Below are 72,089 nucleotides of genomic sequence, written 5' to 3' on the forward strand. Positions count from 1 at the left end.
CCTTATTATTTAAATTCACCCCACTGGAGGAGGTGTATCCAGGGTCACGTGCGTCACATGGGTTCGCCTTGCGGTACTCGCTGCGTCCAGACACACGTGACCATGACACATATTAAATAATTGCACAGATCTCCCAGACATTATGGTTGCACATATCCCTAGTCTTTATAACTATATTGCACCATTCCCTGACAGACCGCAGCATGGCCATTAGTTACAAGCTGCTAATGATCTTTGGAGCAGGTAAGTTTTCCCTGAGTGGTATATATTGGGCCATCTGAAAACTGAGTCTAGTCTAGGACAATTTGTCTGCACTACTAATTGAAAGCTTTTACAATACCAACCTAGGGCAGTCCCTATAGGAGGAAAAACACAATAATTACACAGTGCTTTCACATACTGTCTATTCCTGACACTGGAGTGGCTTATAAACTTACAAAGTATATAGCTTGAAGTCTGGGATCTGCCAATATATGGCTAGTTTTCTGACTGTTTCGGATAACATGATACATGATTTTACTGTTCTCTTCATCTAGTCTCGTTTGAATATGGGTCAATATTAAAGTTTGCTTATGAGTCACCTTTGTTGAGGTCAATGAAACCCATAGATGTGAGAGGCTTGGAGAGTGAGTGTGTATACGTCACCACACCCTATATACTGAAACGTGTGGTGTATGTTTTATCTATTAGTCACCTTCTGACTAACCTTCAGGGGGTGAATTATGGGTATAGTTTTACATTTCAAATTAATAAAGCTTGTTTTATCCTTTTGTCAGAAAACATGAGGAATGACAAGAGACAACCCATTTAAGAAGATCCAATTTTGGTTATAACTATTCCAACATTATGAACATAAAAAAGGCTTCTCCCCTATGTGACATCTCTGATGTTTATTAACAGTTGATTTCCAAGTAAAATATTTCCCACATTAAGAAAATGAAAAAGGATTTACCTCTGTGTGAGCGCTTTGATGTCTAACAAGACGCTCTTTCCGGTTAAAACCTTTCCCACATTCTGAACAGAAAAAAGGCTTCTCCCCTGTGTGACTGCTCTGATGTCTAACAAGATGATATTTCTGGTTAAAAAATTTCCCACATTCTAAGCAAGAAAAAGGCTTCTCCCCTGTGTGAGATCTCTGGTGGCTGTCAAGATGCCCTTTCCGGTTAAAACATCTCCCACATTCTGAACAGGAAAAAGGCTTCTCCCCTGTGTGAGACTTCTGGTGGTTATAAAGATGCTCTTTCCGGTGAAAACATCTCCCACATTCTGCACAGGAAAAAGGCTTCTCCCCTGTGTGACTGCTCTGATGTCTAACAAGATGCGATTTCCAGGTAAAATATTTCCCACATTCTGAACAGGAAAAAGGCTTCTCCCCTGTGTGAGTTCTCTGGTGGCTTTCAAAAGTTGTTTTCCATCCAAAACATTTCCCACATTCTGAACATGAAAAAAGCTTATCCCCTCTGTGAGTTCTCTGGTGGCTTTCAAAAGTTGTTTTCCATACAAAACATTTCCCGCATTCTGAACATGAAAAAGGCTTCTCCCCTCTGTGAGTTCTCTGGTGGTTATCAAGACTTTGTTTCCGGTTAAAACATTTCCCACATTCTGAACATGCAAAAGGCTTCACCCCAGTGTGGGTTCTCTGGTGATTAACCAATTCTGATTTCCATGTAAAACATTTCACACATTCTGAACAGGAAAATGGCTTCTCCCCTGTATGAGTTCTCTGGTGTCTATCAAGAATCGATTTCCGGTTAAAACATTTTCCACATTCTGAACATGAAAAAGGCTTCTCCCCTGTATGAGTTCTCTGGTGTCTATCAAGAACCGATTTCTGGTTAAAACATTTCCCACATTCTGAACAGGAAAAAGGCATCTCCCCTGTGTGAGTTCTCTGGTGAGTAACAAAATGTGATTTCCATTTAAAATATTTCCCACATTCTGCACATGAATATGATTTCTTTGCTTTAGGAGCAGTTTGTTTTTTATTGCCTCTTTTGTGACTTTGATTTTCCTTAGTAGTCGGTAATGAATCAGAAGATGAGACCTGTTTCATAGGATCAGATGACTGATCTTTGCTGTGAATGGATGATGGTATATCTGGAGTAACAGCAATCACTTCAGTTGTATCTTGTAGGATCTCAAGATCGTCAGACTTAAAAATTGAAGTTGTCAGCTGTCCCTCTGATCTCCTGGCACAGTCATCAGCTAAGATAAAAAACAAATTATTCTTTTGTAATAAAATATCCTTGAGTTTTATATTTTTGAACATTTCTACTTAAACGGTCCATAAAAATGGCAAGCTATGTAAAAAACGTTATTTACCAAGACAATGACAGCTCACAGTCTAATAGAAAACCTTGTTGGATGAACCAGTAGTGTGTGGTGTTCAACTGTTTGTTCATTCTGCCTCCCAAAAATAGAATTATAAGAAACCAATCAATATTATGTAGGCAAAAATAATACCAATTCTCATCTCACAGTTACCATTCAGGTCCATCATCTGTCAATGGAAAAACAGAGGTTCCCACACTATTAGTGGCGCAAAGGCTGTTGAAGAGCAACAAGGTTTCTATAAACCAATCCAGCAAAATCCGCTCTCACTTCTGAGTCTTGCAGTGTGCGCAAACAACATATAGGATCCCTGTATTTAGCAATATTATAGTGAGAAGAATCCACTTAATTTGTGGTGTGTGTCTCATGGAGCACAATCTGGGCACTATGTGTTGGATAATAAAATGGCAAATGTGTATTTTTCACTCTCCAACATCCACTGTGTGTTAATTTCCAGAAAGTGGCTGTGGAGTCAAAATATTCACCTCTCCTATAGATTATAACCCCCAGTGAATTAATTTATAAAGGATTTACTTATTTATTTACAAGGATTTCGACTATTCTGGTTTTCTGTCATTTAGTTATATCAGGGCTTCTGCATATGGTGTGTCCAATCTCATCTGGGATCTGTTCCTGCTGTCCAGCTGGTGTAATCTGCTCCATGCTTCAGTCAATGGGAAAGTACCACACCCTAGTAAAGCTCAAAGTATATGGTCGGAATCTGCCAGATACAGCGTTGTTCTCCTCTGGTTCAGTCTCCTATGCTCAGCTCGCGGCTTGTGTATTTGTTTCCTGTTGTGACTGTGGCACGATTACTGACTACTCTTGTGTCTTCTGATTCATTCACAGCAATCAAAGATTTACATTTATTTGCCAGATCATTGTTGTTCAGACGTCATTTTTTTGATAATGAGTCCCATTTACTTCTTCACACAGAGGAGGAACAGAATGCGGTGAGGATCCTTGAGGAGCTCTCTGATGAAAACATCAAGGAGGGAGGTAAGATACCTCCTTCGATTAGACCACCCTCCAGGAAGTTCCCTCTCCTTTCCACTTGTACTAGTATTGATACGTTCGTCCAGGTGGTTACTCAAGATTTATTGACAATTCCACAGCGATTTAGTAAAGATAATTTGGACGGGGATGAAATGTCGATACTGCATGAGCTCAAGAACCTCCCGGATGTTGTACTGAAACCTGCGGACAAGGGGGGTAATGTAGTTATATGGCCCAAGGCCATGTACGAAAAGGAAGCTTTCCATCAGCTTAATAATGTTGTTTGCTACAAAAAAAAAAACTTACATACAACCCCTTGTCTGCTTTCAGTCTGAAGTTGAACAACATCCTTAATCTTTCTGTGGAGGAGAATGTGATTACTAAAGAGTTGGCTGATGCTTTGACAGTCCATGAGCCCGTTGTCTCAACCTTTATCTCCTTCCCAAAATTCATAAAAATATTAAAGTGCCACCTGGGCGACCTATCATTTCAGGAAATGGGAACTTCCTGGATACGTTAATCGTTGGATCGATTTTTATCTTCAACCATTAGTGCAAGACTTGCCTTCATTACTCAAAGATACCGGAGAGCTTCTCAAAAGGGTGGACTGCCTTAATCTAGATGAAGATACGATTTTAGCAACAGCTGATGTCGAATCATTATACACTAGTATAAGGCATCAGGATGGCATTGGGGCAGTGCGCTTTTTTCTTGAACAATCTGGAACCTCACCGCATTTTGGGGAGCTCATCCTTGATTTACTTGAGTTCTCATTAACCCACAATTTTTTTACTTTTAAGGGGTCCTTCTACCTGCAGCTCCAGGGAACAGCAATGGGGCAGCCTTCGTGCCTTCGTATGCCAACCTGTTCCTGGGGCTGTGGGAGAGGGACCTCTTCCTGTCGGATCGACAGGCATCAATGGACCGGGTCCTGCTATGGACCGGGTCCTGCTATGGACCGGGTCCTGCTCTGGACCCGGTCCTGCTCTGGACCCGGTACATTGATGATATCCTCTTGATCTGGCAGGGTTCCCATAGTGATTTAGGTTCCTTTTTGTCTGATCTGAACAACAATGATCTGAACATCCGTTTGACATATGTATGCAGCAGTGAAAAAGTGGAATTTCTTGACACGGTTATCAAGAAAGATGTTACTGGTATGGTACAAACGGATATTTTTCGGAAATCCACCACCAGAAACTCACTGTTCCATGTGTCCTCTTGCCACCCTACACACATCACTAGGGCGGTTCCTGGGGGACAGTTTCTCCGTTTACGGCGGATCTGTTCCACAGAATCAGATTTTGAAAAACAGGCAGAGGATCTTAAGAATCGGTTTTTGGACCGGGGGTACAGCCGTCGCTCGGTGAAAAAGGCATACAATAGGGCAAGGATTAGCTCCCGCTCATCTCTTCTTTATGATAATATGCGGGGAGCTTCTGCCTCTAAGGATTGCCAGATTAGGTTTGTCACCAATTATAATTCTCAAGTGACTAAGATTCGAGAGACCCTTAATAAGTCTTGGTCTATTTTGCGGATTGATCCTATACTGTCTAAAATATTACCTGAGAGACCTTCTATGTCATTCAGACGTGCCAGAAATCTAAAGGATCATTTGGTACGTAGTCTCTATATGGGGGAGCCCAGGACTACATTTCTTAATGACGTAACTCCTCGATGTGGGTGCTACCCTTGTGGCCGCTGCGTCGCTTGCCCTAACATGGATCGCGCAACCACCTTCTCTGACTCTAATTGTAAGATATATAAGATCAAGAAGTCCATCTCTTGTGATACACGATACGTAGTTTACCATGCCACGTGTCCGTGTAATCTTATCTGTTGTGAGTTCATTTTCCCCTTCACCGTTGATGTCTGATGAACTCCCTCTGCTGGTGAAGAGAGGTAGTGAAATTGATTGGGTTGGGAAGAACCTGTCATCTGAACAGGTGGAGCCTGACTGGACACCTGGAATCACTGAGTGGATATAAGGCAGCCGACGCCCTACAGGGGTGCTGGTGATCCTTTCTGCTCTGAGCTCTTGCAACCAGTTTAGTCCTGTCTACTGAAAGCTAAGTTTTTGCTCTCTTATTTTTCCATGAGATTTTGTCTGTTTGCTTAGTGTTTTGTGTTCAGCCTGCCTATGTTGGGACGGGCTGAGCTCCATTTTTGTCTCTGATCTAGTTGATCTCTTTGCTCAGTCTTCAGAATATACCTGAGTGCTGATAGTTATTTTGAAGTCTAGTGACTTCAGGGCCTTTTTCTATCAGACGTGTTGGACATTACTTTTGGCAGAATTTTTGCGGATTGCAGCCAGCAACTTTTCTGTCCTTTCCTATTTAGTTAGTTGGGCCCCATCGTTTGCTCAACCTGCCTTTCTGTCTGTGTTTGTGTTTTCATCTGCTTTTCACCGACAATACATGTTGGGGGCTGGCTATTGCTTTGGGGTCTGCTCTGGGGCAGTTTAGATTTCCCCTTTCCTTCTTTAGGCTTATTTAGTTCTCCGGCCGTAAACAAGGGGTCTAGGGCACCGTAGGAACCCCCCACAGCTACTGTTAGTTGTGGTGAATAGGATCAGGGGTCTGCAATCCGATAGCTACCAACCTCTCCGGTTTTCTGGACTTAGCTTGTATTTTTGTTTTTTCCTCCTTCGGTGACTCATTCATAACAGAATCACCAGCCATACCGCAGATTCTAGGGTACTCAAAAGCAGGAAAGAATTGGGAAAAAAAAAAAGGGAAAGAAGAAAAAAAGTGTCAGAATTTTTTTTTTTTGTGTGTATATTTTTTCCTCTATGTCTTTGAGGCCGTAGGGGGAATTTTTTCTTCTCAGTGGAGATGAAGCAATTGTCTGATCGTGTGGAGCAGCTCGCTGCTGAAGTGCGGGGAATTTCCACCTATCTTGCTCATTCACATGTTGCTGAGCCAAAGATTCCTACTCCTGATGTGTTTTTTGGGGATCGGTCTAAATTTTTGAATTTTAAGAATAATTGTAAATTATTTTTTGCCTTGAAGCCTAACTCATCAGGGAGCTCCGCACAGCAGGTTAAAATTGTCATCTCCTTGCTGCGCGGCGATCCTCAGGATTGGGCGTTTTCTTTGAAACCTGATGATCCTATTCTAACTAATGTGAACGCATTTTTTCAAGCCTTGGGGCTGTTGTACAATGAACCTAATGCTATTGACCAGGCTGAAAAGGCCCTGTCACGATTCTGCAGAGTTGACTGTCAAAAATTCCGAAAGTGGGCGGTCCTTACTACCTGGAATGATGGTGCCTTGGCAGCTCTCTTTCGGAAGGGTTTGTCAGAAACCGTAAAAGATACTATGGTGGGATTTCCTGTTACCTCTGGTCTTGACGATTCTATGTCATTAGCCATTCAGGTTGATCGGCGTTTGCGTGAACGCAAAACTGCACGAGAGGTGTTGCCACCTGTTGAACAAATGTCTGAACCTATGCAATGTGATAGAGTTTTGTCTAGGGCGCAACATCAGGAGTTTAGAAGGCGTAATAAGCTGTGTTTTTTCTGTGGAGATGCCTTGCATATTATTTCTGTCTGCCCTAAACGAGAGAAATGTTTTGCACACACATTTGCTGTGGGTGGTGTTCAACCTAAGTTTCTTTTGGCAATCACTCTGATCTGCTCCCTGTCCACATTTTCCGCTAAGGCTTTTGTGGATTCGGGAGCAGCTCTGAACCTGATGGACTTGGATTTTGCTAAACGTTGTGGATTTCCTATGACACCTCTGTGGACGCCTATCCCTTTGAGGGGTACTGATGCTACTCTTTTGGCGAAGAATAAACCTCAGTTTTGGACCCAGGTGGTAATGCGGGTCTTCCCAGACCATCAAGAAAATTGCAGATTTTTGGTGTTGCATAATCTGCATGATACCATTGTTCTGGGGTTTCCCTGGTTGCAAATCCATAATCCAGTTTTGGATTGGAAATCTGTGTCTGTGGTGAGTTGGGGTTGTCGGTGTGCCCTTAGTGACGCTCCTATTTTCTCCACCTCTCCCCAGTCGCATGATGTTCCTGACCATTTGGCTGATTTTTATGATGTATTTAGTGAGAATGAGTCTGCGTCTTTGCCTCCTCATAGGAGTTATGACTGTGCAATTGAGCTGAGCCCTGGGTGTAAATTTCCCAAGGGTCGACTTTTCAATTTATCTGTACCCGAGCACGAGGCTATGCGATCCTATATTAAGGAGTCGTTGGAGAAGGGTCATATTAGACCATCCTCTTCACCCTTAGGTGCAGGTTTTTTTTTCGTGGCCAAGAAGGATGGTTCATTAAGGCCTTGTATTGACTATCATGCCCTCAACAAAATTACTGTTAAATATCAGTATCCGTTACCCCTGATTTCTGATCTATTCTCCAGAGTTAAAGGTGCTTGCTGGTTTACCAAGCTTGACCTCAGGGGGCATATAATCTTATTCGCATTAAGCATGGGGATGAATGGAAGATGGTGTTTAATACAGTAGAGGGACATTTTGAGTACCTGGTGATGCCTTTTGGGCTCTCTAATGCCCCTTCTGTCTTCCAGTGCTTCATGAATGATATTTTCCGAGACTTTGTGGATAAATTTTTGATCATCTATCTGGATGATATTTTGATCTTTTCCAAGGATTGGGACTCTCATGTGGACCATGTTCGGACTGTGTTCCGGATTTTGAGGGAGAATTCCCTGTATGTCAAGGGATCGAAATGCCATTTTGGGGTACAGAGGATTTCATTTTTGGGATTTATTTTGTCTCCGTCAACTATTGAAATGGACCCGGCCAAAAGGTACAGACCATTTATGATTGGGTTCAGACCACTTCTTTGAAGGCCCTACAGAAGTTTTTGGGTTCTGCTAATTTTTATCGTAAATTTATAGCTAATTTTTCTGATATTGCCAAACCATTGACTGATTTGACTAACAAAGGTGCTGAATTGGTCTCCGGAGGCTGTTTCTTCCTTTCAGGAGCTGAAGCGAAGGTTCACTTCTGCGCCGATTTTGCGGCAACCTGATGTCTCACTCCCGTTTCAGGTAGAGGTGGACGCTTCTGAGATTGGTGCAGGAGCTGTTTTGTCCCAAAAAGATCCGGTAACATCTAAAATGAATCCCTGTGCTTTCTTTTCCCGAAAGTTCTCCCCATCTGAACGTAACTATGATGTGGGGAATCGGGAACGGTTAGCCATGAAATGGACATTTGAGGAGTGGAGACATTGGTTGGAGGGAGCTAGACTTCAAGTCTTGGTCCTTACTGACCACAAGAATTTGATTTACCTGGAGTCAGCCAAACGCTTGAATCCTAGACAGGCTAGGTGGGCCTTGTTTTTCACACGTTTTGATTTTCTGGTCTCTTTTCTTCCAGGCACTAAGAATGTCAAGGCAGACACCCTCTCTAGGGGTTTCTTTGCTGATTCTCCTGTTGTGACCAAGCCTGCTACCATCTTAGGTGAGGGGGTAGTTCTTTCTGCCATCTCGCCCGATTTGAGACGTGCTCTGGAAGAGTTTCAGGAGGACAAACCTGAGCGTTGTCCCATTGGAAAATTGTATGTTCCTGACCAGTGGAGGAAGAGAGTGATGTCTGAAGTTCATTGCTCTGCATTGGCTGGTCATCCAGGTATTTTTGGTACTACAGATCTGGTGAGTCAGTCTTTTTGGTGGCCCGCCTTGTCTCGTGATGTCAGGAGTTTTGTGTAGTCCTGTGGGACTTGCTCCCGGTCTAAACCTTGTTCTGGCTCTAAGTGGGTTGCTGATGCCTTTGCCGGTGCCCAGGAGGCCATGGACCCATATTTCAATGGATTTTATCTCTTATATGCCTGTCTCTCAGAGAATGACTGTTATTTGGGTGATTTGTGATAGATTCTCTAAGATGGGCCATCTTGTACCACTCCCTAAGTTGCCATCTTCCTCAGAGTTGGTGCCCTTGTTTTTGCAACAGGTGGTTCGCTTGCACGGGATTCCTGAGAACACTGTATCTGACAGAGGAGTTCAGTTTATTTCTAGATTTTGGAGGACTTTCTGTTCCAAGCTGGGAATTCAGTTGTCCTTCTCCTCTGCGTTTCACCCTCAGGCCAGTGGGCAGACGGAGAGAACAAACCAGACTTTGGAGTCGTATTTGAGATGTTTTATTTTTGCTGATCAGGATGATTTGGTTTCATTTTTGCCCTTGGCCGAATTTGCTTTAAATAATAGAGCTAGTTCTGCCACTTTGATGTCACCTTTTTTTTGTAACTTTGGGTTTCATCCTCGATTCTCTTCAGGGCAGGTGGAGTCTTCTGCCTGCTCAGGTGTTGACACTGTGGTGGAGAGAATGCACAAGATCTGGGACCAAGTGGTGGATAGGTTGTCTCTCTCCCAGGAAAAGGCCCAGCGGTTTTCCAACCGTCATAGGACTATTGGTCCCCAGTTTAAGGTGGGTGATATGGTTTGGTTGTCATCAAAGAATATCTCTATGAAGGTGGCTTCTCCAAAGTTTAAACCTAGATTTATTGGACCTTACAAGATTTTGGAGATTCTTAATCCTGTCTCTTTTCAATTGGCTCTTCCTGTTACATTTAAGATCCATAACGTGTTTCATAAGTCTCTGTTAAAGAGGTTTGTTGAGCCAGTAGTTCCTGTGGTGGCACCTCCTGACCCTGTATTGGTGGAAGGTAATGTGAAATATGAGGTTGAGAAGATACTGGATTCTCGCCTGGCTAGACGGAGACTCCAGTATTTGGTTAAATGGAAGGGTTATGGCCAGGAGGATATTTCTTGGGTCCCTGCATCCGATATTCATGCCGAAAGATTGAAAAGCACGAACCATCGGGCCCATCCTGATCGTCCTGGTGGCGTGGATGAGGGTTCGGTGACCCCTCCTCAAGGGGGAGGTACTGTTGTGAGTTCATTTTCCCCTTGACCGTTGATGTCTGATGAACTCCCTCTGCTGGTGAAGAAAGGTAGTGAAATTGATTGGGTTGGGAAGAACCTGTCATCTGAACAGGTGGAGCCTGATTGGACACCCGGAATCACTGAGTGGATATAAGGAAGCTGACGCTCTACAGGGGTGCTGGTGATCCTTTCTGCTCTGAGCTCTTGCAACCAGTTTAGTCCAGTCTACTGAAAGCTAAGTCTTTGCTCTCTTATTTTTCCATGATATTTTGTCTGTTTGCTTAGTGTTTTGTGTTCAGCCTGCCTTTGTTGGGACGGGCTGAGCTCCATTTTTGTCTCTGATCTAGTTGATCTCTTTGCTCAGTCTTCAGAATATACCTGAGTGCTGATATAGTTATTTTGAAGTCTAGTGACTTCAGGGCCTTTTTCTATCAGACGTGTTGGACATTGCTTTTGGCAGAATTTTTGCGGATTGCAGCCAGCAACTTTTCTGTCCTTTCCTATTTAGTTGGGCCCCATCGTTTGCTCAACCTGTCTTTCTGTCTGTGTTTGTGTTTTCATCTGCTTTTCACCGACAATACATGTTGGGGGCTGTCTATTGCTTTGGGGTCTGCTCTGGGGCAGTTTAGATTTCCCCTTTCTTTCTTTAGGCTTATTTAGTTCTCCGGCCGTGAACGAGGGGTCTAGGGCACCGTAGGAACCCCCCACGGCTACTGTTAGTTGTGGTGAATATGATCAGGGGTCTGCAATCCGATAGCTACCAACCTCTCCGGTTTTCTGGACTTAGCTTGTATTTTTGTTTTTTCCTCCTTCGGTGACTCATTCATAACACTTATCTATATAGGTATGACTTCACGTCAATTGAAAATGCGTGTGCGCGAGCATGTTTTGGGCATTGAGGCGTCGGCAGGCCACGAGGATGCATCCATGCTGAAGACTATTCCACGTCACTTTAGGCTCCATCATGGTAGTGACAATAGTTTGATACGGTTTAAGGGTATTGATACCATTGACATTAATATAAGGGGAGGGAAGTTATCCAGTAGACTTGCGCGTCTTGAATCCAGATGGCTCTGGACTTTATAAACTGTGCATCCTCACAGGTTGAATGAGAGTCTCTCATTTGCTCCTTTCCTAGGATAACTGTTACTTGGAGTCCCACATGCAGTCTGGTGTCATTTTTTGTTTTTAAATTTCTTTTAATATATTTTTTTAGATTCCATTATATTCTCTCGGGCCAACCAATTGATTCGCTGGATGGTAGAAGTCCCTCGTATGACCGTATGGATGGACATGTGGCGGTACAGATGAAGTGGAGGTCACATAATGGCTACTTATTATATTATTCATGTGGAGGACTATGCTTCTATACATAATTTGGATCTTCAAGAAGATTCTTTCTATGATACTTTATATGTATATGTGAATCTTGTATGTGCATTTTTTCTGCCATTTATGACATTGATTCTGTTTATGTCGAATGTGGTTGCTGGTATCGGTTTTACATAGTTTATATTTATACTTATATTTATATTTAATTTTCATGTGAATATGATTTGATGATTATTGATGCCGTGGCAACTTGGCAATATTACTAATCTTTGCAGTTAGTGCACGTATTATTATCAGCATAGCATTGTGGTGTCAATTTTCCTAGTCCCCTAATGTTAAGTGTGTTAAAATTTAATACTTATTGTTATTTGTGATTGTTCACTTTAATCTAACAGCTTCATGTCTATGTCTGACTGGGTGTGCGTGTATTTGCACAGTTTTTCTCTGCTATTATAGCATTTTAGATATTTCTTTGGCCGCCCATTAACAAAATGCCAGACTGTTCTCTTATTTTCTTCCTGCGCTTGCGCGGTGTCCGGGCATCACGCGTTAGCACTGTGGAGCTATGGGCGTTTGATCACATGGGGCCCCACGTGATTCCGGCGTCACACCTCCTCGTCTGCTGCGTCGTAGATGCCTGGTCATCTTCCGGGCAACGGTCTTACTTTACCCGCCCACACTCTCTGCGTAACTGTGGGAGTTTATAGCGTGGATGGTGCTATAGCAACGGATGACGACTTCCGGTTTTGGATCCAGCGTTCATTTCCGGTTTTTGGCCTTTTTAAACTGAGCATGCATGCTATTAGAGCGCCCCCTGAAGAAGGTGTGTCCGAAACGCGCGTTGGGGCGGGCCCGGGGACCCCTCCCTTGCCAGCACTGTCTGCTTTCAGGTAAATCACCATGTATTGGTGTGATTGTGATTGCTTATATATAATATCTGCCCTTATTTAGGGACAAGTTTGGCAATATATACCTATAGGAGATATTGTGGATCTCTGTCGCGTTCATCCTGATGAAATTATGTTCTTATGTTCTATATGACAATATTCTTATATTATTGGCAATATGGCACCCTGGGTCCTGATCATGTTTTATTTATGACTAACTAGTACCTGCATGTTTTTTAGTCATTTGTTCTTTGCATTACCACAAAATAAATATATTTTTCACTATGACCTCTAGTTGCCGTTTTAAGATTCGTCCTCCTCCCCTCTTTCTATATGTATTTTGGCAACTGGTCAATTACAGTCCAATGTTATAAATGTACTGGGACATTAATCACGGTCATTGACGACATATTGTTTATTATATTGTCCCAGATGACGTTCACATTGTTTTGCACTACCTTCGTTGCATGTCTTCTGATTCTGTATTCTGTCCTTCTGGTTCTGACCCAGCTACCTGACTATTCTTCTTGCCATCTAATTCCACATGTTACGTGTTACAGAACCACTTAGCACCCAGAATATGTTGTACAGTTATATTTATGTATGTATGTATGTATGTATAATAGGTTCTATGTGAGATGCATGTCCCTAATGCATCAGCATTCCCCTTTTGTCCGCCCTCCCCCCACCTTTGTAATTTCCACAGTAAACATCGGCAGGTTCCGGCCACCTGCGGCTTTTGTAATGCATGTCTGGCCTTCCGCTTTTCTATTGGCCTGCCCTCTGTATCTGTGTGATATATTCTGTGTCTTGTGAGTAAAGTGTTGTCAGACTGGAAATACATGGAGAAGCAGTGATCTTTTATATGCGCCCATTTAACCAAGGAATTCCAGCCAGCGAGATTCATTCAGACTCCAAACAACGCAGAGCGGACCTCCGAAAATACGGGGTGGTACTGAAAGAGGTACCCCAGCTTGGTAGACCCCGTTACACTGGTGGCAGCAGTGGGATTTGATACCCCTTCTACAGGAGGAAAGGAATGAATGGAAAACAACTACCAGAAGATAAAGAGGACTACATTAAAAGATCTGGAGGAAGGCCGAGGGTTGATCGCCAGCAACAAAACAAAAGCGGATTTGATAGCAGCCATCATGGAACATGACAGTGCAGCGCCCCCCAATGTGAATGTGGAGGAGACCGAATTCCAGAGGGAGGTAAAGAACAGACTGGCATTCTATGGCCTAAACCCTGCAGTAGAGATCATACGAGAGGTGATGTGCGTACTGATCTGAAGGAAAAGATGGCCGAGCGGACCAGGATAGAGCTAGCCAAGATGGAGATGGCAGAGCGGACCAAAGTGGAGCTGGCCAAGATGGAGATGGCAGAGCGGAGAGAGGAGAGCCAGCGAGCAGGGGGAGCTCTGGCCTTCAACCAGGCACCTTCAACAGTAAGCCACAAAAAGATCAAGTATAATGCCTTCCGACAGTTGGGGGAGGCAGAGGAAGACATTGATGGCTTTCTGCAGGACTTTGAGCGGCAGTGTGCCCTTCCTCAAGTAAAGCCGGAGGAACGGGTTCAGATTCTGGCCAGCAAGCTGACAGGCCGGGCAGCGGACGCCTATCGCACGGTACCTGATGAGGACTGTATGGACTATGAGCGGATCAAAGAAGTGATCTTGGCCCGGTATACTCTGACACCAGAGGCCTACCGCCAAAAGTTCCACAGACTTATAAAACGCGTAACCGATACCCACGCTGAATGGGCCTGTAAATTACGGTGGTCACTGCTACAGTGGGAACAAGGGAGCCAAGCAACCACTAAGGAGGACGTCCTCCAGCTCTTCCTGTTAGAACGATTCTTTAATGGACTAAACCCCGAGACACAGGAATGGCTTCGGGACAGGCGGCCAATGACTCTTGAGGAAGCCGCTCGTCTGGCCGATGAACATCATGATGCCAGGAGGCCGCAGTTCTCTGGATCAAAGGTGGTCACTAGGGGCCCGCCCATGGACCTGGAGGGCCCCAAACCACCGAAGATTGTAGGGGGGACCAGCTAGAAACCCGGCCTACCACAGTCCCCCTGGGGTGCGATGCCACACCTGCCGTCAGCTGGGCCACCTGCAAAGACAATGCCCCAACCGGACTCAGCATACCCAGTGGCCAAAGGCGGGAACAGCTACCTTCAGCCGGGCTGCTGTACACTGCTACCAAGGCGAAGCTGACCCGGCATTGGGGGCTACGACTAACCAAGGGGTGGAAGAGATGGTGGAAGGGCTGCATTAAGTAGACCCCGTGCAGGCAGCCCAGGCAGATAATCGACAACAGCATCGACGGGTCGTGTGGGTTAATGGGAAACGTATGCAGGGACTAAGAGATTCCGGGGCAACTTTGACCCTTGTGAAGCCTCATCTTGTCCGGGACCAAGAGAAGACGGACCGGACAGTGGCAGTCCGTGTAGCAGGGGGAGCTATACATCGACTACCCACTGCCAGGATTCACCTGAACTGGGGAGTCGGGGATGGCCTTGTTGAGGTCGGCTTGATGGAGGATTTGCCTGCAGACGTCTTGCTGGGAAGTGACTTGGGGCCCATGTTGTCTGCATTCTCGGTGGCCCCTCTGGCTGAGACCTATCTTGTGACCACCCGGAGACAAGCTCGAGCTGCGGAGGCGGAATCACACTCCGAGGAGGCCCAGGTAAGACATCCCAGCCCTGCACGTATTCCCATAGCCAGACACATTTCTTGGGCCACCCCAGATGAATTTAAGAGGGAGTTACTTGAGGATCCTTCATTAGAGGGATATCATGGGAAGGCACAGGAGGGGAGAGGAGTACTGGAAGGGGAATAGTTTGTATGGAAGCAGGGACTCCTCTACCGGATCACAGAGCAGCACCACACAGGGACGAGCCCCACTATAAAACAACAGCTGGTAGTTCCCAAGAAGTATAGGCAGGAGTTACTGCGAATCTCTCATGATATACCCTTGGCCGGGCACTTCGGCGTCAGTCGCATCAGGCATCGTCTGACACAAAACTTCTTTTGGCCGGTGGAAACCGATGATGTTCGTCAGTACTGCCAGACCTGTGACAGTTGTCAGCGCATTGGCAAGAGGGGGGATCGATGCAAGGCCAAATTACACCCCCTTCCCATTGTGGAGGAACCATTTAGCCGAGTAGCGGTCGATCGGATAGGGCCGTTAGCCAAACCCAGTCCGTCCGGGAAAAAGTATATATTGACAGTGGTAGATTATACCACACGGTATCCAGAGGCGGTTGCGTTACCCAACATACTGGCAGAGACGGTGGCGGCCGCCCTGCTCCAGGTTTTCTCACGGGTTGGATTTCCCCGGGAGATTATCTCGGACCAGGGTACCCAGTTTACAGCAGAGGTGACCAACCAACTGTGGAAGCTGTGCGGCGTAAAGTCCATTAGAAGCGCCCCGTACCACCCGCAAACCAATGGGTTGTGTGAACGCTTTAACGGGACATTAAAACAGCTCATTGGGACTTTTACCAGGGCCTACAGGGACTGGGAGAAATTCTTGCCACACCTCCTGTTTGCCTATCGGGAGGTGCCCCAAGAATTCACAGGGTTCTCCCCGTTCGAGCTGGTATACGGGAGACGGGTAAGGGGACCCCTAGACTTAGTGCTGGAACACTGGGAAGGGCCTCATAGAAGGGGTAACTATTGTACCCTATGTGCTGGAATTCCGGGACCGCCTACAGGAGCTGACTCAGGCTGTACATGAGAGCATGCAGGCGACCCAGCGGCACCAGCGCATATGGTACGATTGGAGGGCCAGAGAGCGCACTTTGGAAATAGGACAGAAGGTCCTGGTGTTAGAGCCCACTAAGCAGAATAAGTTTCAAGCTGCATGGCAGGGGCCCTACCAGGTAGTGGGGAAAATAGCCGACACAACCTATAATGTCGCCGATTGTGACGACCCCAGGGTTATCCGCATGTTCCACGTGAATATGCTGAAGCCCTAACGGGAGCGCCCTGAAGAGGTAGTGGCCATCTGTGCACCTGAAGCAGAGGATTTAGCTGGACTTCCCTTGCCGGATGTCTTAGGGGAAAGGACTCAGTCTAAAACATGGGACCAGGTACACTTGGGTGAAGACCTAGGCCCCCGGGAGAGACAGCAGGCGGAGGCGTTGTTGAGGCTGCGACAGAGGATGTTTTCAGAGAGACTGGGGTACACTCGCCTGGAAAAATACAAGGTTGAGACCCAGGATCAGACCCCCCTGCGACAAAACCCCTTCCACGTCCCTGAGTCTGTACGAGAGGGGATGCGACAAGAGATACAAGAGATGTTGCGTTTAGGGGTCATTGAAGAGTCAGATAGTCCCTGGGCATCCCCCGTAGTGTTAGTGCCCAAGAAGGATGGGACTACACTGTTTTGTGTAGACTATCGTAAGCTCAATGAGAAAACAGTGACGGATGCATACCCCATGCCAAGTGTAGATGAGTTGTTAGACCGGCTGGCGGGGGCAAAGTATTTGACCACCATCGATCTATGCAAAGGCTACTGGCAGATTCACCTTAGTCCTGACGCTATTCCTAAGTCGGCATTTGTTAGCCCGTTCAGCTTATTCCAGTTTCGAGTTATGCCATTCGGGATGAAGAATGCCCCGGCGACCTTCCAAAGGCTGGCTGACCGGCTTCTGGATGGTCTCCAGGACTATGCTTGTGCCTACCTGGACGACATCGCCATTTACAGTTCAACATGGGAAGAGCATCTAAATCACCTAGAGACAGTATTGGACAGGATCCACCAGGCCGGAATCACCCTGAACCCAAACAAGTGTCACGTGGGCAAAGCAGAGGTTCAGTATTTAGGGTACTGGGTGGGAAGTGGGAAACAGCGACCACAACCAGCCAAGATTGAGGCCATAGCCAAATGGCCCATCCCACGCACTAAAACCCAGGTCATGGCGATTCTAGGGACAGCGGGGTATTACAGGAAATTAGTTACCAATTACAGCAGCGTAGCCAAGTCCCTCACTGATTTGACCCGTAAGAACCAACCCCGCCAGGTAACCTGGACCTCAGAGTGTGAGAAAGCCTTCAGCCAACTAAAGGACGCCCTCACCAATACCCCTGTATTGGCCGCACCCGATCCAACTAAACATTTCCTGGTTCACACAGACGCTTCTATGTTTGGATTGGGGGCAGTACTGAGCCAAGTCGGGCCGGACGGGCAAGAACATCAGGTAGCTTACTCGAGTCGGAAACTACTGCCCCATGAAGTAAGCTATGCGGCCATCGAGAAGGAGTGCCTGGCGGTAGTATGGGCACTCAAGAAGTTGCAACCATATTTGTATGGACGACAGTTTTCCCTCCTAACGGACCATAATCCCCTAGTCTGGCTTAATCGGATCTCCAGAGACAACGCCAGATTGTTGCGGTGGAGTTTAGCCCTACAACCTCTGGACTTCACCATCCACCACCGACCCGGCAAACAAAACGGTAACGCCGATGGACTAAGTCGACAAACGGAACTTGTACCAACCCCATAAACTTTGGTCATCCCCAAACCGATCCGTTGAGGATCAGACTGTGTATGCCGATCGCGTCGCTGAAAAGGGGAGCCGTGTTACATGTTACAGAACCACTTAGCACCCAGAATATGCTGTACAGTTATATGTATGTATAATAGGTTCTATGTGAGATGCATGTCCCTAATGCATCAGCATTCCCCTTTTGTCCGCCCTCCCCCCCACCTTTGTAATTTCCACAGTAAACATCGGCAGGCTCCGGCCACCTGCGGCTTTTGTAATGCATGTCTGGCCTTCCGCTTTTCTATTGGCCTGCCCTCTGTATCTGTGTGATATATTCTGTGTCCTGTGAGTAAAGTGTTGTCAGACTGGAAATACATGGAGAAGCAGTGATCTTTTATATGCGCCCATGTAAGCAAGGAATTCCAGCCAGCGAGATTCATTCAGACTCCAGCCAACGCAGAGCGGACCTCCAAAAACACGGGGTGGTACTGAAAGAGGTACCCCAGCTTGGTAGACCCCGTTACACCACAGAATAGCAGGAAACACTATGGTCCAAGCCTAGGGGTCCCTGTGTAAGTCCATGTGCATGTAAGGATGTTAAAGGGCAATGAGCAAGGCAATCCTTGGGATATGGAAAGTAGAGAAGATAGTGCCAAGCATGTTCATGGTGGACATCTTTTGAGCTGCCAGGTGACCACGAACAGTGCTCCTAATACATTGTGTCTGCAAACTATTCCAGCTAGATCTGCATTCATATAACTAAATGGCGCTCCTTCCCTTCTCAACACTGCCATGTGCAAAAGACAGTAGTGTGCAATCCTATGTAGGGTATTGTGCGAAGTTGGTAAATCTGTAAGATCCATTTGTTTTCTATTATCCTTTGTGAATAATTACAAAGTTATCACCACAAAGTGACACATCAGATTTTAAAAATGGGGCCTGATTAGGAACACAAAACTGGCTGCAGGAAGAGGTTAAATCAGAGTATTTTGGACACTACTGTAATCAAAAACTGTGACTATAGACATTAACACATCTACTGAAATTATCAAACCCAACAGTCTTCATCAGTAGTGTTGAGCATTCCGATACCGCAAGTATCGGGTATCGGCCGATACTTGCTGTATCGGAATTCCGATACCGACTTCCGATATTTTTTCAATATCGGAATTCGGCATCGGAATCGGAAGTTGTTGATTGACGGCCTGACGTCATCATGATGCGCGGTGTGTGCGCATCATGATGCGCCGTCATTTCGGGCCTTCCGGGGGGCTGTGCCGGCCTGCCGGGGGGCTGTGTGGACTGCCCGGGGTCTGTACCGGCCTGCCGGGGGGCTGTGCCGGCCTGCCGGTGGTCTGTGCACCCTGTGGGGGTCTGTACCGGCCTGCCGGGGGGCTGTGCCGGCCTGCCGGGGGGCTGTGCTGATGTCCGGGGGTCTGTGCAAGCATCGTCCGATGGGACTACAAGTCCCATCGGGCGATGCCTGCTACCATGACAGTGATTGACACATTAGCCAATGATGGGACAGTAGTAGTCCCATCATCCGGCTAATGTGTTAAATGTTAAAAAAAAAAATACTACATACATACTACATGCATGCTACATACATACTACATGCATGCTACATACATACTACATATATACTACATACATACTACATACATGCTACATACATACTGCATGCTACATACATACTACATACATACTACATGCATGCTACATACATACTACATATATACTACATACATACTACATACATGCTACATACATACTGCATGCTACATACATACTACATACATACTACATGCATGCTACATACATACTACATATATACTACATACATGCTACATACATACTGCATGCTACATACATACTACATACATACTACATACATACTACATGCATACTACATATATACTACATGCATGCTACATACATACTACATGCTACATACATACTACATATATACTACATACATACTACATACATGCTACATACATACTGCATGCTACATACATACTACATACATACTACATGCATGCTACATACATACTACATGCATGCTACATGCATGCTACATACATACTACATGCTACATACATACCACATATATACTACATACATACAATACATTCATACAATACATACATAGACATACAGTACATATAACATAGAGTAACATACTTACCAATACTTGTCACATTGTTCCCCGAAGCCATTGTCTTTTCCGGGATAAATATTAACATAACAAACCACAAAAATACTCACCCACGATCCGAAGCAGTCCACGAGTGTGTCCCACGACGATCTTGGGTAGAGAACTGCAGCATCAGATGATGCTGCCGTTCTCTACGGGCTGCAGGAATCCAATGACGGAAGGTAGGTATCCTTCCGCACTGTATTCCTCCGCCACTTAAAAAAAAAAAGTCCCTAGTCTCACTTTATGCCATTGCTGTGTGGGAATTTCCCACGCAGCAATGGCATAAAGTGAGACTAGGGACTTTTTTTTTTTTAAGTGGCGGAGGAATACAGTGCGGAAGGATACCTACCTTCCGTCATTGGAGTCCTGCAGCCCGTAGAGAACGGCAGCATCATCTGATGCTGCAGTTCTCTACCCAAGATCGTCGTGGGACACACTCGTGGACTGCTTCGGATCGTGGGTGAGTATTTTTGTGGTTTGTTATGTTAATATTTATCCTGGAAAAGACAATGGCTTCGGGGAACAATGTGACAAGTATTGGTAAGTATGTTACTCTATGTTATATGTACTGTATGTCTATGTATGTATTGTATGAATGTATTGTATGTATGTAGTATATATGTGGTATGTATGTAGCATGTAGTATGTATGTAGCATGCATGTAGTATGTATGTAGCATGCATGTAGTATATATGTAGTATGTATGTAGCATGTAGTATGTAGCATGCATGTAGTATATATGTAGTATGTATGTAGCATGTAGTATGTATGTAGCATGCATGTAGTATATATGTAGTATGTATGTAGCATGTAGTATGTATGTAGCATGCATGTAGTATATATGTAGTATGTATGTAGCATGTAGTATGTATGTAGCATGTATGTAGCATGCATGTAGTATATATGTGGTATGTATGTAGCATGCATGTAGCATGCATGTAGTATGTATGTAGTATGTATGTAGTATATATGTAGTATGTATGTAGCATGTATGTAGTATGTATGTAGCATGCATGTAGCATGCAGTATGTATGTAGCATGCATGTAGTATATATGTAGTATGTATGTAGCATGTAGTATGTAGCATGCATGTAGTATATATGTAGTATGTAGCATGTAGTATGTATGTAGCATGCATGTAGTATATATGTGTTATGTATGTAGCATGTAGCATGCATGTAGCATGCATGTAGTATGTATGTAGTATATATGTGGTATGTATGTAGCATGCAGTATGTATGTAGCATGCATGTAGTATATATGTAGTATGTATGTTGCATGTAGTATTTATGTAGTATGAATGTAGCATGTATGTAGTATGTAGTATGAATGTCGCATGTATGTAGTATGCATGTTGTATGTATGTAGCATGTAATTTTTTTTTTTTTTTTTACATTTAACACATTAGCCGGATGATGGGACTACTACTGTCCCATCATTGGCTAATGTGTCAATCACTGTCATGGTAGCAGGCATCGCCCGATGGGACTTGTAGTCCCATCGGACGATGCCTGCACAGACCCCCGGAGCCTGCACAGACCACCGGCAGGCCGGCACAGCCCCCCGGAGCCTGCACAGCCCCCCGGCAGGCCGGCACAGCCCCCCTTCAGGCCGGCACAGCCCCCCGGCAGGCCGGCACAGCCCCCCGGAGCCGGCACAGACCACCGGCAGGCCGGCACAGACCACCGGAGCCTGCACAGACCCCCTGGCAGGCCGGCACAGCCCCCCGAAAGGCCCGTACAGACCCCAGAGAGGCTGTACAAGGGCAGGAAAGGGTTTTTCTTATTCCGATACCGGAAGTCCCATAGACTTGAATGGGACTTCCGGTATCGGAATCGGCGATACCGATACTTTTTTTAAAGATCGGCCGATACCATCCGATACGATACTTTGAAGTATCGGACGGTATCGCTCAACTCTATTCATCAGTAATAAATGAGTAACTAGTGGTGAAACCTCTCTGGGGTAATCAGAGTATGGGGTTCGGTGACTTCACAATCTAAACTATCGTAAGGGCCAATATTTTCTGTCAGATGAGTTTCAAGAAGAAATATTACACATTTAAATAGAACTGTGTATAATAGTGCAGAGCTGAGATGTCTTAACCCCTTCACTACCAAGGGTGGTTTGCACGTTAACTACCGGGCCAATTTTTACAATTCTGACCACTGTACCTTTATGAGGTCATAACTCTGGAACGCTTCCATGGATCCCGGTGATTCTGACATTGTTTTCTCGTGACATATTGTACTTCATGTTAGTGGTAAAATTGCATTCAAATAACTTGCGTTTATTTGTGAAAAAAACGGAAATTTGGCGAAAATTTTGAAAATTTCGCAATTTTCCAACTTTGAATTTTTATGCCCTTAAATCACAGCGATACGGCACACAAAAAACTTAATACATAACATTTCCCACATGCTTACTTTACATCAGCACAATTTTGGAACCAAAATTTTTTTTTGTTAGGAAGTTATAAGGGTTAAAAATTGACCAGCGATTTCTCATTTTTGCAACACCATTTTATTTTTAGGGACCACTTCACATTTGAAGCCACTTTGAGGGGTCTATATGATAGAAAATACCCAAAAGTGACACCATTCTAAAAACTGCACCCCTTAAGATGCTTAAAACCACATTCAAGAAGTTTATTAACCCTTTAGGTGCATCACAGGAATTTTTTGAATATTAAAAAAAAAATGAACATTTAACTTTTTTTCACAAAAAAAATACTTCAGGTTCAATTTTCTTTATTTTACCAAGGGTAACAGGAGAAATTGGACTGCAAAAGTTATTGTGCAATTTGTCCTGAGTACGCTGATACCTGATATGTGGGGGGGAACCACTGTTTCGGCGCATGGCAGACCTCAGTAGGGAAGGAGCGCCGTTTGACTTTTTCAATGCAAAATTGGCTGGAATTCAGATCGGACGCCATGTCGCGTTTGGAGAGCCCCTGATGTACCTAAACAGTGGAAACCCCCCAAGTGACCCCATTTTGGAAACTAGACCCCCCAAGGAACTTATCTAGATATGTGGTGAGAACTTTGAACCCACAAGGGCTTCACAGAAGTTTATAACGTACAGCGGTACAATTAAAAAATCATATTTTTTCCACAAAAATGATCTTTTCACCCCCAATTTTTATTTTTCCAAGGGTAATAGGACCCTAAAAGTTATTGTGCAATTTGTCCTGAGTACGCTGATACCCCATATGTGGGTGTAAATGACTATTTGGGCGCATAGCAGAGCTCGGAAGGGAAGCAGCGCCATTTGACGTTTTTGGCTAGATTTGAGATCGGACACCATGTCGCGATTGGAAAGCCCCTGATGTACCAAAACAGTGGAAACCCCCCATAAATGACACCATTTTGGAATCTAGACCCCCCAAGGAACTTATCTAGATGTGTGGTGAGAACTTTGAACCCCCAAGGGCTTCACAGAAGTTTATAACGTACAGCAGTACAATTAAAAATCATATTTTTTCCACAAAAATGATCTTTTCACCCTCAATTATTATTTTTCCAAAAGTAACAGGACCCTAAAAGATATTGTGCAATTTATCCTGAGTACGCTGATACCCCACATGTGGGGGTAAACCACTATTTGGGCGCATGGCAGAGCTCGGAAGGGAAGCAGCGCCATTTGACGTTTTTGGCTGGAATTGAGATCGGACACCATGTCGCGTTAGGAGAGCCCCTGATGTACCAAAACAGAAGAAACCCCCCACAAATGACACCATTTTGGAAACTAGACCCCCCAAGGAACTTATCTAGATGTGTGGTGAGCACTTTGAACCCCCCAGTGCTTCACTGAAGTTTATAACGTCCGGGCGTGAAAATAAAAAAATCTTATTTTTTCCACAAACATCATCTTTTAGTCCCCATTTTTTTATTTTCCCAAGGGTAACAGGAGAAATTGGACCCCAAAAGTTGTTGTCCAATTTGTTCTGAGTACGCTGACACCCCATATGTGGGAGATAACTACTGTATGAGGACACGTCGGGGCTCGGAAGGGAAGTAGTGACGTTTTGGAATGCAGACTTTGATGGAATGGTCTGTGGGTGTCATGTTGCCTTTGGAGAGCCCCTAATGTACCTAAACAGTGGAAACCCCCCACAAATGATCCCATTTTGGAAACTAGACCCCCTGAGGAACTTATCTAGATGTGTGGTGAGCACTTTGAACCCCCAAGGGCTTCACAGAAGTTTATAATGCCCAGGCATGAAAATAAAAAAATCGTATTTTTTCCACAAACATGATCAATTAGTCCCCAATTTTTTTATTTTCCCAAGGGTAACAGGAGAAATTGGACCCCAAAAGTTGTTGTCCAATTTGTCCTGAGTACGCTGATACCTCATATGTGGGAGAAAACTACTGTATGGGCACAAGTCGGGGCTCGGAAGGGAAGTAGTGACGTTTTGGAATGCAGACTTTGATGGATTGGTCTGCGGGTGTCATGTGCGTTTGGAGAGCCCCTGATGTACCTAAACTATTGAAACTCCCCACAAGTGACCTCATTTTGGAAACTAGACCCCCCACGGAGCTTATCTAGATGTGTGGAGAGCACTTTGAACCCCCAAGTGCTTCACAGAAGTTTATAACGCCTGGGCGTGAAAATAAAAAAAACATTTTTTTCCGCAAAATTATATTTTTGCCCCCAATTTTTTATTTTCCTAAGGGTAACAGGAGAAATTGGACCCCAAAAGTTGTTTTGTAATTTGTCCTGAGTAGGCTGATACCCTACATGTGGGGGTAAAACACTGTTTGGGCGCATGGCAGAGCTTGGAAGGGAAGGAGCACCATTTGACTTTTTCAACGCAGAATTGGCTGGAATTGAGATCAGACGCCATGTTGCCTTTGGAGAGCACCTGATGTGCCCAAACAGTGGAAACCCCCCAATTATAACTCCAACCCTAACCTCAACACACCCCTAACCCTAATCTGAGCCCTAGCCCTAACCCTAGCCCTAACCCTAACCCTAACCCTAGCCCTAGCCCTAACCCTACCCTAACCCTAACCCTAGCGGGAAAATGGAAATAAATACATTTTCTTTTAGTTTTATTATTTTTCCCTAACTAAGGGGGTGATAACGGGGGGTTTGATTTACGATTTATGGCGGTTTTTATGTTTGGTGGCTGTCGCACGCTAAAAGACGCTTTTTATTGTAAAAATAGTTTTTGCATCACCACATATTGAGAGCTATAATTTTTCCGTATTTTGACCCACCGAGTCATGTGAGGTCTTATTTTTTGCGGGACGAGTTGACGTTTTTATTGGTACCATTTTCGGGCACGTGACATTTTTTGATCGCTTTTTATTTCGATTTTTGGGACGCAGAATGAACAAAAACCAGCGTTTCATGAATTTCTTTTGGGGGGTGCGTTTACACCGTTCCGCGTGCGGTAAAATTGATAAAGCGGTTTTATTCTTCGGGTCAGTACGGTTACAGCGATACCTCATTTAGGTCGTTTTTTTATGTTTTGTCGGTTTTTTGCAATGAAAACAATTTTATATAAAAAATAATTATTTTTGTTTCGCTTTATTCTGTGAGCTATAACTTTTTTATTTTTTTGCGGATGATGCTGTATGGTGGCTCGTTTTTTGTGGGACAAGATGACGTTTTCAGCGGTACCATGGTTATTTATATGCGTCTTTTTGATCGCGCGTTATTGCACTTTTTGTTCGGTGGTATGATAATAAATCATTATTTTTTGCTTTGTTTTTTATTTTTATTTTTTAAGGGGTTCGCTAAAGGGGTTAACTAATGGGACAGTTTTATAGGGCAGGTCATTACGGACGCGGCGATACTAAATATGTGTACTTTTATTGTTTTTGGGTTTTTTTATTTTGAAAAAATGGATTTATTGGGGAATATTTTTTTTTTTTTTTACTAATTTATTTAGCGATTTTTTTTTAATTATTTTTAACACTTTTTTTTTTTTTTTTTTTTTTTACTTTATTACCTTGTCCCAGGTGGGACATCACTGTCCTGTGACAGATCGCTGATCTGTCACATCACAGATCACTGTGACAGATCAGCGATCTGTCACAGGCACTGCTGCAGACTTCCTCATGCCTGCGCTTTGCAGGCACTGAGGAAGCCAGCTTCCTCAGGCCCCCGAAGGCCCCCGTCGCCATCTTGGATTCGGGGGCCTGGAGGAAAGGAGCCCCCCGCAGCAGCGCTGCACATTGCGCTGCCGTGGGGGGCTCAGGGAAGCACGGAGGGAGCCCCCTCCCGATGCTTCCCTTTAACCCCCGGTACACCGCGATCGCGTTTGATCGCGGTGTGCAAGGGGTTAACGTGTCGGGGGCGGTCCGTGACCGCCCCTGACACATTGTGCCGGGTGTCAGCTATGATAATTAGCTGACACTCGGCCGCGATCAGCGGCGCTCACCACGTGGGCGCCGCTGATCGCGATGACGTAATATTCCGTCCATGGTAATTAGGTCCATGGTCACATGGACGGAATATTACGTCAATTGTAGGTAAGGGGTTAAAGGGAACCTGTCAGCAGGATTGTGCACAGTAACCTACAGACACTGTCAGGTCAGCGCCGTTATACTGATTACAATGATACCTGGTGATGAAATCCATCTTGTGGTTGTTGTTTAATCTGTATTTGTAGCTTTCAGTTAATGAGATTCTCGTGCTCTGGGGTGGGGCTGTGGGCGGGGCTGTGGTGGATCTGTGGGCGGGGCTTTATGTGGTGCTCTGCTTACATATGCATCTGTATTGGCTTTTGACAGGTTACTGATCCCTCAGTGACCTGCTCCGCATTTTTACATAATTTATATAATAGCGTTGATATTATTGTTGATAATGCCTATAATATTGTGGCTATTGTGAGGCTTAGAAAAGAAATTACATCCAGCAAAATGTCACCATTAAACAATAACCACAAGACGGATTTTATCACCAGTTATCAATGTAATCAGTATAATGGCGCTGACCTGACAGTGTGTGTAGGTTGCTGTGTACAATCCTACTGAAGGGTTCACCTTAAATTTAGATCTAAGGCATTTGGAATAGGCGATGGAGAGCTTTTATTTAAGACTATCAGAGAGTTACAGACTCACATAAGTGAGGCAGAACAATCCCACCACAATCACACAGAATGAGCAGGTAAAAAACAAAACATAGAATAAATAAAAATGCTACATCACTACTGCAACAGTAAAGCAGAGTTGCACTCTGTAACAACCCTGCTGGCATCACTGCATGGCCTCCCATCCCCACACACAAACTTACTCACTGTTCCAGGTCATGTGGTGATTTCTGTCTGCTGCCAGCTCCATGTGCTATGCCTCTTGTTTTCCTGCTTGCTCTCCATGTTTCCTGACTGTGTGTATAGGGGGGCGGTGCCTGAACTCTCTGCTTCTTATGCAGTCAGGGTGCAGCGGTCTAATCTGTCCCCGACCAATCACCTGGAGCCCTTTACTATATAGGGTCGCTACATCCTCTAACCTTTGCCTTTGCAATGTCTATACTCAGTTAGCTCCTTGCTACTGAGGTAGCCAGGCCCTGTCCTTTGTCTTGCCTTCCTTGTGAGGCTTTACTCCCAGCATTTCTAGTACACTCTGAGTGCCTGCCAGGAGGCTTATATCCTGATCCTTGTCTTGTCCTAGCTTTGTCTGGGTACTTGCCTGGTACTTCTTTGCTCACCCTCGAGGAGGCAGAATATCCTGGTCCCTGTATCCTTTGGTCCCTGTAACTTATCTTGTACTGTGTCTCTGTCTGAACTCTGTCTTACCTCTGTCTGTCTGTCTCCTTGTCTGTGGTTCCTTTCCCTGCTGTGTCTTTCCCTGTGTCCTCCCTGTCTGTCCCTTGCACGCTTGCAAGCTCCGCCTCCCTTGCACTCTTGCAAGCTCCGCCTACCTTGCAGTCCTGCAAGCTCCGCCCACTCCGCACTCTTGCAAGCTCCGCCCACTCCGCGCTCCTGCTTTTGTCATATTCCACTCTCTCCTATCCGTACCTGCACCTCCTATTTGAACAGGACCCTACCTGTTCCTCCATATTCCATTCCTTCCAGCCAGTACCTGCTCCTGCTGTATGAACAGGACCCTACCTGTTCCTCCATATTCCATTCCTTCCAGCCAGTACCCGCTCCTGCTGTATGAACAGGACTCTACCTATACCTTTGCACACCACACCTACCTACCCTGTGTCTCAAGCCGTGCCTGCTTACCCTGTGTCTCAAGCCGTGCCTGCCTGCCCTGTGTCTCAAGCCGTGCCTGCCTGCCCTGTGTCTCAAGCCGTGCCCGCCTGCCCTGTGTCTCAAGCCGTGCCCGCCTGCCCTGTGTCTCAAGCCGTGCCCGCCTGCCCTGTGTCTCAAGCCGTGCCCGCCTGCCCTGTGTCTCAAGCCGTGCCCGCCTGCCCTGTGTCTCAAGCCGTGCCCGCCTGCCCTGTGTCTCAAGCCGTGCCCGCCTGCCCTGTGTCTCAAGCCGTGCTCGCCTGCCCTGTGTCTCAAGCCGTGCAAACCTGCCTTATGTCTCAAGCCGTGCCCGCCTGCCTTGTGTCTCAAGCCGTGCCTGCTTGCCCTGTGTCTCAGCCTGCTTGTCACTCGCACCTGTCCAGGTGTCCTGTTCCAGAGTGGGATCAGCAGCCACAGCCAGACACCACCCTGGAGTGGCACCCAACAGCTACCTGCCGCACAAGCCTGACCTCACCATCAGAGGCTCCAGTGAAGACCCAGGTAGCTGCCGTAATCACGCCCCTTCCAGGGTAGCCTGGTTTGTGGAACAACGGGGCCACAACTCCCCGGCTTGAGCCAATCAGCCTAGGCGCGAGCGTGACACACTCATTTATGTTGGATCATTGGAGCTACTACGAATACTGATCAGAAGATTAGAGAAAATAATATTGCTCCCCATTTCAGGAGAGATTGCGCAGTAATCTGAATTTCTTAGGATCGATAACATGTCCATGTCATTTATGACGTGGAGTGAATGCATGAAACCAGGGCTCGAGCCATACCAACACATCTCCTGCAGGGGTGAATAAATGTATGTTACAGCCATCAGCCAGGCACAGCTTAGAGATATATCATGGCTCAGGTGAAATGGTTTTCCTGTAGTTTATCACAATTCCCCTTGAAATTTGTTAGTTTTAATACAAATAAAAAAGTCAGGATAAAGGGAAACTCTGTTGTTATTGTCCAGAAATTCACACTTGGCCTCACTGCACATTAAGGCTGTGTGCCCACGTTGCGTTTTTTAAGTGTTTCCGCAGCGTTTGTGCCGGCTCAGACGCTACAGAAACACTTAAAAGAAGCTTCAAATTAATTTGCATGCGTTTTTGTTTTTTTGTGCCAATGCATGCGTTTTTAAACGCTCAGGAATCGCTTAGCGGCTAAAAACGCAGCATGCTCATTAATTTCCGCATTGCTGAGCGGTTTTACCCCCTGTGCACACGGTGCAGATTCTGTGCAGTAGATTTGGCCCTGCAGAACTGCACGTGATATACAGTACCATTTAAGGCTATGTAAAACAAAAAAGGCTGTGCACATGCTGCAGATTTTTCAGCGCAGATTTGGTGCGGAATAAAAGAAGCAGCATGTCACTTCTTTTGTGCGGTTTTGCTGCAATTTTCCACCTGCTCCATTATAGAAATCTGCAGGTGAAAACTGCCGGGGAAAATCCGCACAAAAACTGCACTAAATCTGCAGGTAAAACGCAGGTCATTTTACCTGCAGATTTAGCAAAATCTGCTCGGAAAATTCCACAGCAGAATCCGCACCGTGTGCACATAGCCTCACGCTTTCCCCAATGTTCCCAGAAAACGCGCGTCAAAAAACGCTACAAAAAAGCACATCTTTTGTGCAAAAACCGCGCAAGAAACGCGCGGAAAAAAGACGTGCGTTTTCTGGGAAGGAGATCAGTTTCCTAAGCGTTTAAAAACGGTAGCGTGGGCACATAGCCTTGATGTTGTCGATCATAAAAGCGAAGTTTGGCCAGAAAGACTGGACCTGGTCTTGTAGGGACCATATGAGACATTCAGCAGCACAGAAGGGAGATTCATCCAATAAGATATCAGGGTTCTAGGAAGCCAACAGCATCATTACCCTCCGATTTCTCTTAGAGAACCATCATAATACTTTTCTTCATGTGATTTTCTAACTTGTCAGCACATTCTACGTACGCTGTCATTTGGCTTTGTAGTTTACAGATCTGGGCAGGTAAGGGTCAGCATCTTCTAACCCCAGGGGGTAGGTGGACCCTCCAGGTGGTAAGTTCTATAGAAAATGGCTTTCAGTGCCAAAGGTCATTTGAACAGTTTTGAGTGGAGGAGAATGTTATGGTCCATTTGGAAATTTCTACCATCATTGGAGGGCCACACAAAAATGATCACCTTGAAAATTACACCGGTATATTTAGTCAAACAATTAATTACGGTAACTCACCCTTAATGTGATGGCTGGAGCTGCTTCTCCATCACTGGGGGCTACATATATCTCTTCCCTGAGAAAGCATGCCGTGTGACACGAGAAACGCGCGTCGGGCCCCCCCACACCTGGCCAAGGGCTCACTGCGTTACTGCCATTGGTAAGCACTTACCCCTATATGTTTTCTTTATGCATACCTGCAACTCTCAATCTCATTGCTAGTATAGCATTGGGGGCTTTCCTTTTATGGTGTATGTTTTATTTAAACACACTGGCATTTGATTTATGCAAACTTATTGATGTACATTGCATGCACCGTTGAGCAGTTTTTTGGGGTTTTTTTGCGCTGTGAGTACCCTGTGGTTTGTCTGCTTTCACCCTGTGGTGATGTCATATTTATTACTCTATGTGTTACAATATCATTTAATTTTTATATTGAATAAAGATGAATTTTAGATACTATTCATCTGTATACTCCTTCTTCTCCTGGTGTTTATATCTACTGGAGTGGGTGCTCTCCTTTTTGAATTGAGGGGGCTACGTTTTGTTATATCCCCTGTTTTTGACATTTGAGATGTCACTGAGGCTTTTGCATATAATATATCACAGGTAGTAGGATATACAGTACTCGGGGGGATATACAGCACTTCCGGGGTAAATGCAGCACTGGGAAATATACTGTCATGATCTGAATTTGATCTGACAGTTTTAAATTGCACAGGGTGAACTTTTTTTTTACTTTGGCAAGTGCCAAGTGATTTGACTGTCCCCGGTGGTGGTTAGTGGTATCGCACTTTAGGTTTAATGTGCACGTAATTATGAATCAGGTGTGGGGCTCTATAAGTGAGTCTCAGGGTGTGCAATCACTGCTGGTGATATTCATTGATTGATTCTGAGTTGGTGAGAGCCTGGTGGAAGGATGGAGCTGAGGAGGAGTCCTGCGCAGCTTAGCCAGGGGGGACGTGTGTCAGCTATGGTGTCTGGACGAAGGGCTGGCATGGCGTGGTGGGGTCGCAGTGATGGTGTCGGCAGGAAGTGTCTGCATGGACTGGTGGAGTGGCGACTATGGAGAGTGGCACTCACCATGTGGGACTTGGCTGCTGAGCTGGACTCAAGCATGCTTGCCTTCATGGCAGAAGCTGAACTCATCTTTGGGACTCTGTTACTAAGCATCAGCAACTGGTGGTGGACTCTGCTCCAAGGCTGCACTATGGTGAAGGATCCTGTTATGGTGATGGATCCGGGTGGAGGAGAAGACGCACGTAGGTGGAGGGCTCTGTTGCAGGAGCATAAGCACAGAGCATAGAGCTAAGTGGTGTCCCCCTGTATTGTCTCTTTCCCTCATGTGTGTTATTAGTGCAGTGGTGGGATTAGTTTCCGCACCAGCCTACTCCCTAGTGAGGGTTTAGGGTCAGGGCGAGCAAGGGTTTAAGGTTCGCGTGCGGCGACAGGTGCGGAGCCTGTATAGGGAACGTAAGGAGTGCAGGGACACTGGCTCAGGGGAGCTCAGGAGGTCTCCACTTCCCTATTCCCTATCGCAGGGCCCACCATTGTTAATGTTTCCCAGGTTTCCCCTTATTATTTAAATTCGCCGTACTGGAGGTGGGGTTTCCAGAATTTATATTAACGTGTAATACCTAAATTCGCCAGGTGGAGGCGGTGTATCCATCTGCACGTATTATTTAAATTCGCCACTGGAGGCGCTGTATCCAGGGTCACGTGTGTTATGGGTTCGCCTTGCGGTAACATCTGCGTCCAGACACACGTGACCGTGACATATACACATCACTTGAGGGGCACATACAGCTTGAGGGAGGATATATAGCACTGGTGGTGACAGGGATCGTCGGGGAGGCTCATAGATCACCGGGAGGACAGATCACAGAGGGGTGACACGAAGATCACAGGGGTGGGGCACAGATATCACAGGGGTGCACATAGCTGGGGGCACAGAGATCACGGGGGGCATATAGCTAGGGGGCACAGATCACGGGAAAAAGTCACAGGGGGCACATAGATCACAGGGGACACTAAGCTAGGAGCCACAGATATCACAGGGGTGCACATAGCTGGAGGGCACAGATCACAGGGGGCATAGATACCACATGGGGAAACAGCTGGGGGGGCACATAGATGGAGGGCACATAAATCACAAGGGGGCATACAGCTAGGGTGGCACAGATCATAGGGGGCACATAGCTGGAGGGCACAGATCACAGGGGTATACAGTATATAGGTGGGGGCACAGATCACATGTGAAAACATAGCTGGGGGGCACAGAGATCATGGGGGGCACATAGCTGGAGGGCACAGATCACATGGGGCATAGATATCACATGGGGAAACAGCTGGGGGGGCACATAGATGGAGGGCACAGATATCACAGGTGCGTATATAGCTGGGGTGGCACAGATCACAGGGGGGCACGTTGCTGGAGGGCACAGATCACAGGGGGTATATATAGGTGGGGGGCACAGATCACATGTGGAAACATAGCTGGGGGACACAGAGATCATGGGCGGCACATAGCTGCATAGCTGGGGGGTACATAGCTGAGAAGCACAGATTACAAGTAGAAAAGCACACAGCTGCCAGCACAGAGATTCCCAGGGAGGCACAGAGCTGAGGGCATGCACAGAGATAGCTGTGGACTCTCTGGCAGCATCTCCTCTTCCGGGACATGTGGACGGGAGAGCATTGGGTGCTAATCCCGCCCACCCAGATGCTAACCCCGCCCACCCAGACAATGTCATCATTCATGTGCAGGGCAGGCAGCGTTTTGTAATGAACTCTACATGCCGTGCACTTGGGGGTTAAAGGGCCAACAGCTGACCGGATCCAGCTGCCGCCCGAGCATTGGGGACTCCAGGGACCTGCCCGCAGGCCGCATGCTTCCCGTGGGCTGGAGGTTCCCCACCCCTGATCTAGAGGCAAAATGGTGATCACACGATTGTGATACGGTCAGACGACACCACTGACATAGCAGTCACAGACGGTGACTGAGAAGAACCTCAATGCAGGAATGAATGTGTTGCATGGATTTATGTCTTTTTACATCAATTAAAGAATTTGCACCCCAGACCTTGTGGGGGCATCACAACACAGAATCCAGACCCCAATCAGAGAACAATAAAACATTCACACTCCTTATCTATTAACTGTACAATATTTATGGCCACAACTGTTTATCTCTCTCCTATAATGATAGCTCTGCTTCACATCACTTGTCTTATCTATTCCATTATTTCTTTCTGTGCTGTGTTGTGTATAAATATGTGATTCTTCAGATTTTGCCTGATGAAGAAACCTGAGTCATCTCAAAAGCTTGCAATTTGTTACCATCTTTTCAGTTAGCCATTAAAAGGTATCAACCACTAAGGACTCTCAATTCTAAATATATTTCTCTCTACTGGCTAACACGGTACAAAGATATATATCTTTCCTGTGAGAAGAATCTGTGACTTCTCTGCATTTAGTGGTTACTACTCACCTGGGTAGTCATATGTCGGAATCTCCTCTTTACACCTCTCATCAACCCTCACATATGTCTCTGTAGTATTAATATGGGTCAGATCTTCACCCTGAAACAAATATTGTAAAAGTCACAGACAGATGGAGAAGTCACATCTATGATCAGCTCTAATCCTGCCATCTCCACCGTTCTCATTACACAAGTATAAATCATATAATACTGGTGGATAAAACAAGACTGAGCACAAGACCTTCACAGCCATCTACACATCATAGGGGAGATCTCATGACACCTTCTCTACATCTACCTGATGGTCCTGAGGAACATTGGGATCTCCTTGTTTATAGTCTTGAGGAAGAAGAGGATGGGGACATCTCTCTGGTGTTGTTCTCTTACTGGATTGATCTGGAGTAAACACATACAGGGACTGAATTCATTCTTTACATACAGATAATTTAGAGGCCGTGTGTATTTAGTCCTGCCTATTACCTGGTGATGTGAGGGGCTGGGGAACCTCCATCATGACGTCCTTGTACAGATCTCTGTGCCCTTGTAAATACTCCCACTCCTCCATGGAGAAATATACAGCAACATCCTGACACCTTATAGGTACCTGACACATGCAAATATACCGTCATTCCCCCGATCCCTTCATTGTACTGTATAATGTCCCAGCATTCCCAGCAGTGTCACCTCTCCAGTCAGCAGCTCAATCATCTTGTAGATGAGTTCTAGGATCTTCTGGTCATTGATGTCCTCATGTATCAGGGGGTGAGGTAGAGGACCCATGATTGGGCTCAGGGGTCTTCCGCATCCCTCAGACAGAGGGTCCTGACAGCGCTCACTAGAGGTCTTCTTCACTACTGTGTAATCCTGGTTATGGAGAGACACATTAATAAATCTCACTACAGACATTTTCAGTCCTCACCTCTCCAGTTCTGTCCATCTGTTATTCCCATAGATACTGTAAGAAAGATGTATTGTGACGTCATCAGAATCTCTCACCTGTCCAGTAAGCCGGAAGAGGATCTCTAGGGTGAGGTGTAATATCCTCTCCGCCATCTTGTCTCTGTCCATATCCATCTTTGATGGGTAAATCAGGATAAAAATTTATGTAGAAGATCTTCACTGAAAGGATCCAATATTGTAGAGACCTGAATGAGAAGATGAGCCGATGTAACATCATAATAATCCTGTGTAAGGGCGGTTTCACACGTCCAGATAATTCCGGTACCGGAGCTATCCGTGTCCGTGTGTCCATGTGGACACGTGGTACTTCCGTGTGGCACCCGTGTGCTGCATCCGGACCACACGGACGGCGCCGGAAAAAAGCGCTACAGTAAGCACTGTTCCCGGCGGCTGGTGCTGACCGCGGCTGTCATTCTGCTCTCCTGCCCTACCGGCAGGAGAGTAGAATGAATGAAAACCCAACGTGTGGTTCCCCCTCCTTTTCATAACCAACCAGACGAAACTTACAGCGGGGGGCTGCGACCCTCAGCTGTCAGCTTCATCCAGGTTGGTTGTGAAGAATAGAGGGGTCCCCACGCTGTTTTTTTATTATTTAAATAAATAATTTAAAAAAACGGCGTGGGGTCCCCCCTATTTTTGACAACCAACCTGGCTAAAGCCGACAGCTGAGGGCTGCTATTCTCAGGCTGGTAAGGGGCCATTGATCTTGGCCCCCCCAGCCTAAAAACAGCAGCCCAGAAAAGGCGCATCTATTAGGCTACTTTCACACATCAGTTTTTGTGCATCAGGCGCGATGCGGCGAAAAGTGTAAAAACCGGATCCGGCGCCTGTTGCCACCGGATCCGGTTTTTTCCCCATAGAGTTTCATTATTACCGCATTGCGCCGGATGCCTATGCGGCGTATCCGGTTTTTGCTGGATCCGGAAAAAACAGCCGGTCCGGCGTCTGGAAAAAACGTTACATGTGACTTTTTTGTCTGCGGTAAAAAACCGGATGACGCTGGATCCGGCGACTTACTTTTTTTTCAATAATGGTAGTCTATGGCCGCCGGATCCGGCGGCATCCGGTTTTTGCCTGATTCCGGTGCCGGATCTGGTTTTTGCACTGAGCATGCTCCAAAAAGTATCAAATTTGGGGAAAAACACCTGCCAATCTCCACCCACCCTATAGGAAAGGTAGAGAGAGGGCATTCATCACCCTTAATGCAGAGGAGAAAGAGCTACTGGAGACACACACAGCCACTGGATTCTGCCACATATACACCAGCCAGCCAGACATCCAGCAACCAACTGGATTTTTGACAGCCATCCACTATTGGACCTCCAGCGAGCAGGAGTTTGAGTGTGAGTATAAAAATTTTCTTGCATGCATAGGTTTTCGTTTTGTCTGTGTGACTGCCGATGCCTGCGCACCCATCCCCGTCACAGCCAGCGACTGTCTTGCCGCCTTCCCAGCTTAACTTGTCACCACCATGACCCCCACAACCGCCACTTGAACCCTCTGCCGCAGAACTCCCATCACTGCTGTCACTGCTAGCCACCACGCTGGAGTCCCATGCTGTACCTGCTGCTGCCTGCCCAGCATGTATATGTATATATACACACACACACGTATGTTGTTCATACATTGTACTATTGTTTTTAAAAAGTTTCAGGTGTGGTCATTAGTGTGGGGAGGGATTCTAATTATGAAGGACAGTGTGAAGTAGTTTGCGTGGGTGGGTGTGTGAATTTATGTGTAAATACTGTAGGGGGAGGTACTGTATATACTCGTGTATACGCCAAGATGTTAGGCCCATTTTTGGTGCTAAAAGTCCCCCTCTTGGCTTATATACCCTGTGGGTCAGAGGGGGAGCAGGGGTGTCACAGATCATCCTGCTGTCATATCTGTAGCCTTGCTTGCTTCTCCACTGTCTCCCTTCCTGTCTTCAGTGGTAACGTTACCATTCCTGAATCTGTGCGTTGCAAGCATAGTGATATCCACCTTTCCTGGGTCCATTGCTGCTCACTGCGGTCTCTGCTGCATCCTCAGTGGGTGCGTTGATGTGAGAAGTGCGTGTCCCCCTCTGCTGGATGAACAGTCACTGACACAAGAAGTGGCAGACAGGGGCGATGGACCCACAATAGGGTTTTTTTTTTTTTTGGCATATGGGGGCATATTCTATGGAACAGCATATGGGGCCATAGTGTATGGATTACACACTGGGCTTATGTGTTCCCAATTTTTGGGCCGGTGCGGCTTATACACGGGTATATACATAGTAATTTTGCGATGGTTTGTTGTCCAAGCTGCATTTTATAGGGTGGTGAGAGTGGAAATCAAAAAATCTTATTTTTTACTATTTTTGTTTTGTTTGATTGTAAAAATAAATGTTGCACACAACACAAATCTAAACTACATCGTGCTTTTTTCATGCAGGAACTTGCCCAGGACACTACTGCAAAATCCTAATTTGCAACCCATATTGTAAGTATACAGGCCTGAAAGCTTTGAATATGGTTAGTGTTGTAGGTAACAATTGTTTTCATTACAGAATTTCAGCCAGACATGTCTTCTTCTGGGAGCCCTCCCTCACATCGCCAGCGAAATGAGGTATTTTTTTTTTTTTATTGCCAGAACATTCTTGGTACACATAACCCTATATATGCATTCTTGTTTAATAGGAAGCTGAACCAGAGGGTCTCTCAGAAGGAGACGGACGTAGCGGAGAAATGCCTGGAGTGGGCTCCCCGCATGTAAGTATCTTTGCATTAATTGCACTAAAACATGTTCTTACACATCACTGGACCTAAAAACAAGATCAACATAACAGCATTTAATTTTCCTTTTCTTCTTTTTTTTTTCATTATAGGCTTCTGAATCTGTGGCTCGTCCGAGAGTTCCTCAAAGTGCCTCCCAGAGTCGTCGGCAACCATAGAGTAAGGATTTTTTTTTTAGGACTTTTATAAGGTTTGTACATAATGCTGTGATTGCTATGTTTACCTTTTTTGTCTTTAAACAGGCTTCATAGCGTGCTCACGATTCCGACAGTGAGGATGTGGCTATTGATGTGGACCTCTTGATTGATATGGTGAGAGATCGTGAGCCGCTCCGGAATATGGCGGACCGCTTCCATGCAGATGCTTGTGTTACTAGACGACTCTGGGAGGAAGTGTGCCAGGCTGTGGTGTCTAACTGGGAGGAACTCCATTCTCGGGCACAGAAAGAACAGCGTAAGTATTCACATTTCAGTAATGTTTCCGGATGTATTGTGCTTGATCCTAATCATTTTGTGTTTTCAATTTTCAGGGGAAAGTTCAGTTGCGGTGGCGGTCAATGCGGGATCGCTTCAAGAAGGAGTTCAACAAAGAGATGCAGGCTCCCAGCGGATCAAGAGGACGCAGGAGCCGCTATAAGTATTCTGAGGCCCTGTCATTCCTGAGATCAATTATGGTGACAAGAAGGTAAACATTCCTACCAGAAGTGACTAAATAAAAAATGGTCAAATGTGTAATCTTTTTTGGCAGCCAGGGCTAATGAATATCATGATATTAATGTCTATTTTTTTTCTACTTTTTTCAACAGCACCTTCAGCAGCACGCGGGAGCCTGCATTGAACCCTTCTGGAGCGATCCCCCAGGAGGCCGTCATCATGGACCACAACATACCCAACCCCTCTGCACCCTCCCTGCCTTCCCTTGTGTGTGATCCCTCAGCCCCATCCACCTCTGCTGGAGCATCTGTGCAGGCTTCATTACATGAAGCTGCTGTTGACGAGGTAGGCTTTCCTTTACCTCACCCCTCTGACACAGCTGCCCTCTATAGAACACCTTTGAGTTCTGGGCGGCTGCGTCAGCGGGGTCAGGAAAGGCAGTTTGCTGCAGAGTTTATGAATCTACATGCATCCTTTCAAAATGCTATGAAAGTCATGACCCAGCAAATGTCTGCTGGGTTCAATCTTGTTACTAGAGAGGTGCTTGATTTAGGCACGCGTGTTGAAAGGATGCATCTAGATGCAAATAAAGAGCGGCATCATTCTTTTTTCAAAGCTGTGATTGAGCGGCTGGACAACCTAACTCCTGAACAGCAGCTGCATGTAATGCAAGCCTGCCAGGTAGCCTTAGCACAGGTGACATCAGCAGCCCCTCCAACCGGCCCAGTAGTTGCTCCAGGCCCGGTCCTTCCTACCCCTCCTGTACCATACCATTTTCCCCAGTACCAACCTCCTGCCCCTTTCAAGTCTGCTTCCCCGTACCAGTTCCCAACTGCATCCGTGCCTCCACTCCCTTCCCAACCTACACTCCCTTCCCAATACATCCAGTCTCCTTCCACATCCCAAATTCAAGCGTCCTTCACCCACAGTTTAGTTTCCCCCCCGTCTATTGTTTTCTCCACCCCTTCATCAGCTTTATCCACCCCTTCACCTTCTTTCTCCATTCCTATACCTTGTCCTTTGCTATCTGACCCCTCACAAACTACATCCTCCCACAACACCCCTGTTGAAGTGGTCCAAACTGAGAGCCCCTCCAATACTATTTCCGCTACACATTACACCAATCTTTAATGTGTTTTGTTGTTACCAATAAAAAAAGTTTTATTACAAAAATATAAAAGAAAAAATTTCAGCTAAAGCTGATAAAAGTAAAAAAAAAATTTTCAGTCTATCAAATGTTTTTGTTTCTTTTACTGTTAATATAACATGTCGATGTATAAAACTCAATGAGTGTGTGTGTGTGAGTGATTGTGCGAGAGTAGGTGTGTGTGAGTATGTGAATGTATGGGAGTGTGTGTACAAGAACATGTATGAGTAACGTACGTGTGTGGCGGTGGGGGGAGGCCTGCTGGTGGGCAGTACTGTGGAAGGTCCTTGGATACCGCTTTATAGCCCCTATATTATTTTCTACACACCACACTACATGATTTAGTAGAAAGTTTTTTACTAAATGATAATTTTTGTTCAATTTTAAAAGAGCTTTGTCAGGAATTTAAAAAATGGGAATATTTTGGTACAAAAAATAGGTAGTAAAACAATATAGAATACTGATACAAAGGTACTAATACTTTACCAAAATTGAAGCTAACAAGGTACAGTAACTTAAACCACAGAAATGGTTTGGTACAACAAGGTAAAAAAATTGGTTTTAACATCTCAAACCATGTCATCCTGCCATTCAACTCTACCTTCAGGTGACATAAAGTACTCGGCAAATGTGTCCCTCATTCTGGACACTGCTAGAGTACTTCGCACATTAACACTGCGATAATCATGCAATGTGGTTTCAACATCATTGTCTTCGATGGCAATCTGTTCCTTACTAATAACCAAATTGTGTAGCCAACACATGCTTTTACCACCTCATCCACATTTTCTGTTTTCAAGTTAATTGCAGTCAACAGTAGTCTCCATTTAGCGGTAAGAATTCCAAACGAACACTCCACCATCCGCCGTGCTCGTGTCAGGCGATAGTTGAACACTCTTTTTGTTGGTGTCAAGTCTCTGCTTGCGTACGGCTTCAGCAGGTGTTCTGACAGCTGAAACGCTTCATCACCTACGCAGACAAATGGCAGTGGTGGCCCAGAAGTTTGAGGAGGCGGTCTTGGAGGTGGGAATTGGAATGTGTTTCCGTACAAATTACGTCCCATTGCTGAAATTTTAAAAACTTGTGAGTCATTGGAGCGTCCATAGGCCCCAAAATCCACCTCAATGAATTTGTACTTGGCGTCTGCAATCGCCATCAGGACTATTGAGAAATATTTTTTATAATTAAAAAACTCAGATCCCGATCCTGCTGGTTTAGTGATCCTGATGTGCTTGCCATCAACTGCACCCAGGCAATTCGGAAACTGACAGATGCTGTAAAATTGGTCAGCTATTTCGAGCCACCTCTCTGTTGTGGGCTGTGGGATAAACTCTTCATGTAGACTGTCCCACAATGCGCGGCATGTGTACTTGATGATACCTGATAATGTTGAAATCCCAATCCTATACTGGTACTGTTGCAAGGAATCTGTGGGAAAAGTTAAAAAAATAATTAATGCAAAATAACTGCAACAACAGGAGGAGACACATTTCCAGTATACTGAAGTCTGCTTTGAAGGACAAAGAATAACAATTGCTTACCAGAGAGTGACCATCAAACGCTCCGGTGGTGAGATGGAGAAGCGGCAGTAGGTGTCACATCTCCGGATCAGTTCTCCAACCCTGTCCAGCAAAAAATCAAAAGTTTCCACTTTCATCCTCGTATAATGAAAAAACTGCTCTGGATTTCCTCGCAACGACAGATATAACGTTGCAAACACTCCCAGTGTCAGCCTCTGTGCAGTTATAGGGTGAATCCAGAAACGACATCGGCGCAGACGCATGATACGCTGCCTTTGTCGCTCCTTCGCCATGACAATTGCTGCCAAAGAATTGGCCTCAAAAGTGAAATCAACGTAAGCCTGAGCGATGTTCCCAATAATGGCTTCCATCTTGCTCCAAAACAACAACCTCTCAACAGGGTGTATACCAAGGTATATATAGGATTTTCTGTAAATGCCAGTAGCCAATGGTGGCTTTTGGGCGTCTTTTTAAAAACCGGATCCGGCAAAAAAAACGGACAAAACGGATGGAAAAACTGATGCACCGGTGGAGCAGAGCGCTGACTCAGTGATGAGCGGTGACGTCACCGCTAGTTACTGAACATGCGCCGGCTGCTTCCATTCATACCCCAGTCATTTACAGTTGGGAGCGGATGTGTTAGCAGCGCTCCCACTGTAAATGTATTAACCCCCGAGATGGATTTACGCCGTGGGACGTGACTGAGCGACGGACAGGTAATTCTAGATTTGTTTTATTATTTTCCTTTTTTTTTCAGAAGAACGAGGGCTTCGCTAAAGGAATTACCAGTCTAATAAAGATTCTAAAAATGTGTGTGTTGTATTATTTCATTAAAATAATTTATTCTTATTGTGTGTTTATTTAACTCTTTATTTACTGTAGGATTAGTAATGGATCGGTGTCTTATTGACACCTCTCCATTACTAATCCGGGCTTAATGGCACCTTATAATAGAAAGGTGCCATTAACCCCTTATTACCCCACTTGCCACTGCTACAGGGCAGTGGGAAGAACCAGGCAAAGCTCCAGATTAGGCGCATCAAATAGATGCGCCTTTTCTGGGCAGCTGGGGGCTGCTGTTTTTACGTTGGGGGGGCCAAGATTAATGGCCCCTTACCAGCCTGAGAATAGCAACCCTCAGCTGTCAGCTTTAGTCAGGTTGGTTGTCAAAAATAGGGGGGACCCCACACAGTTTTTTTTTTAAAATTATTTATTTAAATAATTGAAAAAAAAAAACAGCGTGGGGACCCCTCTATTCTTCACAACCAACCTGGCTGAAGCTGACAGCTGAGGGATGCAGCCCCCAGCTGTAAGTTTCATCTGGTTGGTTATGAAAAGGAGGGGGAACCCCACGTCGGGTTTTCATTCATTCTGCTCTCCTGCCGGCAGGGCAGGAGAGCAGAATGTCAGCCGGCTTCATCACCAGCCGGGAACAGCAGCTTACAGTAGCCGCTTCCTCCCGGCGGCCGTCCGTGAGCACGGAGGACTGTGTGAACAGTTCTCTGTGTACAGTGCGTGTTGCGGGCTGTGTGTCCGTGTTTAAACGGACATGTCTCCATGTTTTGCACACGGACACACAGCCCGTGAAAACCGCTGACATATGCATAGACCCATTCATTAGAATGGGTCTACGTGTGTCAGTGTCTCCGGTACGTGAGAAAACTGTCACTACACATACCGGAGACACGGACGTGTGAAACTGCCCTAATAACACAATTACTTGAGATAACAAGGGAAACATATGAGATTTATTATTTTACAGTATTTAGCTTTCTTCTTTACATCTACTAATAAAACCTATATATTTAGGCCACAGACAACAAGCAGTTTCTTCCTCGGAGTCAGCAGCTGAATACATTTCTCATAGACTCATCTTCCATAACGCTAATTCTCGTCTCATTTACCGACACTGGAATCGGCAATAGCAATACTGCAGGAGATATTCATTACACGTGACAGGAGAAATAACTACTTCATGATGAGGACGACATCTTCATCTTCTACTACGGCTCTAGGAACATATCTGTCCAGAGTCCGTCACTGACTCCATCCCCACCGGCCGTCTATATGAAGGTTTCCCGTCTTCCCCGCACTGTAATCTTCTATCACGTTAGATCTCAGGTCTGATTCACACACAGAAGTTTGAGGCTTTTATAAAAGCTTTTCTTGTTTCCACAAGCACAAAGGACAGAAATAATAATAATAACTAGATGTGTATTTCCTGAAGGAAGTACAGATAGTGGTTTGAAATAGTGCCTGGGCTGCCCCTTTAAGAGAGACTTGGCTGCTGCCCCTGCAAGACTTTCAACTCAGGATCCGTTTTAAATGTGGGTGCCTCTCAGGGGCCACTTTGGCCTCAGGGTCTGATTTGGTGGGTGGGGCCCCTCAGGATCCGATTCGGTGGCCTGGGCTTCTCAAGATTTGAATTAGTGGCCGGGATTCCTCAGGGTCCAATTTTGTGGGTGTGGCCTCTCAGGGTCCGATTTTGTGGGTGTGGCCCCTCAGGGTCCGATTTTGTGGGTGGGGCCCCTCAGGGTACGATTTTGTGGGTGGGGCCCCTCAGGGTCTGATTTTGTGGGTGTGGCCCCTCAGGGTACGATTTTGTGGGTGTGGCCTCTCAGGGTCTGATTTAGTGGGTGGGGCCCCTCAGGGTACGATTTTGTGGGTGGGGCCCCTCAGGGTACGATTTTGTGGGTGGGGCCCCTCAGGGTACGATTTTGTGGGTGGGGCCCCTCAGGGTACGATTTTGTGGGTGGGGCCCCTCAGGGTACGATTTTGTGGGTGGGGCCCCTCAGGGTAGGATTTTGTGGGTGGGGCCCCTCAGGGTCCGATTTTGTGGGTGTGGCCCCTCAGGGTCCGATTTTGTGGGTGTGGCCCCTCAGGGTCCGATTTTGTGGGTGGGGCCCCTCAGGGTACGATTTTGTGGGTGTGGCCTCTCAGGGTCAGATTTTGTGGCCGGGTCTACTCAGGGTCCGATTTTGTGGGTGGGGCCCCTTAGGGTCTGATTGTGGAGCCCCCTGGATCCATTTTGGTGGGCGGGGCCCCTCAGGGTCCGATTTGGTGGGCGGGGCCCCTCAGGGTCCGATTTGGTGGGCGGGGCCCCTCAGGGTCCGATTTGGTGGGCGGGGCCCCTCAGGGTCCGATTTGGTGGGCGGGGCCCCTCAGGGTCCGATTTGGTGGGCGGGGCCCCTCAGGGTCCGATTTGGTGGGCGGGGCCCCTCTGCGTCCGATTTGGTGGGGGGGCCCTTCATGGTCCGATTTGGTGGGCGGGGTCACTCTGGGTCCGATTTGGTGGACGGAGCTCCTCAGGGTCCGATTTGGTGGGCAGGGCCCCTCTGGGTCCGATTTGGTGGGCAGGGCCCTTCAGGGTCCGATTTGGTGGGTGGGGCCACTCTGAGTCTGATTTGGTGGGCTGTGCCACTCTGGGTCCGTTTTTGGTGGGCGGGGCCACTGTGGGTCCGATTTGGAGGCCAGGGTGGCTCAGCCTCCGATTTTAAGGCCGGGGTGGCTCAGCCTCCGATTTGGAGCCTGGGGTCACTCAGCTTTCGATTTGGCGTGTCGGCCCTTTAAGAATCACTTTGGCGCTTCGGCCCTTTAAGAGCCAGTTTGGCTCACTGGGCTTCTAAATACACTTTGGCGCACATTCTCTCTCAGGGGCATGTGTCATGTGATGAAGCTAGATTTGCATTTGTGCTGTGGGTTTCGCTTTAAGAGCTGATATTATGTGGCAGAAGCTCAGTTCTGGAGATGTCATGTGACGTTCGTAGGCGTTGGCATAGTAACTGGTTCTGCCTGTGCATATCAATGAGCTCAACTGCCATTTCAATCGCCTCAGGGCACGTTTTGCCATTTCCCCATTCAAATGCATTGGAGACAGTGCATTCCAATGGCGGTAAAAAAAAATTTCTAACGCAAATTGCGCAAAAACTACAAATCTGATCGACACAAAAAACTTACCACACCTCTCATGGACGCTGGCTTCGAAACGACACCTCAACGGAGTCTGTGCGTGTAGCGGTTCGGGCTGTATTAATTGCGGAAATCAACTTAATAATAATAATAAGAAGAAGAACTAGATGTGTATTTCCTGAAGGAAGTACAGATAGTGGTTTGAAATGCTGCCCAGGCTGCCCCTTTAAGAGAGACTTGCCTGCTGCACCTGCAAGACTTTCAACTCAGGATCCGTTTTAACTGTGGGTGCCTCTCAGGGGCCACTTTGGCCTCAGGGTCCGATTTTGTGGGTGGGGCCCTCAGGGCCCGATTTTGTGGATGGGGCACCTCAGGGTCAGATTTGGTGGGTGGGGCCCCTCAGGGTCCGATTTGGTGGCCGGGTCCCCTCAGGGTCTGATTTGGTGGTTGGGGCCCCTCAGGGTCTGATTTTTGGGGCCGGGGCCCCTCAGGGTCCGATTTTGCGGGTGGGGCCCCTCAGGGTCCGATTTTGCGGGTGGGGCCCCTCAGGGTCCGATTTTGCGGGTGGGGCCCCTCAGGGTCCGATTTTGCGGGTGGGGCCCCTCAGGGTCCGATTTTGCGGGTGGGGCCCCTCAGGGTCTGATTTTGTGGGTGGAGCCCCCTGGGTCCATTTTGGTGGGCGGGGCCCCTCATGGTCCGATTTGGTGGGCGGGGCCCTTCAGGGTCTGATTTGGTGGGCGGGGCACCTCTGGGTCCGATTTGGTGGGTGGCGCCCTTCAGGGTCCGATTTGGTGGGCGGGGTCAATCTGGTTCCGACTTGGTGGGCGGGGCTCCTCTGGTTCCGATTTGGTGGGCGGGGCCCCTCAGGGTCCGATTTGGTGGGCAGGGTCACTTTGGGTCAGATTTGGTGGACGGGGCCCTTCAGGGTCCGATTTTGCGGGTGGGGCCCCTCAGGGTCCGATTTTGCGGGTGGGGCCCCTCAGGGTCCGATTTTGCGGGTGGGGCCCCTCAGGGTCCGATTTTGCGGGTGGGGCCCCTCAGGGTCCGATTTTGCGGGTGGGGCCCCTCAGGGTCTGATTTTGTGGGTGGAGCCCCCTGGGTCCATTTTGGTGGGCGGGGCCCCTCATGGTCCGATTTGGTGGGCGGGGCCCTTCAGGGTCTGATTTGGTGGGCGGGGCACCTCTGGGTCCGATTTGGTGGGTGGCGCCCTTCAGGGTCCGATTTGGTGGGCGGGGTCAATCTGGTTCCGACTTGGTGGGCGGGGCTCCTCTGGTTCCGATTTGGTGGGCGGGGCCCCTCAGGGTCCGATTTGGTGGGCGGGGTCACTTTGGGTCAGATTTGGTGGACGGGGCCCTTCAGGGTCCGATTTGGTGGACGGGGCCACTCGGAGTCTGATTTGGTGGGCGGGGCCCCTCAGGATCCGATTTGGTGGGCTGTGCTACTCTGGGTCTGATTTTTTGAGCTGGGCCACACTGGGTCCGATTTGGAGGCCAGGGTGGCTCAGCCTCTGATTTGGAGGCCGGGGTGGTTCAGCCTACGATTTGGAGGCCGGGGTGGTTCAGCCTACGATTTGGAGGCCGGGGTGGCTCAGCCTCCGATTTGGAGGCCGGGGTCACTCACCTTTCGATTTGGCGCGCCGGCCCTTTAAGACTCATTTCGGTGCGCTGGCCCTTTAAGAATCACTGTGGCACGTCGGCCCTTTAAGAGCCAGGGTGGCTCACTGGGCTTCTAAATCCACTTTGTCGCACATTCTATCTCAGGGGCATGTGTTATGTGATGAAGCTAGATTTGCATTTGTGCTGTGGGTTTCACTTTAAGAGCTGATATTATGTGGCAGAAGCTCTGTCCTTGGGATGTCATGTGACGTTCGTAGGCGTTGGCATAGTAACTGGGTCTGCCTGCGCATATCAATGAGCTCAACTGCCATTTCAATCGCCTCAGGGCACGTTTTGCCATTACCCATTGAAAAGCATTGGAGACAGTGCATTCCAATGACGGGAAAAAAAAAATTTCAAACGCAAATTGCGCAAAAACTACAAATCCGATCGACACGAAAAATACTTAGCACACCTCTCGTGGACGCTGGCTTCGAAACAACACCTTAACGGAGTCTGTGCGTGTAGCGGTTCGGGCTGTATTAATTGCGGAAATCAACTTAATAATAATAACTAGATGTGTATTTCCTGAAGGAAGTACAGATAGTGGTTTGAAATGGTGCCCAGGCTGCCCCTTTAAGAGAGACTTGCCTGCTGCCCCTGCAAGACATTCAACTCAGGATCCGTTTTAACTGTGGGTGCCTCTCAGGGGCATCTTTGGCCTCATGGTCTGATTTTGTGGGTGGGGCCCCTCAGGGCCCGATATTGTGGGTGGGGCCCCTCAGGGTCCAATTTTGTGGCTGGGGCCCCTCAGGTTCCGATTTGGTAGGTGGGGCCCCTCAGGGTCCGATTTGGTGGCCGGGGCCCCTCAGGGGCTGATTTGGTGGGCGGGGCCACTCTGGGTCCGATTTGGTGGGTGTGGCCCATAAGGGTCCGACTTGGTGAGCAGGGCCCCTCAGGGTCCAATTTGGTGAGCGGGGCCCCTCAGGGCCCGATTTAGTGGGCGGGGTCACTCTGGGTCCAATTTGGTGGGCGGTGCTCCTCAGGGTCCGATTTGGTGGGCGGGGCCACTCTGGGTCCGATTTGGTGGGCGGGGCCCTTTGGGGTCCGATTTGGTGGGCTGTGCCACTCTGGGTCCATTTTGGTGGGTGGGGCCACTCAGGGTCTGATTTTTTTAGCGCGGCCACGCTGGGTCCGATTTGGAGGCCAGGGTGGATCAGCTTCCGATTTGGAGCCTGGGGTCACTCAGCTTTCGATTTGGCGCGCCGGCACTTTAAGACTCATTTCGGTCAGCCGGCCCTTTAAGAATCACTTTGGCGCGTCGGCCCTATAAGAGCCAGTTTGGCTCACTGGGCTTCTAAATCCACTTTGGCGCACATTCTCTCTCAGTGGCATGCGTCATGTGATGAAGCTAGATTTGCATTTATGCTGTTGGTTTCGCTTTAAGAGCTGAAATTATCTGCCAGAAACGCTGTCCTAGAGAGGTCATGTGAAGTTTGTAGGCATTGGCATAGTAACTGGGTGAGCCTGCGCATATCAATGAGCTTAACTGCCACCTCACGACTGTCCCATGTTTTCCCTATGGCAACATTTTCCCATTGAAATGCATTGAGGAAAATGTTTTTTCAAACGCAAATTGCGCAAAAACTCCAAATCCGATCTACATGAAAAATACTTAGCACACCACTCGTGGACGCTGGATTCGAAGCGAGGCCTCAACGGAGTCTGTGCGTGTAGTGGTTCGGGCCGCATTAATTGCGGAAATCAACTGAATAGTAATAATAATACTAGATGTGTATTTCCTGAAGGAAGTACAGATAGTGGTTTGAAATGGTGCCCGGGCTGCCCCTTTAAGAGAGACTTGCCTGCTGCCCCTGCAAGACTTTCAACTCAGGATACGATTTAACTGTGGGTGCCTCTCAGGGGCCACTTTGGCCTCATGGTCTGATTTTGTGGGTGGGGCCCCTCAGGGCCTGATTTTGTGGGTGGGGCCACTCAGGGTCCGATTTGGTGGCCGGGGCCCCTCAGGGTCCGATTTGGTGGGTGGGGCCCCTCAAGGTCCGATGTTGTGGCTGGGGCCCCTCAAGGTCCGATGTTGTGGCTGGGGCCCCTCAGGGTCTGATTTTGTGGCCGGGGCCAATCAGGATCCGATTTTTGTGGCCGGAACCCCTCAGGGTCCAATTTTGCAGGTGGGGCCCCTCAGGTTCCGATTTTGTGGCCGGGGCCCGTCAGGGTCCGATTTTGTGGCCGGGGCCCCTCAGGGTCCGATTTTGTGGCCGGGGCCCCTCAGGGTCCGATTTTGTGGCCGGGGCCCCTCAGGGTCCAATTTGGTGGGCAGGTCCCCTCAGGGTCCGATTTTGTGGCCGCGGCCCCTCAGGGTTTGATTTTGTGGCAGGGGCCCCTCTGGGTCTGATTTTGTGGGCGGAGCCCCTCTGGGTCCAATTTGGTGGGAGGGACCACTCTGGGTCCGATTTGGTGGGCGGGGCCTCTCAGGGTCCGATTTGGTGGGCGGGGCCCCACAGGGTCCGATTTGGTGGGCGGGGCCACTCTGGGTAAGATTTGGAGGCTGGGGTCGCTCAGCCTCCAATTTGGAGGCCGGGGTCGTTGAGCTTCCGATTTGGAGGCCGAGGTCAAAAAGCCTCTGATTTGGAGGCCGGGGTCGATGAGACTCCGATTTGGAGGCCGGGGTCGATGAGACTCCGATTTGGAGGCCGGGGTCGATGAGACTCCGATTTGGAGGCCGGGGTCGATGAGACTCCGATTTGGAGGCCGGGGTCGATCAGCCTCCGATTTGGAGGCCGGGGTGGCTCAGCCTCCGATTTGGAGGCCGGGGTGGCTCAGCCTCCGATTTGGAGGCCGGGGTGGCTCAGCCTCCTATTTGGAGGCCGGGGTGGCTCAGCCTCCTATTTGGAGGCCGGGTGGCTCAGCCTCCTATTTGGAGGCCGGGGTGGCTCAGCCTCCTATTTGGAGGCCGGGGTGGCTCAGCCTCCTATTTGGAGGCCGGGGTGGCTCAGCCTCCGATTTGGAGGCCGGGGTGGCTCAGCCTCCGATTTGGAGGCCGGGGTGGCTCAGCCTCCGATTTGGAGGCCGGGGTGGCTCAGCCTCCGATTTGGAGGCCGGGGTGGCTCAGCCTCCGATTTGGAGGCCGGGGTGGCTCAGCCTCCGATTTGGAGGCCGGGGTCGATCAGCCTCCGATTTGGAGGCCTGGGTCGATCAGGCTCCGATTTGGAGGCCGGGGTGGATCAGGCTCCGATTTGGAGGCCGGGGTGGATCAGGCTCCGATTTGGAGGCCGGGGTGGATCAGCCTCCCATTTGGAGGCCGGGGTGGCTCATTGTCCGATTTGGAGGCCGGGGTGGCTCAGCCTCCGATTTGGAGGCCGGGGTGGCTCAGTCTCCGATTTGGTGTGTCGGCCCTTTAAGACTCATTTGGGTGCGCTGGCCCTTTAACAATCACTTTGGCACGTTGGCCCTTTAAGAGCTAGTTTGGCTGACTGGGCTTCTTTTAAATCCACTTTGGCGCACACATTCTCTCTCAGGGGCATGTGTCATGTGATGAAGCTAGATTTGCATTTGTGCTGTGGGTTTCGCTTTAAGAGCTGATATTATGTGGCAGAGGCTCTGAGCTGGGGTTCAAGTGAAGTTCGTAGGCGTTGGCATAGTAACTGGGTCTGCCTGCGCATATCAATGAGCTCAACTGTCATTTCAATCGCCTCAGGGCACGTTTTGCCATTTCCTATTGAAAAGCATTGGAGACAGTGCATTCCAATGACGGGAAAAAAAATTTTCAAACGCAAATTGCGCAAAAACTACAAATCCGATCGACACGAAAAATACTTACCACACCTCTCATGGACGCTGGCTTCGAAACGACACCTCAACGGAGTCTGTGCGTGTAGCGGTTCGGGCCGCATTAATTGCGGAAATCAACTTAATAATAAGAAGAAGAAGAAGAAGAAGAATAAGTTAGCAGCGTTCGGATTACAATATAGTGGTTTTTTCAAACCACTATAATAATAATCTTTATTTATATAGCGCCAACATATTCCGCAGCGCTTTACAGTTTAACAGTTTCAAAACACAAGTCATAAGTAACAACGTTAACAATACAATAATTCAAGCGAAATAAGACGAAATAAGACGACCCTTCTCGTGAGAGCTTACAATCTACAATGAGGTGAGGGAGATACAAAGTACAGGTGTATTTACAATGGTGTATTTACAACGAAGGTCCAGCCATCTTGAGGGAGTGAAGGATGGATGGAGATAGTGAATGGGCTACACACGTACACTTACACAGAGAATGACTTTGATTAGTGAACGTGATAGGACGCTCTGAACAGGTGTGTTTTGAGGGAGCGCCCAAAACTATGCAAATTGTGGATAGTCCTGATTTCTTGGGGTAGAGCATTCCAAAGGATAGGAGCAGCACGGGAGAAGTCTTGGAGTCTGGAGAGGGAGGTACGGATTAGTGCAGAGGTTAGTAGAAAGTCGTTTGCAGAGCACAGCGATCGGCTAGGCCGATAGACAGAAATGAGAGAAGAGATGTAAGGGGGGGCCGCACTGCGCGCCTGCTGCCGGGGTGTTATTGTGGTACAACCCACGGAGAGGGAAATGTCAGATTTAATGAGGTTAGTAGACGGCGGGAGCAGAAGAAGTTCAGTTTTGGGGAGGTTGAGTTTCAGATAGAGAGCGGACATGATATTGGAGACTGCGGACAGACAGTCACTGGCGTTCTGTAGTACAGCGGGGTTAAGGTCGGGGGAAGACGTGTATAGTTGTGTGTCATCAGCATAAAGATGGTACTGAAAGCCAAATACTGAAAGCCAGAGAAATGATCTGATCCCATTGTCTCCATGTACAGTGTTTTATGGGGTTTATTTCTGGCTTTAGGCTTCCCTATATTACAAGAAAAACACCAGAAAAAAGCAGATATTGAAATGTTTCTAAAGAAAATTGACTCAAACAATTCTTGTAAAAAGAAAAAACATGGGAAAAGCAGAAGACACATTTTATTTTTTCTCACAATAAACAATTGTTAAAAAAAAAATTAACTAGTTTGGACCCCAGAAGATAGATGTACACCGCAGGGACAGCACAGGTGTGGCTGCAACAAAAACCCTGGCAGTTTAACTACTTGTTGCTGCCAAAGCAAACATGGCATCTAAGACATACCTCCCAACTTTTGAAGAAGGGAAAGAAGGACAAAGGCTGAGGCAAATTTTAGGCCAAGCCCCGATCACACCCATGTGCATGCCCCAACCACACCCATTTAGCACTGTTGATCACGCTAACTGGTACTGAAGGCACAGTGGCTGGTACTGTGCTGTGGCACACTGACTGGTATTGCGGAAAAGAAAGAACAAAGAGAAAGAAAGGATAAAGAGAAAGACAGAAAGAACAGAGAGAGAAAGAAAGAGGGGAAGAAAGAAAGAGAAAGAAAGAGGGGAAAGAAAGAAAAAGAACAGAGAGAGAAAGAAAGTGGACAGAAAAAAAAAAAACAGAGAGAAAAAATAAAGAGGGGAAAGAAAGAACAGAAAAAACAGAGAGAGAAAGAACAGAGAGAGAGAGAAAGGAAGAACAGAGAGAGAGAGAGAAAGGAAGAACAGAGAGAGAGAAAGGAAGAACAGAGAGAGAGAAAGGAAGAACAGAGAGAGAGAAAGGAAGAACAGAGAGAGAGAGAGAGAGGAAGAACAGAGAGAGAGAGAGAGAAAGGAAGAACAGAGAGAGAGAGAAAGGAAGAACAGAGAGAGAGAAAGGAAGAACAGAGAGAGAGAGAGAGAAAGGAAGAACAGAGAGAGAGAGAGAAAGGAAGAACAGAGAGAGAGAGAAAGGAAGAACAGAGAGAGAGAGAGAGAGAAAGGAAGAACAGAGAGAGAGAGAAAGGAAGAACAGAGAGAGAGAGAGAGGAAGAACAGAGAGAGAGAGAGAGAAAGGAAGAACAGAGAGAGAGAAAGGAAGAACAGAGAGAGAGAGAGAGAGAAAGGAAGAACAGAGAGAGAGAGAGAGAAAGGAAGAACAGAGAGAGAGAGAAAGGAAGAACAGAGAGAGAGAGAGAGAGGAAGAACAGAGAGAGAGAGAGAGAGAAAGGAAGAACAGAGAGAGAGAAAGGAAGAACAGAGAGAGAGAGAGAGAAAGGAAGAACAGAGAGAGAGAGAGAGAAAGGAAGAACAGAGAGAGAGAGAGAGAAAGGAAGAACAGAGAGAGAGAGAAAGGAAGAACAGAGAGAGAGAGAAAGGAAGAACAGAGAGAGAGAGAGAAAGGAAGAACAGAGAGAGAGAGAAAGGAAGAACAGAGAGAGAGAGAAAGGAAGAACAGAGAGAGAGAGAGAGAAAGGAAGAACAGAAAGAGAGAGAGAAAGGAAGAACAGAGAGAGAGAGAGAAAGGAAGAACAGAGAGAGAGAAAGGAAGAACAGAGAGAGACAGGAAGAACAGAGAGAGACAAAGAAAGAACAGATACAGAAAGAAAGAAAGAAAAGAGAAAGATTAGAGAGAGAAAGGAAGAGGTGAAAGAAAGAATGACCAGAGAGAGAGAAAGAAAGAGAGGAAAGAACAGAGAGAGAGAGAAAAGAAAGATTAGAGAGAAAGAAAGAACACACAGAGAGAAAAAAAAAACAGAGAAAGAAAGATTCTATAAAGATACTATAGCAGCCTGGCTCCCATTGTAGTGCCTACCTTAGCCTCCCGATGCAGGACATATCATGATCGTCCTCCCGGCCCCTCCCATCAGTTCCTGGATCAATTTGCCACTTGGCTTCCACATTTTTTCTCCTGTGACATCTCTACCCTCATCATGGGAGATTTCAACATCCCCATTGCTCTTCCCCTCTCCCCATCTGCTACTCACCTTTTATCTCTAACCGCCTCATTTGGCCTTTCGCAGCTTACTAATTCTCCAACACATGAAGACGGAAACTCCCTCGACTTGGTCTTCTCTCGGCTTTGTGCAGTGGATGATTTTGCAAACTCCCCTCTCCCGCTCTCTAACCACAACCTTCTTTCATTCGCTATCAAAAACTACCAGGCCACTCAGGCCACCCCCAGTGTCCATACTTATAGAAACATACAGGCCATTAATACCCAGAAACTTATGAAGAACTTGCAGTCTTCATTGGCCTCTATCTCCTCCCTATCATGTGCAGATTCTGCATTGAAGCATTACAATGAAACACTTCAAAGTGCCCTGGATGAATTTGCACCTCCTATACATAGAACACAACACAGATGGCGACAACCATGGCACACCCTGCAAACACGTTTCCTGCAGCGATGTTCCAGGTGCGCCGAACGTCTGTGGAGAAAATCCAGTCTACACGAAGATTTCATCCATTATAAGTCTATGCTTCAAACATACAACACTGCCCTTCACCTCTCAAACCAAACCTATTTCAACACCCTCATCACCTCACTGTCCAATAACCCTAAACATCTCTTAGACACTTTTCATTCTCTACTCGACCCAAAGAGTACAGGCCCCAACCACGGAGCTTCGAGCTGACAATCAGGCAAATTACTTCAAAGAAAAAATTGACCAGATCTGACAGGAAATTATCTCCCAATTCCCACATACCATGCACTGTCCTCCCTCCCCCACTGCATCTAGCTCACTCTCTGATTTTGAACCAGTCACAGAAGAAGTAAGCAGGCTCCTTGCATCTTCTCGCCCAACCACTTGCACCATTGACCCATTTTCGTCACATCTCCTCCAGTCCCTTTCCTCTGCTGTCACCCGTCATCCAACTAAAATATTTAACCTCTCTCTCTCTTCTGGTATCTTTCCCTCCTCATTTAAGCATGCCATCATACATCCACTACTTAAGAAACCATCCCTCGACCAAAACTGGGCCACTAACTGTAGACCTGTTTCTAATCTTCCCTTCATCTCTAAACTTCTGGAACGCCTGGTCCACTCCCGTCTTTTCCGCTATCTCTTTGATAACTCTCTTCTCGACCCTCTCCAATCTGGTTTCCGCTCTTTACACTCTACTGAAACTGACCTCACTAAAGTCTCTAATGATCTACTAACAGCTAAATCAAATGGTCATTACTCCATGCTAATTCTCTTGGCTCTCTCTGCAGCATTTGACACTGTGGATCATCAGCTCCTCCTCACTATGCTCCGTTCCATTGGCCTCAAGAACACCGTTCTCTCCTGGTTCTCCTCCTATCTCTCTGACTGCTCCTTTTCTGTATCTTTTGCTGGTTCCGCCTCCGCTCATCTTCCCCTTACTGTTGGGGTTCCTCAAGGATCAGTCCTAGGCCCCCTCCTCTTCTCTTTGTACACTGCCCTTACTGGTCAAACAATCAGTAGATTTGGTTTCCAGTACCATCTCTATGCTGATGACACCCAATTATATGCTTCTTCTCCTGACATCACGCCTGCCTTTCTAGAAAACACCAGCGATTGTCTAAATGCTGTGTCTAACATCATGTCCTCACTATATCTGAAACTGAACCTGTCAAAGGCTGAACTCCTTGTGTTTCCTCCCACTACTAATGTACCTACACCCAACATCGCCATTTCCATGTGTGGTTCCACTATTACTCCCCAGCAACATGCCCGCTGTCTTGGGGTCATACTTGACTCTGAGCTTTCCTTCGCCCCCCCACATACGATCACTGGCTCTCTCGTTTTCTGCACCTCAAAAACATTTCTAGAATTCGACCTTTTCTTACTTTTGACTCCGCAAAAACTCTTACTGTTTCTCTTATTCATTCTCGTCTCGACTATTGTAACTCTCTTCTAATCGGTCTCCCTCTTACCAAACTCTCCCACCTCCAATCTGTCTTGAATGCTGCAGCCAGGATCATATTCCTCGCCAATCGTTACACCGACTCCTCTACCTTGTGCAAGTCATTACACTGGCTACCCATCCACTCCAGAATCCAGTACAAACTTATTACCCTCACCCACAAAGCCCTCCATGGCTCAGCACCACCCTACATCTCCTCCCTTGTTTCAGTATACCACCCTACCCGCGCCCACTGCTCTACTGATGACCTGAGGTTAGCATCCTCAATAATCAGAACCTCCCACTCCCGTCTCCAAGACTATAAACGTGCTGCGCCAATTCTTTGGCATGCACTTCCCAGGTCAATACGATCAGTCCCCAATCCCCACAGTTTTAAGCGTGCCCTGAAAACACATTTATTGAGACTGGCCTATCGCCTCAACGCATTAACCTAATCTATCCCTGTGTGGCACAGCCAAAAGTTTTACCATAACCAGGTTCCCCGCATCATGTTCCCACATGCTTTATGCATCCATTAGCCCTCTGTGTATGTACTGTTACACACTTAACATTATGGCTGGTCCATACAATCAGGGCAATTGTTACCACCCACCTTTCGGGTCTACTTTTTTCCTCATAGATTGTAAGCTTGTGAGCAGGGCCCTCATTCCTCTTGGTATCTGTTATGATCTATGTAATTATTGTTATGCTGTAATGTCTATTGTCTGTACAAGTCCCCTCTGAAATGTAAAGTGCTGCAAAATATGTCGGCACTATAGAAATAAAATTTATTATTATTATTATTATGATCCGCTCACATGGCCAACATTCTCGAGTCCAAGGCGATCCCGCTGTCCGTGCTGTCAGAGGAGGACATGGTGATGGATCTGAAGCATTTCCTGAAGTGCCTCCATGGTTCCGTCACAATCTTCTACTGAAATGACCTCATTTCCGGTCATCTTCTAGCACATCACTTCCAGTGGAACATCACGTGCAAATTTTAAAGTGCTCCTCGGGGCTCCGCCGTGTATTCCTGTGTCCACGGGAAAAGTAAGCTCCCGGCCGGGGCAGTGGGGCAGACTCTCAAAATCGGGACTGTCCTGCTGGATCCGGGATGGTTGGGAGGTATGAACTGTCAAGCTGCCTGTCACACCACTCTCACTCCTGGGGTCCCATCTGGTGTACGTGCGCTCACCTCTTGCATCTAGTCGAATGGCTCTCTTGCTGACAACTTTATCTTCCAAAAGGTAGGGGAGAAAACAAGGGGAACTGCTACCTTGGATCTAATCCTTATAAACAGGGAGGAAATGGTTGAGGAGGTAAAAGCGGCTGGGACCCTAGGAGGTAGCGACCATGCTATTTTAGAATTTTGGATAACTAGAAGAGGAAGACCTGTGAAGACTCAGACGTCAAGGTTAGATTTCAGAAAGGCAGATTTTAAGGGATTCAGAAAGAGAATTTGAGGGATCCAATGGCTGGATATCCTTAAAGACAAAAATGTCCAGGAAGGATGGGAAATCTTGAAAAATGAAATTCTCAAAGCACAATTGTTAACAATTCCGAAAAGAGGGAAGAATAGGAAGCATTTAAGGAAACCTGGATGGATGAACACATAACTTAAGCACATACTAAAAAGGAAGAAAGAAATGTTTATAAAATGGAAAGAGGGAGGCATATCTAAAGAAGAATATAATGCTGTCTGCAGAACCTGCAGGGCACAAATCAGATAACTAAAGCTGACAATGAATTGAGGCTTGCAAGAGATGTCAAAAGCAATAATAAAGGATTTTGGGGATATGTCAAAAGTAAAAGAAAAGTCAAAGATGCTATAGGATTTTTACAGGATGAAAATGATGAAATGGTAAGAGAGGATGTTGAGAAGGCTGAACTTTTAAATTCCTATTTTGCATCTGTTTTCTCTCAGAAAGGAAATGTAACATCAACTGTTCTTCACTGTCCTATTAAGGGAATAGAAGAATCCAGGATATCTATAAACAGAAAGATAGTGAGGAAAAACTTAGCTAACCTAAATTAATTCAAGTCTCCAGGTCCAGATGAATTACACCCCAGAGTACTGAAGGAGATAGCAGAAGAAATTTTTGAACCCCTCTCCATAATCATTGAAAATTCTTGGAGAACAGGAGAAGTGCCAGAAGACTGGAGAAGAGCAAATGTTGTTCCTATCTTCAAAAAGGGGAAGAAGGTGAACCCAGGCAACTCTAGGCCGGTGAGCCTGACTTCTATACCAGGAAAGATCTTTGAACAAATTATTAAACAACATGTATGTCAGTACCTGGATAAGAATGAAGTGATTAAACAGAGTCAGCATGGGTTTGTAACTAATAAGTCATGTCAGACTAACTTAATTTCCTTCTATGACGGAATCACTGATTGGGTGGATCAAGGAAATGCTGTAGATATAGTATATCTTGACTTCAGCAAAGCATTTGACAAAGTATCTCATACAATCCTTATTGAAAAAATGACTAAGTATGGAATGGACAAGGCAACTGTTAGGTGGATTCATAACTGGCTTAGTGATCGGACCCAAAGAGTGGTCATAAATGGCTGCACATCCAGTTGGAAGAAAGTCTCAAGTGGGGTACCACAGGGCTCTGTCCTGGGCCCTGTATTATTCAACATCTTTATCAACGATTTAGATGAAGGAATTAAGGGTAAACTGATTCAATTTGCTGATGACACAAAGCTAGGAGGGATAGCTAATACTAGAGAAGAGAGAGAGAGAGAGGATTCAAAAAGATATAAATAAACTGGAGCAGTGGGCAGCAACTAACAGAATGGTTTTTAGCAGGGAAAAATGCAAAGTACTACATCTGGGCAATAAAAATGAAAAAAGCATATACAGAATGGGAGGAAAAGGGCTAAGCAACAGCACATGTGAAAAAGACTTGGGTATACTAATAGATCACAGACGGAATATGAGTCAACAGTGTGATGCAGCAGCAAAAATGGCAAATGCAATTCTAGGATGTATTAACAGAAGCATACAGTCTAGATCACGTGAAGTCATTATTGCCCTCTACTCCTCTTTGGTCAGACCTCATCTGGAATATTGTGTCCAGTTTTGGGCACCACATTTTAAAAAAGACATCAACAAACTGGAGCAAGTTCAGCAAAGAGCGACCAGAATGGTGACCGGTCTGCAAACCCTGTCTTATGAGGAAAGGTTGCAGGATTTGGGAATGTTTAGTTTGCAAAAGAGAAGACTGAGAGGAGACTTAAGAGCTGTCTACAAATATCTAAAGGGCTGTCACATTGTAGAAGGATCATCATTATTCTCATTTGCACAAGGAAAGACTAGAAGCAATGGGAAGAAACTGAATGGGAGGAGACACAGATTAGATATTAGAAAATACTTTTTGACAGTTAGCGTGATCAATGAGCGGAACAGGCTGCCACGAGAGGTGGTGAGCTCTCCTTCAATAGAAGTCTTCAAACAGACGCTGGACAGACATCTGCCTGGGATGATTTACTGAATCCTGCTTTGAGCAGGGGGTTGGACCAGATGGCCCAGGAGGTCCCTTCCAACTCTACGATTCTATGATTCTAATGTGACAACAGTGTTATGCAGCAGCAAAAAAGGCAAGTGCAATACTAGGATGTATTAACAGAACCATATAGTCTAGATCACGTGAAGTCATTATTGCCCTCTACTCCTCTTTGGTCAGACCTCATCTGGAATACTGTGTCCAGTTTTGGGTGCCACGTTTTAAAAAAACACATCAACAAACTGGAGCAAGTTCAGAAAAGAGCAACCAGAATGGTGACCGGACTGCAAATCCTGTCTTATGAGGAAAGGTTGCAGGATTTGGGATTGTTTAGTTTGCAAAAGAGAAGACTGAGAGGAGACTTAATAGCTGTCTACAAATATCTAAAGGGCTGTCACATTGTAGAAGGATCAACTTTATTCTCATTTGCACAAGGAAAGACTAGAAGCAATGGGATGAAACTGAATGGGAGGAGACACAGATTAGATATTAGAAAAAACTTTTTGACAGTTAGAGTGATCAATGAGTGGAACAGGCTGCCACGAGTATTAGGACGTCGGAACGCACCAAATATAAAATAACAGGTGATGCGTTCGCCGCCCGGAGTCCACCGTGCGGTAGGTGACAAGACCGCTGCTGAACAATGGCAGATGCACCTAATCAATGAGGTACTGCGCTCGGGTTAACGTCACCCGAACGCTAAAGACGGCTCTGTTCTGGCAGAGTCGCAAGAGGCAATGTGATGCCGAGACGCGGCTCTGTTAATGTCACATAGGCCTGTGTGTGGCGTCGCAACAGCGACCAAGAGTAGCTGTGGTTAGTGCAGCGCAGCGGCAGGTAAAGCCGCAGGCGTCGGCGCTGAGACACGGGCGCCGACGGACGCTAGTGTAGGCGAGGACCACGTGGCGTGTAGCTTGCCACAAGCTGAGACTGACTATCCAACTCTGTCACCATTCGTAATATCCGAGGGAAGGGGTTTCATAATGCGTCAGTCACCAAACCACACATCCGTCACCATACACAGCATAATATGCTACACTAGCGCATCGCTGAGCCACCATGCTGGCTTTTTATAGCGATGCGCTTCCGGGACCTTCCATTAGCTTGGGAAGGACCAATCAGATCCGACGTAGGACCTGAGCATGTGACCCCTGCTCTCCAGTGAGAGGTCAAGTTGCGGGCATGCCCAGTAGCACGGCATGGGGACTTAGCCTCAGGAGCAGTTCCCTGCAGAGCAGGTTGCGGTGCTATTGCTGCACCAGAGGTGGCAGCAACATCCAGGCTGTCAGAGCGAGTCTGAGCAGCAAGCCTGGCTCGCCGTGTTTGCTGAGCAACACCTGGAGCGGTCAAGGAAGAATGGGAGACCCCAGGATGTCTGGCTCTGGACTCCTCCTGTGCAGTGCCAGGAATCCGATGCCTAACATTACCTCTCTGCGCTCAAAAGCCGCGACCAGGAGCGGTGCATGAATATTCTCCACCGGCTCCCAGGTCCAAGCCTCGGGACCATGACCCTTCCAGTTCACCAAATAGAACTTTTTGCCACGGACAAACCTGCGCCCCACGATGGCGTTATCGTCTGGCGAGTGTGAGGTTAAGTCTGATGACCCGGTGGATGTCTCAGAAAACCGGACCATGTGAACTGGTTTGAGGAGGGACACATGAAACACGTCCGATATGGCCAAATGTGGAGGAAGAGCCAGGCGGTAGACCACTGAGCTAAGTCGCTCGAGGACCTTGAACGGTCCAATGTATCATGGTGCGAACTTGGGAAACTCGACCCGCAATTTAATGTTCTGGGTGGAGAGCCACACCATGTCGCCAGGGGAGAAGCTTGGCGCGGGTCGCCGGTGCGTGTCGGCGGACGCCCTCATCCTTTCTTTCGATGCCCGGATAGCATTCTGAGTGTGATCCCAAATGTCCCGGGCCTCCACTGCCCAGTCTGCCACCCTGGAGTCAGTGGAGGACACCGGCATTGGGACAGGGACGCGTGGGTGTTGACCATAATTTAGGAGAAAAGGCGTCTGACCAGTGGAATCGGCCACCGCATTGTTTAAGGCAAATTCAGCCCAAGGCAGCAAGGATGCCCAGTCATCCTGCCTGGCAGAGACAATATGTCGTAGATAGGTGACCAAGGTCTGATTGGCCCTTTCGACCAAGCCATTCGTCTCGGGATGGTAGGCGGAGGACAGATTTAGCTCGATGCTGAGTAAGCTGCAGAGCTCCCACCAAAAACGAGACGCAAACTGGGGACCTCGGTCACTTATGATTTTGTCCGGCGTACCATGTAAACGGAATACATGTTTAATGAACAGGACGGTCAGACCTCGGGCGGAAGGTAGGCGTGCGAGTGGCACCAGATGTACCATTTTGGAAAAATGGTCGGTAACCACCCAGATAACCGTACTGCCACTGGACTTGGGCAGGCCAACTATAAAGTCCATGCCCACCATTTCCCATGGTCTATCCGCTACTGGCAGGGGAAACAAGAGCCCCGCCGGCCTCTGTCTAGAGGGCCTGTTCCAGGCACACGAGACGCACGCTTTCACGTATGCCTTGACGTCTTGATCGATATGTGGCCACCAATATGACCTTGTCAGGAGTTCGGTGGTCCGTTTATTACCAAAATGGCCACCTAGCCTGGAGGCATGTGCCCAGGCAAGAACCTCCAGCCGTAGCCGAGGGGGCACCAAGGTCTTGCCTGGCGGTACCGACTCGAGAGCGATAGGAGCCACGGTCGTAAAACTCTCCGGAGGGAGAATTAACCGGGGCTCAGCCTCTCCTTCTTCCGCTGAGACCACCGAGCGCGAGAGGGCATCTGCTCGGATGCTCTTCTCCCCGGAGAGGTAGTGCAGTGCAGGGTGAAGCGGAAGCGAGAGAAGAAGAGCGACCACCTGGCCTGACGGGAATTCAGGCGTTGGGCCGTCTGAAGATAGACCAGGTTTTTGTGGTCCGTGAACACCTGAAAGGGGAACGGGGCTCCCTCCAGGAGATGTCTCCACTCGGAGAAAGCCAATTTCATGGCCAGCAGCTCCCTGTCGCCGATGGAGTAATTTTTCTCCGCCGGTGAAAAGGTCTTAGAATAGAAGAAGCAGGGATGCTTCCGACCTTGAGCATCCTTTTGGTAAAGGACTGCTCCTGCACCGACGGAAGAAGCGTCTACCTCAAGGATAAATGGCTTATCCACATCGGGACGGTGTAAAATGGGAGCGCCTGCAAAGTGGGACTTTATGGAGGAAAAAGCCTTAGAAACCTGTTCGTCCACGCCTTAGGATTAGCTCCTTTTTTCGTGAGAGCAACCAACGGAGCTACCAGAGTGGAAAAGTGGGGTATAAACTGACGGTAATAATTAACGAACCCCAAAAAGCGCAGCACCGCTTTAAGAGAATGGGGTTCCTGCCAGACCATAAGCGCTTGCAGTTTGGCCGGATCCATAGCCAACCCCTGGGCAGAGATGACGTAGCCCAGAAATGGCAAGGACTCCTGCTCAAACTGACACTTCTCCAGCTTGGTGAACAGGGAATTCGCCCGCAGGCGGTTGAATACCCTGCAGACATCTTTCCGGTGGGTGGGCAAATCAGGCGAAAAGATGAGGATATCGTCCAGATAGACCACCACCGAGGTAGAAAGCATGTCACGGAAGACAGCGGGCGCATTACAAAGGCCGAAGGGCATGACCAGATATTCATAATGGCCATCCCGAGTATTAAAAGCTGTCTTCCATTCGTCTCCCTCGCGAATACGGATCAGGTTGTATGCCCCTTGTAGGTCTAGCTTTGTGAATAGCCGCGCCCCACGCAACCTGTCGAACTCGGAGATCAACGGGAGAGGGTACTTATTCTTTACCGTGATGGCATTGAGACCCCGGTAGTCGATACAGGGGCGTAACTCTCTGCTCTTCTTCTGAACGAAGAAGCAACCTGCCCCAGCCGGTGACACCGACTTCCTGATAAAGCCCTGCGCCAGGTTCTCCCGGATATATTGGGACATTGCCTCTGTCTCCGGAAGAGACAATGGCTAGACACAACCTCGAGGAGGTTCTGTGCCCGGCAGGAGGTCAATCGGGCAATCATAGGGACGGTGCGGCGGGAGTGTCTCCGCAGACTTCTTAGAGAAGACCTCCGCATACTGATGGTAAGGTTCAGGAAGCGTGGAGAGATCTGTAGGCAGCTCTGTAGACGCTACCTGAAGACTGTCCCTTAGACACCTTCCCTCGCAGTCCTTGCTCCAGCCCAGTATTCTCCCCGATGCCCAATCAATGTGAGGGGAGTGACAACGAAGCCAGGGAACCCTGAGGAGTACCTGATCGATGCCATGAGGCATAATAAGCAAGGACAGGGTCTCCCGATGTGAGGGGGACATGGCGAGTCCGAGTGGGACCGTCTGATGGGTCACTTGAGACGGCAATGGTGCGCCATCCACCACCCTGATGGTCAGAGGTTGTGGGAGTAATACCAAGGGAATAGAGCGACTCTGGGCAAAACTTGAGGACATAAAGTTCCCCTCGGCCCCGGAGTCCAGAGTAACCTCTGCCTCCCAGGTGGAGGAACCATTATCTAGAGTACCCAGGAATACTGGCTTAGGCGAAAAGGACTCCATCTGGGACTGGCCACCACCTACAACCATGGAACGGGGTCGTCCCTTTGGCCGCTGAGGACATGTGCCAGCAGAGTGGCCAAAGTGTCGGCAGTAATAACAGCGCACAGAGCCCCGCACCTGACGTGGCTTAGTACCGGTGCGAGATACCTCCATGGGCTCGATGGAGGAAGGCTCCTGTGCGGAATGGCTCAGCGGTTCGGTAAAGGTGGATGCCAGGTTAATCTTACGCCTGGATTGAGTCCTCTCCAGCCCACGCTCCGTGAACCGGAGATCAATATGGGTGGAGACGGAGATCAATTCCTCCAGAGTTGTGGGAATATCTCGGGTGGCTAGAGCATCCTTGACGTGCTCAGCTAGGCTTCTCCAGAACACTGGGACTAACACTTTGTCCGGCCACTCCAGTTCGGAAGCCAATGTCCGAAACCGGACAGCATAATGGCTAACCAAGAGTGACCCTTGTGTTAACACTAACAGTTGGAGAGCCGTATCGTGCGTGACCCGTGGTCCCAAGAAGACCTGCATCAGAGCCGCGAGGAACTGAGCAGGCCCCTGAACCACGGGATCGTCACGTTCCTACAACGGTGTGGCCCACTGCAATGCCCGGCCAGCTAACAAGGAGACAATAAAGCCCACCTTGGCCCACTCTGTAGGAAACCGTGCAGCCAGCAACTCCAGGTGAATGGAGCACTGACTGACGAATCCCCTACAGGTGGCGCTCTCACCCGAAAACTTATCAGGGAGCGGGAGGGAAGAGATTGTTGGCGAGGGCAAAAGTGTGGGTACACGTGAGACGGCCTCAGCGACCGTCTGGGTGGCAGCTTGCGCAGCATTCGCAGCTGAGTTGGTGCTCTCGATAGCCGCCAACCTGCTCTCCAGCTGCCGAATGTAGCGCTGCAGCTGCTGCACGTCTGCCATTGTCAGCCAGACCCTGGCGCTAGTGTAATGTTAGGACGGCGGAACGCAACAAATATAAAATAACAGGTGATGCGTTCGCCGCCCGGAGTCCACCGTGCGGTAGGTGACAAGACCGCTGCTGAAAAATGGCAGATGCACCTAATCAATGAGGTACTGCGCTCGGGTTAACGTCTCCCGAATGATAAAGATGGCTCTGTTCTGGCACAGAGTCGCAAGAGGCAATGTGATGCCGAGACGCGGCTCTGTTAATGTCACAGAGGCCTGCGTGTGGCGTCACAACAGCGACCAAGAGTTGCTGCAGTTAGTGCAGCGCAGCGGCAGGTAAAGCCGCAGGCGTCGGCGCTGAGACATGGGCGCCGACGGACGCTAGTGTAGGCGAGGACCACATGGCGTGTAGCTTGCCACAAGCTGAGACTGACTATCCAACTCTCTGTCACCATTCGTAATATCCGAGGGAAGGGGTTTCATAATGCGTCAGTCACCAGACCACACATCCGTCACCATACACACACAGAATAATATGCTACACTAGCGCATCGCCGAGCCGCCATGCGGGCTTTTTATAGCAATGCGCTTCCTGTACCTTCCATTAGCTTGGGAAGGACCAATCAGATTCGACGTAGGACCTGAGCATGTGACCCCTGCTCTCCAGTGAGAGGTCAAGTTGCGGGCATGCCCAGTAGCACGGCATGGGGACTTAGCCTCAGGAGCAGTTCCCTGCAGAGCAGGTTGCGCTGCTATTGCTGCACCAGAGGTGGCAGCAACATCCAGGCTGTCAGAGCGAGTCTGAGCAGCAAGCCTGGCTCGCCGTGTTTGCTGAGCAGCACCTGGAGCGGTCGAGGAAGTAATGGGAGACCACAGGATGTCTGGCTCTGGACTCCCACTGTGCAGTGCCAGGAATCCGACGCCTAACAACGAGAGGTGGTGAGTTCTCCTTCAATGGAAGTCTTCAAACAGAGGCTGGACAGACATCTGACTGGGATGATTTAGCCAATCCTGCTTTGAGCAGGGGGTTGGCCCAGGAGGTCCCTTCCAAATCTATGATTCTTTGAAAAGACATGTGCTGTTGCTCAAGTACTGAAGATTTGTGAGGAGATTCTGCTCAGCAGTATATTCCTGCAATGAAGAGCAGCAGGCATGAGTAACCTGGGCCATTGCTTCCAGCACTGACATCAGTATGGGTGTTTGTCCAGGGTAGTACAAGAGACAAGCAAGTTGAAGTAAAGGCAGCCCAGCAAACCTTGATAGACTTTGTAAGGAGGACTTATGGCCTAACCGGAAGAGGTGGAGACCTCACTATGGCCTGTGTTCGCAGAAGAGACAGTGTTGTTGACTATATGTGTCAGGAAAATCACCCTTTTCAGTAGAAAAAGTAACATTTGGTTAGAGGCTTCTATTACAGCGAGAGTGAGCCGGAGAATTCATTGTATATTTCACCTCGTAATCACCCTGTTTTGCATTATTCCCTGTTGCCATAGTGATCACAATTCCCACCATTATCAGGGAAATAAATAATTATATTGGTTACTTCTGGTTTGTCTGTGTCATGATCCAGGCCAGTTTTTGGTCTCGTCTCTCCTTTCCCGGTCTGGTCATGTCAGGGGTTAACTTTCGCCAAGGTAATGAGAAAAAACTTTGTCCAGCTCCACGATGTAGTGAAAAATATTCTTTATTCACTCAATAGAAATGAGGTTTAAAAGCCAGCATGAGTTACAAGGCATGCTGGCTTTTAAACCTCATTTCTATTGAGTGAATAAAGAATATTTTTCACTACATCGTGGAGCTGGACAAAGTTTTTTCTCATTACCTTGGATTGTGCGCTTTGACACAGCGGTCTCGTGCTCCGATGTTGGAATGCTATGTCTGGTGAGCTGGATTTGTATCCTGATTTGTTAACTTTCTCCGCCTCGTTCCTGTGTCAGGTCTGCTATATCTCTGCGCTGCATCCTGCAGGCAGTGCCAGTTATAATTCCTGCCTACGGGGTTTGTAGCTGGCGCTGCTGAACTCCTGATTTGTCTTGCTGCATTTAGCTGCCCTTGTCCGTGTCTTTGCACCCCTCTCCTACCCGTCCCGACTCTGTGTGTCCCTCTATGTTTGGATTCCCCGGTACTCGACTGTGCTTTGGCTCTGACCTGATTCTGTCTCTTCCTTCTGATACCTCTGCTATGTACCAGTACTCTTCGACTCTGTGTTTGGGATTTCTCCTTTGTACAACGCAACACTCTGGTATTGACCAGGCTCCCTGACAATTCTGCTGCCACCTAGTGGTAGCCTTGCTGAAGTTCTGCTAGTCTGCTCTTAGCATAAATTCAGCTCACTCTCCACTCTGCTGCCATCTAGTGGAGTTTTTGTTACTCTGCATTTACCTGCAGTACTGCAGCACGACAGTCTGTGTGTTTTATCCAGTCATCTGCTTACAGGGGCATAATGGGGGCATTACACTGTGTGAGGGCCAAGAAAGGGGCCCAGTACTATAAGAACAATCCGTTTCCTCCCTTCCTGTCTTCTATAGTTGGGTCATATGTATCTATTACAGGAAACTGAACAAAAACGCAATGATTCTTATAAAGTGGCAGCAAAAACCGCAAAAGGGTCTCAGTTCTGTAGTGGTTATGTCCCCCCTCCCCCCTGCTCAGTAACGGGGAATCTCCAGCACCTACCTCCACCCGCAGAGCCGCACTCCACATAGAGAATAATGGAGCCTCCAGCACCGACCTCCACCCGCAGAGCCACACTCCACATAGAGAATAATGGAGCCTCCAGCACCGACCTCCACCCGCAGAGCCGCACTCCACATAGAGAATAATGGAGCCTCCGGCAGCGACCTCCACCTGCAGAGCCGCACTCCACATAGGGAATAATGGAGTCTCCAGCACCGACCTCCACCCGCAGAGCCACACTCCACATATGAATAATGGAGGTTCCGGCACCGACCTCCACCCGCAGAGCCGCACTCCACATAGAGAATAATGGAGCCTCCAGCACCGACCTCCACAGAGAATAATGAATCCTCCGGCACCGACCTCCACCCGCAGAGCCGCACTCCACATAGAGAATAATGGAGCCTCCGGCACCGACCTCCACCCGCAGAGCCGCACTCCACATAGAGAATAATGGAGCCTCCAGCACCGACCTCCACCCGCAGAGCCGCACTCCACATAGAGAATAATGGAGCCTCCGGCACCGACCTCCACCCGTAGAGCCGCACTCCACATAGAGAGTAATGGAGCCTCCGGCACCGACCTCCACCCGCAGAGCCGCACTCCACATAGAGAATAATGGAGCCTCCGGCACCGACCTCCACCCGCAGAGCCGCACTCCACATAGAGAATAATGGAGCCTCCGGCACCGACCTCCACCCGCAGAGCCGCACTCCACATAGAGAATAATGGAGCCTCCGGCACCGACCTCCACCCGCAGAGCCGCACTCCACATAGAGAATAATGGAGCCTCCGGCACCGACCTCCACCCGTAGAGCCGCACTCCACATAGAGAGTAATGGAGCCTCCGGCACCGACCTCCACCCGCAGAGCCGCACTCCACATAGAGAATAATGGAGCCTCCGGCACCGACCTCCACCCGCAGAGCCGCACTCCACATAGAGAATAATGGAGTCTCCAGCACCGACCTCCACTCGCAGAGCCGCACTCCACATAGAGAATAATGGAGCCTCCGGCACCGACCTCCACCCGCAGAGCCGCACTCCACATAGAGAATAATGGAGCCTCCAGCACCGACCTCCACCCGCAGAGCCGCACTCCACATAGAGAATAATGGAGCCTCCAGCACCGACCTCCAGCACAGATTTACCAGTGGAAAAGCCAAACTTCACATGCCACAAATGCAAGCTTGTGTCCCTGTTGGAGGAAAAGTTGCAAAATCTCGAAGAGAGGTTAGCTACGTTGAAGATCATTAAGGAAGGTGAAGAGTTCTTGGACAGAGCAGAATTATCTCTTCATGTTACAGAAAGAGAAGAAATTCGAAGTGCACCTGAAGAAACAGAGGAATGGAGACATGTGACCCAGAGAAGCAGGAGGATCAGGAGGCAGTCAGCACCCATACTGCTCAGGAACCAGTACCAGGCTCTCACGCAGGAAAACGATGAAGAAATACATCAGGATAAGACTTTGCCAACAAACAGCAACCTTGTACGCTCTCAGAGTCCTCCTGGATGGAGAAAGAAAAATGTTGTGAAGAAGAAACGGAGAGTGGTGGTCATGGGGGATTCCCTGCTGAGAGGAACAGAGGCCGCTATCTGCAGACCGGATATAACTACAAGAGAAATGTGCTGTCTTCCAGGTGCAAAAATTAAAGATGTGTCTGACAGGATATCAGGACTCTTCAGACCTACAGATGACTACCCATTCCTGCTACTACATGTGGGGACAAATGACACCGCAAGTAACGACCTGGAAATCATCTGCAGAGACTTTGAAGACTTAGGCAAGAAAGTGAAAGAACTGGGAGCGCAGGTGGTCTTCTCTTCCATCCTCCCAGTGGATGGCCATGGAACAAGGAGGTGGAATAAGATTCTGCAGTTGAACAACTGGCTACGTCGATGGTGCCGTCAGCAACGATTTGGATTTCTGGATCACGGAGTGAACTACTTATACGATGGACTACTTGCTAGAGATGGGGTGCACCTTACGAAGACTTGAAAGCATGTATTTGGAAGTCGCCTTGCTACACTTGTAAGGAGAGCTTTAAACTAGAACAACATGGGAAGGGAAGCAAAAGACCAGAAAAAGCCATACACCTGACAAATGCTATTGAGAACTCTGCTATTAGAAGTGGAAAGGAAGAACAAAGACGAAAGAATCTAATTAATAAAAATATTGGAGAAAGAGAAACCAATCACAAACTAAAATGTTTCTATACTAATGCACAAAGCATGGGCAACCAACAAGGAGAATTGGAACTACTAACATAGGAACAGAAATATGATGTAATTGGAATCACTGAAACTTGGTGGGACAATACACATGATTGGAATACAAGACTAGAAGGATACAACTTATTTGCAAGAAACAGACTTGATAAACGAGGAGGGGGTGTCGCATTGTATGTTCGAAACGCGTATATCTGCACAGAGATTGAAGCTTCAGAGACTGGGAGTTCTGTGGAAACTGTTTGGGTAAGAATACAAGGACAGAACAATGGAAAGGACACCATTGTAGGCATTTACTACAGGCCGCCTGTGCAAGCCGAAGATATAGATGAACTCTTTATGCATCAGATGGCCAAGTTCTCCAAAAAATATGACATAGTTGTCATGGGAGATTTCAACTATCCAGACATTTGTTGGGAATCTCTCTCAGGCAAAACTAACAGGTCAAGGAAATTCTTATCCTCTCTTGCTGACAACTTTATCTTCCAAAAGGTAAGGGAGAAAACAAGGGGAACTGCTACCTTGGATCTAATCCTTATAAACAGGGAGGAAATGGTTGAGGAGGTAAAAGTGGCTGGGACCCTAGGAGGTAGCGACCATGCTATTTTAGAATTTTGGATTACTAGAGGTGGAAGACCTGTGAAGACTCAGACGTCAAGGTTAGATTTCAGAAAGGCAGATTTTAAGGGATTCAGAAAGAGAATTGGAGGGATCCAATGGCTGGATATCCTTAAAGACAAAAATGTCCAGGAAGGATGGGAAATTTTGAAAAATGAAATTCTCAAAGCACAGTTGTTAACAATTCCGAAAAGAGGGAAGAATAGGAAGCATTTAAGGAAACCAGGATGGATGAACACAGAACTTAAGCACATGCTAAAAAGGAAGAAAAAAATGTTTATAAAATGGAAAGAGGGAGGCATATCTAAAGAAGAATATAATGCTGTCTGCAGAACCTGCAGGGCACAAATCAGATTAGCTAAAGCTGAAAATGAACTGAGGCTTGCAAGAGATGTCAAAAGCAATAATAAAGGATTTTGGGGATATGTCAAAAGTAAAAGAAAAGTCAAAGATGCTATAGGATTTTTACAGGATGAAAATGATGAAATGGTAAGACAGGATGTTGAGAAGGCTGAACTTTTAAATTCCTATTTTGCATCTGTTTTCTCTCAGAAAGGAAATGCAACATCAACTGTTATTCACTGTCCTATTAAGGGAATAGAAGAATCCAGGATATCTATAAACAGAAAGATAGTGAGGAAACACTTAGCTAACCTAAATGAATTCAAGTCTCCAGGTCCAGATGAATTACACCCCAGAGTACTGAAGGAGATAGCAGAAGAAATTTTTGAACCCCTCTCCATAATCTTTGAAAATTCTTGGAGAACAGGAGAAGTGCCAGAAGACTGGAGAAGAGCAAATGTTGTTCCTATCTTCAAAAAGGGGAAGAAGGTGGACCCAGGCAACTATAGGCCGGTGAGTCTGACTTCTATACCAGGAAAGATCTTTGAACAAATTATTAAACAACATGTATGTCAATACCTGGATAAGAATGAAGTGATTAAACAGAGTCAGCATGGGTTTCTAACTAATAAGTCATGTCAGACTAACTTAATTTCCTTCTATGACGGTATCACTGATTGGGTGGATCAAGGAAATGCTGTAGATATAGTATATCTTGACTTCAGCAAAGCATTTGACAAAGTCTCTCATACAATCCTTATTGAAAAAATGACTAAGTATGGAATGGACAAGGCAACTGTTAGGTGGATTCATAACTGGCTTAGTGATCGGACCCAAAGAGTGGTCGTAAATGGCTGCACATCCAGTTGGAAGAATGTCTCAAGTGGGGTACCACAGGGCTCTGTCCTGGGCCCTGTATTGTTCAACATCTTTATCAATGATTTAGATGAAGGAATTGAGGGTAAACTGATTAAATTTGCTGATGACACAAAGCTAGGAGGGATAGCTAATACTAGAGAAGAGAGAGAGAGGATTCAAAAAGATTTAAATAAACTGGAGAAGTGGGCAGCAACTAACAGAATGGTTTTTAACAGGGAGAAATGCAAAGTACTACATCTGGGCAATAAAAATGAAAAAAGCATATATAGAATGGGAGGAATAGGGCTAAGTGACAGCACATGTGAAAAAGACTTGGGTATACTAATAGATCACAGACTGAATATGAGTCAACAGTGTGATGCAGCAGCAAAAAAGGCAAATGCAATTCTAGGATGTATTAACAGAAGCATACAGTCTAGATCACGTGAAGTCATTATTTCCCTCTACTCCTCTTTGGTCAGACCTCATCTGGAATATTGTGTCCAGTTTTGGGCACCACATTTTAAAAAAGACATCAACAAACTGGAGCAAGTTCAGAAAAGAGTGACCAGAATGGTGACCGGTCTGCAAACCCTGTCTTATGAGGAAAGGTTGCAGGATTTGGGAATGTTTAGTTTGCAAAAGAGAAGACTGAGAGGAGACTTAATAGCTGTCTACAAATATCTAAAGGGCTGTCACATTGTAGAAGGATCAACTTTATTCTCATTTGCACAAGGAAAGACTAGAAGCAATGGGATGAAACTGAATGGGAAGAGACACAGATTAGATATTAGAAAAAACTTTTTGACAGTTAGAGTGATCAATGAGTGGAACAGGCTGCCACGAGAAGTGGTGAGTTCTCCTTCAATGGAAGTCTTCAAACAGAGGCTGGACAGACATCTGACTGGGATGATTTAGCGAATCCTGCTTTGAGCAGGGGGTTGGACCAGATGGCCCAGGAGGTCCCTTCCAACTCTATGATTCTATGATTCTATGATTCTATGATTCTATGACCTCCACCCGCAGAGCCGCACTCCACATAGAGAATAATGGAGCCTCCAGCACCGACCTCCACCCACAGAGCCGCACTCCACATAGAGAATAATGGAGCCTCCAGCACCGACCTC

The 72,089-nt window shown here is 47.3% G+C and overlaps 1 protein-coding gene across 1 annotated transcript; it reads right to left on the bottom strand.

Annotated features, from left to right (window-relative positions):
* Positions 1 to 875: 875 nt before the first annotated feature.
* Positions 876 to 35,447, bottom strand: LOC141059252 (uncharacterized). Its single transcript, XM_073555563.1, has 6 exons — positions 34,960 to 35,447; positions 34,648 to 34,827; positions 34,444 to 34,567; positions 34,262 to 34,359; positions 33,973 to 34,063; positions 876 to 2,205 (listed from the first exon to the last, which is right to left on the bottom strand). Exons 1-6 carry the CDS (start codon positions 35,035 to 35,037, stop codon positions 929 to 931), a joined length of 1,848 nt encoding a protein of 615 aa, XP_073411664.1. The 5' UTR covers positions 35,038 to 35,447; the 3' UTR covers positions 876 to 928.
* Positions 35,448 to 72,089: the final 36,642 nt, after the last annotated feature.

The sequence above is a fragment of the Dendrobates tinctorius genome, unplaced genomic scaffold (genome assembly GCF_039654945.1).
Source record: "Dendrobates tinctorius isolate UK_male_01 unplaced genomic scaffold, ASM3965494v1 ptg000226l, whole genome shotgun sequence".
NCBI classification, from domain to species: domain Eukaryota; kingdom Metazoa; phylum Chordata; class Amphibia; order Anura; family Dendrobatidae; genus Dendrobates; species Dendrobates tinctorius.

Excerpts from the sequence above, each read along its gene's own strand:
- LOC141059252 (XM_073555563.1), bottom strand. The coding sequence starts at position 35,037 with ATGGATATGGACAGAGACAAGATGGCGGAGAGGATATTACACCTCACC. Across the intron at positions 34,568-34,647 it reads TTGAGCTGCTGACTGGAGAG|GTACCTATAAGGTGTCAGGA; the intron begins GTGACACTGCTG and ends TGCATGTGTCAG. Across the intron at positions 34,360-34,443 it reads CCAGCCCCTCACATCACCAG|ATCAATCCAGTAAGAGAACA; the intron begins GTAATAGGCAGG and ends TGTTTACTCCAG.